The sequence below is a fragment of the Hakea prostrata genome, unplaced genomic scaffold (genome assembly GCF_041222555.1).
Source record: "Hakea prostrata isolate BN-2017 unplaced genomic scaffold, UWA_Hpros_2 contig_28, whole genome shotgun sequence".
Classification (NCBI taxonomy): Eukaryota; Viridiplantae; Streptophyta; class Magnoliopsida; order Proteales; family Proteaceae; genus Hakea; species Hakea prostrata.
Window position 1 is genome coordinate 194,640 of NW_028291147.1, and position 72,089 is coordinate 266,728.

Consider the following 72,089-nt stretch of genomic DNA (forward strand, 5'->3'; position numbering starts at 1 on the left):
GATTCTCCTGTTTATTCTCCCCTGAAAGAAGTCAATTATGACGAGCTCGTCTTGAATGCAAGTTTGGTCGAGGACCATACTTCTCCTGGACAAGCTGGACAAAGAGTAAGAAATTGCGGAGGATTTTATGCATACCGAAATATTTTTTGTAATCCTCATTTCTTCTCTTCTTTTCTTTGAATCCTCACCAATGGTTGACTCATATGTTTGTTCTAGCAAAGTCGCGTCGATCTTGTAGAACTTCTTAACAGTCACCTATGATGACTTTCTTTTTTGACCGAAGATTGTATCCAGCTTTTGTAATTGTTTTGATATTGGCCTCTTTCGATCTTTTGAAGAAATAAGAAATTAACTTCATCTTGAGCTTTGCTAGTCACTTGAATTGCTGTTGAATTAGGTCTTAGTTGTTTGAAACAATGCCTTTACTTAAGGATTTCCGGAGAAATACAATAAGTCTGAGAAGGAACTCACTCGGGTTTTAAACCGATGCCTTTACTTAAGGATTTCCGGAGAAATACCATAAGTCTGAGAAGGAACTCACTCGGGTTTTAAACCAATGCCTTTACTTAAGGATTTCCGGAGAAATACCATAAGTCTGAGAAGGAACTCACTCGGGTTTTAAACCGATGCCTTTACTTAAGGATTTCCGGAGAAATACCATAAGTCTGAGAAGGAACTCACTCGAATTTTCATCCGATGCCTTATAGTTGGATCTTGTTCTTGAATGTGGTGTATGATGCCCCCCAATCAAAAGATAGTTTGTTGAAAGCCAAAAATTGCATTGATTGAGTTGAAAATGATTACATCGCGAACAAAATTTAAATCATCATCAAGGATAAAACTTATTGAGATGCCTAGCATTCCACGAACGATCCAACTCTTTCTGGGTGTTGATGTTCTTCAGCCTGTAAGCTCCTGAACCGACCGGTTTCACAACCATATAAGGTCCTTCCCAGGAAGGGTCCAATTTTCTTTGGTGACGTGGGTCGGAAGCTAGGGTGTTTCTCAACACCAAATCTCCGGCTAAGTATCGACGATTCTTCACTCGAGTATTATAATGAGACGCTATCCTTCTTTGATAATGTTGAGTTCGTGCTATTGTTTTTTCCCGAACATCGTCCAACAGATCAAGACAATCAAGCAGTCCTTGTTCATTTGCTTTTTCCTCGAACTCACGATCCCGTAATGTCCCCGCCATTATCTCCACTGGTGCCAATGCTTCGGATCCATATGCCAACCTGAATGGAGTTTCTCCTGTGGGTGTTCGAACCGTAGTTCTATAAGCCCACAATACATTATGAAGTTCTTCGACCCAAGAAGCTTTGTCAGCCTCGAGTCTTCTCTTTATTCCTTCCAGTAGCGTTCGGTTAGTAACCTCTACCTGTCCATTGCTCTGGGGGTATGCCACTGAGGACATACGATGCTCGATCATATATGTTCCGCAAACTTGCTCAAATTGCGGACAGTCGAACTGAGTACCATGGTCAGTGACGATAATCTTTGGAATCCCAAAGAGATATATGATTGATTCAAGCACGAATTTCTCCACTTTTTTCTCAGTAATTGCTGCCAGTGCACTGGCTTCAACCCATTTTGTGAAGTAGTCAATTGCTACTATAAGATATTCCTGTCCGCCTGACGCCTTGGTGAATTTGCCCATGATATCAATTCCCCACATCGCAAAGGGAATGGGATCTAGAATTGAAGTCATGGTTTCCGCCGGGCGCTTCGATACTGTAGCGTGAATTTGACAGTTACCACACCGACGAACATATTCCATAGCAGCCTCTTGGACCTTAGGCCAATATAACCCAAGTCTTAGAATTTTGTGAGCTAGGGCTCGTCCACCCATGTGAGCTCCACAAATTCCTTCATGAACCTCAGCCAAAGCTGATTTTGCTCCTTCGGGGCCTATACATCTCATAAGGGGTCCAGAATAAGATCTTTTGTATAGTCTCCCATTCTGAATGACAAATCTAGTTGATCGAATCTTTATCAACTTTGCCTCTTTGGGATCCTCAGGTAATTTGTCGTCTCTTAGATATTCGATTATCGGATCCATCCAGCAACGTTCTGCTTCAATATAAGAAATTTCTTTCTCATGATAACTTGGAAAAGTTATCTCTTCAATATTGACCGAAGAGTCTAGATTCTTTTCTTTGGCATTGGCTAGTCGGGATAGCTCATCTGCCACTGAATTTTCATTCCTCGAAATCTGAGATATCTTCAAATTCCGAAATTGGTTTTGAAATGCCTGCACTATCTCTTGATATTTCTGCAAGCGTGGTTCTTTAATACCATACTCCCCCTGGACTTAGTTGACTATAAGTTGAGAGTCACTATAAATAGTAACATTTGTAATAGACAATGCTTTTGACAACCGAAGTCCAGCTATCAGAGCCTCATATTCTGCTTCGTTATTACTTGCTTCGAATGCAAATCTCAAAGCATATCGAATAATAAATCCTGCTGGACTTTTTAATAGAATTCCAGCTCTGCCCCATCTTTATTACCCCGGCCCCCCCCCCATCCCCCCCCCCCGGGGGGGTGGGGGGGGGCCCCGCCGGGGGGGGCCCCCCCGCGGGGGGTTCTCCCCCCCAAAACGCGGGCGCGGCCCCCCCGGCGGCGCGGGGCGGGGCGGGGGCCCCCGCCCGCCCGCGGCCGGGGGGCCCCGGGGCCCCCCCCCCCCCCCCCCCCCCCCCCCCCCCCCGGCGCGGGGGGGGGGGGGGGGCGGCCCCCCGAAGATCAGGTATCGAGTGATCAACCTCCCACATAAGCAATAACATAATCATGAACAACCATAACAAGAGTGCGGAAGATAAATCATAGATCCAATAATGAAAGAATGAATCATAAACGAAACGGAATACTAAATATATAATCAGAGTGTCAACAGATAAGTAAAGTGAAGCAAAAATCCCACTTTACATCCAGCGGAAAAGTAGCTCGAAAGAATAAACTAGATAAAAGCTAATCCCAGTAGCAAGTACATTGGGTAACTAAATTATTCTCCACTTTGTAGACGACATCCTTGTAGGTGTAGATCTCATAAATAGCACAAGGACGCTTCCACTCAATGGTCGGACTAAGCATCGTACGGAGCATAACCACCCGTGGAATCTTCGAGTAATTGTGGTAACCGCAATCACCTTCCCGGAGATATGCCTCTTCGCCTTGCGCTTCCTCATAGGGACCGTCATAGTATTCAAGACTGCAGGGATAGTCTAACAACATTGTACAATAAAGGAATGAGTTTCAAAGAAACTCAGTAAGGCAGTTAAAATCCATAATAACATACATGGCAGAATTCCAGAACAAACATAATGCAATATGATATGAGACAACCAATGAATGAATGATTCTAACTCTATGTATGCTGGTCTCTATTGGCAGACATGCTTTAAGTCATAACACCGTACTTCTTTAGGAAAGTCCACTCACATCCTCAACCATTTAAGATATCTTGGATTCTCTCACGGATCATTTCACCGGTCTTGAGCAGCCGATTGGTAATGGGTCCTTCATCCCTCAGGACAAACCTTGGCAGGGGTTAAGTCAACACACTCTCTCACAACCATTTGGTATAAGTACCGGCGCATGTCAGGGTAATACCTAGCCAAAATGCAAGTCTTCTACTTGGTTACATCAAGTCAGATCCAGATACTTCCATTCCTCGTCCCTGACGATCCTTTCCGGTATCCTTCACACTAGAGTCATCATAGTCCCTGACTACGGACTCACCAACCCTATTGATCATCCACATATGGTAAACGGGAAGCTCTCACGTCCTCTCACGGGTTGGTTACCGGTCTTAAGCGCCCGTGAGCCCAAGTCTAACCATATGCAACCCTACCAATAAATGGCCCCCACAATGTGATTCCTGTCCTCTCACGGGTTGGTTACCGGTCTTGAGCGCCCATGAATCCCCATTGCTACCACGGGTCGTTCGGTCTCAATACCCCTCCGATTAGGGTCCGACATAACAGGACATCCTAGCCAAACACTACTAGACAATCCTATATATGTCATCCAACAGTTTAGGAAGGTGTCCAGAGGGCATCTCCGGAAACATCCCATAATATTCCCGTAGTAGTCCAAGGACAGAAATGTCAAAAGGACACCTCTCCTTCCCAAACCATACGTAAGCATACACATGCATCAATTCATATCATCACATATATGGTAACTCCATATATGGAAAGAAATCAATATTTACAAACATTTGTATAACATTGGTAAGTAAATCATACATGAATCAATTCAATATGAATAAGTAATGCTACTGTAATCAAAGTTATGCAACAGTAGTATATCATTGTAAGAATCTAATTTAGGAAACATATTAATGATATTCAAATATAGAAACTAGATTCATGCTATCTATGTAATTAAGGAAATAACCATCCTTACCTTTTATAACTCGCAAAGAATCCTAAGAAATCAAGTAAGATCTTGGCAAACTTGAGAAGAAGGTCCTAAACAAGTATATACAACATATTAGGAAAGATTCCTAACAGAAAATATAGCAAAACATCCGAAACAGACCAATTCTGGAGTTGCTGTACTCATTGGTCGAGTGGATTGGTCGAGTGGTCCAGTCGACCAATCAGTCGACCAATGCGAGACGATAGCTTAGAAAATCAGAGTTTTGAGATATGAAATCCGAATTTGGTGGTTCAAAAGGGTACTAATCAAGGGGTAGACTACATCAGTAGTATTCTAGCATATAGGGGACCTCAAAACACTAATCAAATCAAGGTATCAAGATCCCAATTAGGAAACAAAAAGTTACCATAAATAAATCAAACATGGATCTTGATGAATTTTGAAATAGAAAACAAGGACAAGAACAATAGGAAGATGGATCATTGCTTTTGGTAATGAAAACATGTAAACATGCATAGGTCTTCATGGTATAAGGCTTAGAAGCATGAATCTAAATAAGGAAATAAAACCTACCATATATGTACTATCATGCATCATGAAGAACACATAGTAAGGTAGAAGAGAACAACTAGAATTCTATGGATTATGAATCATAGAAAGAAAACACAACCATTAACCACTAACATGATCAATGAAAGAAGATCCAAAGAGATCAGAATTCAGATTAGGAAATTAACAGAGATTAAATCATGGTTTGATCATGAATCCTTCAAAAGCTTGCAATGATCATGGTTAAGATCATTGTTCTAGCCTTTAATCCTTAGGATGATCATGAGAACATGTTCAGAGATGTTTGCAACAGAGGATGCAGCATCTCTTCCACTGTCTCAACTCAAAAAGGAAAGAAAAACAAAGATGTAGGAGAAGAAGAGAGAGTAGACATACCTTTTGATGCAAAAAGAAGAGTTCCGACGAAGATCCGCCAAGAAAACTCCAAGGATGCAAGAGAGATGACTTGCGAGAGGTCTTTGGTTCGTTCCGAGAGGGTTTGGAGGCAGCAAATACGAAGTGGACTCGAGGTTAGGCTTAAATAGAGCAAGAATCAACCTAATTGCCAAAGACAGCACCCATTGGTCGAGTGGATTGGTCGATGGCCCCGATCGACCAATCAGTCGACCAATGCAGATAAACAAGGCCAAAACAGGGAATTGAAGGCCCAGATCAAATCCAAACCTAAAGGGGTTTTGCACACAAGTCAAGTGACTTACCTAGTAGGTAGAAATGCCTTCAAACCAAGATAGAGATCACTCCAAGTCCATCAACTAATTAGATCTTCATCAGGATTCTGTTTCCATAAATAGCACCTCATCATCAACCTTCATGGATTCAAAGCCAGACACCAAGTCCCTCTACTGGGATGGCCCAAAGCTGACTTCTTACTTTACTTCGGGTCATCGGACCTACAAATAACAAGGTTTCCGGGTCAAGGTTAGGGCTGGGTTTCACATTCTCCCCCCCTTAAAGAAATTTCGTCCCCGAAATTGAAGGCGTACCTGCTTCCAAAGAGGTAAGGAAACTTCTCCTTTATGTCTTCTTCCTTCTCCCAAGAAGCTTCTTCAGGGGTATGGTTCTTCCACCGAATCTTCACCAAAGGAATGGCGCGATTCCGCAGCTGCTTGTCCTTCCTATCCAGAATTTCGGCCGGTTCTTCATCATAGGTCAAATCAGCACTAAGTCCTTCAGGTGCTTGTTGCAAAATGTGTTCCGGATTCTCTATGTATTTTCGGAGCATCGAAATATGAAACACATTGTGCACACCAGCAAGAGACGGAGGTAATGCTAATCGATACGCAACAGGTCCAACCTTTTCCAAAATCTCGAAAGGTCCAATGTAACGAGGGCTAAGCTTTCCCTTAACATTGAATCTCATCACACCCTTCATTGGTGAGACCTTCGGAAAGACTTTCTCTCCAACTTGAAATTCCAAATCGGTCCTTCTCTTATCAAGCATAAGATTTCTGTCTCGATCAAGCAGACTTAATCCTTTCTCTTATCATATCTACCATAGCACTTGTAGCTTCAATCATCTCGGGACCTAAGACTTTTCTTTCACCTGTCTCGTCCAGTACAAAGGTGTCCTACAAGTACTACCATACAAAGCCTTGAATGGAGCCATGCCTATTGTTGCTTGATAACTGTTGTTATAGGCAAACTCAACCAAAGCTAGGTGTTCATCCCAATTACCACCCATATCCACCACACAAGATCTGAGCATGTCTTCCAATGTCTGAATTGTCCGCCTCGGATTGTCCATCGACCGTGGATGATGAGCTGTACTCAAGTTCAATTGGGTTCCCAAGGCCTTACGCAAACTATTCCAAAACCTTGAGGTGAACCTAGGATCACGATCCGAGACAATACTCAATGGCACACCATGCAGACGAACCACATTATCCACATAAAGCCCGGCTAGCTTATCCGAGTATGAGTGATCTTCATAGGAATGAAATGGGCTGATTTGGTCAACCTATCAACAATCACCCACACAAGTGTCATTGCCTTTACTTGTCCGAGGCAAGCTAGTCACAAAGTCCATGGAAATATCTTCCCACTTCCAACTAGGAATAGGAAGGGGTTGAAGTAATCCAGATGGAGGTTGTCGAACGGCTTTCACACGTTGGCAAGTCTCACACTTGGCAACAAAATCGTCAACATCCGCCTTTAGACCAATCCACCAAAAATGTTCCTTCAAGTCCTTGTACATCTTGGTGCTTCCCGGGTGTACAGTAAAGACTGACTGGTGTGCTTCCTTCAATATTTCTTTCTTAACTTCATCGTTTGCGGGCACACACGGTCTTCCTCTAAACAACAAAGCACCATCCATGGATATACCAAAGTCGGGGTCCGACTCAGGATTCGAAGAAATCTTCTCAACTTTGGTCAAAAACTCTTGATCGAACTCTGCAGAGCAACAATCTTATCTCTAAGACCAGATCTTGCCGTCATGGCGAGAAAGAATAAAATCAGAATTCTCGAGAACGATTTCCAAATCAAAACTCTCAATAGAAGACCACAATGGTAAACTCAAAGCATTTAAATCCAAAGTCTTCTTCTGGTTCTTCCTACTAAGAGCATCAGCAACAACATTTGCTTTCCCAGGATGATGATCTTGAATATCACAATCATAATCGGAGACGAGTTCCAACCATCTCCTTTGTCTCATGTTCAACTCCTTTTGGGTAAAGAAGTATTTCAAACTCTTATGATCCGTGAAAATGGCAATCTTCTCACCGTAAAGATAATGTCTCCAAATCTTCAAAGCAAAGACAACGGCGGCAAGTTCTAGATCGTGAGTGGGGTAATTCCGCTCATAATCCTTCAATTGCCGAGAAGCATAGGCTACGACCTTGCCATGTTGCATCAGTACACAACCCAAACCAATCTTTGACGCATCGGTATAAACTTGTCATACCACCGGAACTATCGGGTATAGTCAAAACCGGGGCACTTGTCAATCTATCCTTCAACTCTTGGAAATTCTTCTCACAAAGCGTCGGACCAAACAAACTTCTCTTCTTTCCTGGTCAACTTAGTCATAGGAGCAGCCAACCGAGAAAAGTTCTCAATAAACCTTCGGTAGTAACCCGCCAATCCAAGAAAACTTCTTATTTCCGTTCATCGACTTCGGTCTCTCCCAATCAGCCACAGCTTGGACCTTTTCGGGATCGACACGAATACCTTCGGCTGAAACTACATGACCAAGGAAAACTACTCTCTTAAGCCGGAAATCACACTTGCTAAACTTAGCAAACAACTTCTTTTCTCGCAACCTTTGCAAAGTGAAACTTAGATGACTCGCATGCTCTTCTTCGCTCTTCGAATAGATCAAGATGTCATCAATGAAAACAATCACAAACTTATCAAGCACATCATGAAATACTCGGTTCATGAGGTCCATGAACACCGCAGGAGCATTGGTCAATCCGAAAGGCATGACTCTAAACTCGTAGTGACCATACCGCGTTCGGAAAGCTGTCTTGAAGATATCACTAGACTTCACTTTCAATTGGTGATATCCGGACCTTAAGTCAATCTTCGAGAACACAACTGCACCCTTCAACTGATCGAAGAGATCATCGATTACGGGCAGCGGATATCTATTCTTGATAGTCAACTTATTCAACTCACGGTAGTCGATGCACAAGCGCATACTACCGTCTTTCTTCTTGACGAACAAGACCGGAGCTCCCCAAGGTGACACACTAGGCTGTACTGAAACCTCTATCAATGAGCTCATTCAACTGATTTTGCAACTCTTTCAACTCGGTAGGAGCCATCCTATACGGAGCTTTAGATACGGGAGCGGCACCGGGGACGAGATCAATAGAGAATTCGACATCTCTGTCCGGAGGCACTCCGATAGATCATCGGGGAAGACATCAACAAAGTCGCGAGACAACTCCGACTTCATCGACTCTTTTCTCCACTATACCCTTGCCTTCGGATGAAGCATCATCCACTAGGGCATAGACTTGCATCGGTGCAGACAAGCACCTTCTTACAAACCCTTCTCTTTTCACCTTGAAATTCAAAGACCGGACTTCCACGAATATGGAACTGAATCTTCTTTGAGGAACAAAGGAACACGGCTTTGTGGGGCCGTCAACCGGCCAATTCCCAAAATAACATCGAAGTCCTTCATGTCAAGAATCACAAAATTGGCTTCCAAGTTCTTTTCACCAATCAACACGGGACATTTAGATAACCCCTTATCTAGTTTCACAACAGACCAGTAGGTGTACTAATCAATAAACAACTAGACAACTTCTCGGGGATTAGGTTAGTCTTCTTGATGAATGCGAGATGACATGAACGAATGAGATGCACCCGTATCAAATAAGACAAATGCGGAAATAGAAGCGACTAACAATGTACCTGTAATCACATCATGGCTTGGATCCTGCTCGATCTGGAAATACTGAAAACTCTACCGGAGGGAGGAGCAGGAGCACTCTTCACCCTTGGGCAGGCGGCTCTTTGGGCGGGCCGCCGGACAGAGCACGAGCAAAATGACCAGCTTGCTTGCGGTAGAAGCAAACAGGATTCTTTGGATCCAACGGGGGTGGCTGCAACAGAGGACTTCGAACAAAAGGCCTTGCACTCGCACTTGCACTTGCACTTGCATTTGCTGGTGGTCGGTTTCCGCCATCTTGTTTAAACCGGCCGGGCTGCTGAAAACCCGTGTTCGACCTACACTCTTAGCCCGAAAGGTAGGAGTGGGGTAGGGTGTAGGTCTCACATAACGACGGTCATTGCGATCCACCAAACCAGAATTCCTTGACTGCCAAGGCTTTTGCACACGAGCACTTTCCTTCTCTGTTTCTTCCAACTTCTTCGAGTTCCGCACCACTTGAGCATAGCTCACAATAGGCTGGACTGTGAGGTAAGCTTTAATGGCGGTGCGAGATCCTTTGAAGAACTTCTTTGCTTTGGCGAGGTCTTCCTTCAAAGAATCGGAGCAAAGAAATGAAGCTCCTCGAACTTCTGTTGGTACTCCAACACGGACAAAGTTCCTTGAGTCGGAATCATAAACTCCGCTTCCTTTGCATCCTTCACCGCCTCGGGAAAGTAGTTCATACAAAAAGCCTCTTTGAATAACTCCCAAGTTACAACTCCTGCATGCAAACCTTCCAAAACAGGACGAGTGGAGATCCACCATGCATCAGCTTCTTGTTGCAACCCTCGCTCAAAGCAAACAAAATCTTACGAGCTTCCGAGCATTGCAGATGCCGGAAAGCCTTCTCCAACTCACGAAGCCACTTGTTAGGAAACAAGGGGTCCTTGGTAACTCCAGTGAAAGTGGGTACTTGCATCTTTGAGAAAACTCTCCATCGGGCGAGTATGAGGAGTTCAGCTAAACCTCCCGCATTCGGGACTGCGGCATGAGGATTCACATTAGCACCAGCCGGGTCTCATTATGCGAGTCATGAAACCCACCAACATCTGGTTGAACCGAGCTGCTTCTGTCTGCTGCATCATATTGCCCATGATATTGGCAATATCTCTGAAACTTCCAACATTCGGGCGCCCGGGGATCTCATGAGTACTACCGATCAGCATTTGGTATCTCACCACCTCCATGAGGTACTTCACCACCTCCCGAGGTACTTCACCACCACCATGACCACTTGGATTCACCACGCCCACTTCTCGGAGTAACCATCTTCGCAAAAACCGAGAACATCAAAATACCGAATTTCGAAGATTCAACATAAACCACAAGTCCAAATGATTTGAAAACTTAAATCATGCTCAAATATATCCATATAGTCATCAAACAATATTCCATAAGGCAAAAATCACATTTTCCAAAAATTCAACAGCAAATGAGGTCACTGTGACCATTGGTCGAGTGGTTGGTCGAGTGACCCGGTCGACCAATCGTCGACCAATGAAGACGAGAATCTGAAAATTCGCATTATAAGCCTCATTTCCACATTCCAACCTCATTCTAACTTCTTCCAAAGGTGAGAGAGCTCTAGGGAAAATCTCCAAGAGTTCCCACAAGTGTTCTTGAGGTGATTTAGTGCTTCAACAACAACACCACAACACACCATCTTCATAAACAAGGTAAATCTCTCATTCTTTCTTCCGTTTTCATCTTCTCATGCTTGCATTTCAATAAAACTATGCTTTACTTGTATCCAATGCTAGAAATCATGCTTAGGAATGCTTAGAAACATATTCCCTAGGTTTTAAACACAATGACATGCATAGACAACAAGTTTTTACACATTTGGTGCTCATCTCGCAAAGTTTTATACCGAAATCGATATCTTTAGAAAAATTTCGTTTTCTCTCAAACCGCTTGAAATTTTCGCACGAGATCAAATGCTACATGCTCAAGATGACATTGTAGATGGGTCCATACAATTTGATTTAACCAATTTCAACTTTTCAAAAATCCAATTTTGACCTAAATTGCAAAATCCCCAAATTTCTTCTTGCTGAATTTTTCGCTTTAATCCAAGTTTTCGATCGATTTTCATCAAAACAACATCATAGACATGAAATTCCAAGTATTGTGCACATGCTAGTATGTTCAAATCAAATTTCCCCCAAATTTGAAATTTTCCGAAAAATTACGAAAATACCCTTTTGGCTAAAATCTTGTATAGCACTAATTGGAATTGTCTCTTGTCTCTTTCACGGATACATCATGCGAGAGGGGAGGACGAGGAGGAGGTAGAGGTAGAGGTCGCATCGTAGGTGCTCTCGGGGGGCGAGAGGTCGGGTTCCTTTCGAGCCCGAGAGAGGAGGTTAGGAGACCGGACCTATTTGACACACCTCGGGCCGAGTTTGCGTACGAGGCCTACTTCAGCTATTGTAACATCGAGATGGGGCGTCTACTTCACTTACGCCAGCTCGGAGCCTTCGGGATCCGGCAGAGGTTCGACACTTTACGGTGGACTCACCTCTTCACCGAGGATTTGCCGGTATACCCCGGAGCTAGTGAGGTTGTTCTTCAGCAACCTTACTTACACGAGAGGAGGCTCGGGGCCGGGGACATCCACTCGGACTTGTCCTCGGGAGCGGGGTCCACCGGACTCGGATTCGCTTCTCCACCCGGACAACGGCTGAGATCCTGCGCGGGTCCCTTACTACCCACATCGGTGTGTGTGGATACCTGCCGGGCGGACACGGACAGCCATCGATGCCGTACGAGCTTCGCGAGATATGCTCCACGCTATGGGATAGCCGCCGATGCTTCACACCGTGGACTAGCGGACGGATGACGGGTTTCCGCACGTATTATCGGTCGCATAGTCGGCCGAAACATCATGCCGAAAGCCGGACATCACCATCGGGTCACGGTGATGGAGGCCTTGGTCATTTACCGCATCTACATGGGCTTCGAGATCGATCTTTCCTACATCATTCAGCAGGTCATGCTTGGACTTAGTTCTGCGGCCTAGCATGCGGAACCTTTGCTATGGGAGGCTTCGACTTTGATCTTCGGGCATTTCGGGGTGAGTTTCGAGGATACTCCGATGGACACTAGATCACGGGGATACCCCATTGGGACTCGGACCATTCGACGGATGAGACTACATCGGTTAGAGAGATCTCCTGGTCCGGAGGGTGAGGATGATGATGAGTCGGAGGATGAGGATGAGGGATCGGAGGATGGAGGAGAGGATATCGGTCCTGATAGTGATGATCAGGCCGGAGATGATCTGAGATATGCGCGAGGCTGAGCTCTGTGCATCACGAGTTTCCTTCATCACATTTCGAGGCGGTGGCCCTTCACATGCGGTTCCGGAGACTTCGGATCTTGGTGCCTCAGATGAGATCGATGACTTCCATGCTAGAGAGGATGGAGGTCGGACGGGAGCAGATGTACGAGAGGATGGAGTCTCGACGGAGACGAGGATAGAGCATCGGGTGACTCGGCTAGCGAGAGGAGTTCGAGCATATAGAGATCGAGTAGATCACCTAGATAGATTGTACCTTAGGATTTTCCATTTATGCTTTTCAGATGTAATCATTGTAAAACCTTTGAAATTAATGAAGTTCATTTTGTTTCTCTTTATTTATTGTATGTTATGCACTTTTCTTTTCCTTGCATTAGTGTCATTTGTTCAAGTATAATTATGGTATATTATTCGAAATGTTCTGTTATGCCTCAAAGTTCAAGTTTCTAATTCAGGTGTTCTATTATTCACTTCTAAGAGTAGAAGAGTCACTTCGGATCAATGACTCGAGAATGTTCAGTTGTTGCCTTTTGTGGTTAGGATCTCCTCAAACCTTGGGCTCGATACCAATCATCACGCCCTCCCAGCCGGTACCCTATCGGCATACCCGAGAGTGTGATCCACGGCCCGAAGATCGGGTATCGAGTGATCAACCTCCCACATAAGCAATAACATAATCATGAACAACCATAACAAGAGTGCGGAAGATAAATCATAGATCCAATAATGAAAGAATGAATCATAAACGAAACGGAATACTAAATATATAATCGTAGTGTCAACGAGATAAGTAAAGTGAAGCAAAAATCCCACTTTACATCCAATGGAAAAGTAGCTCGAAAGAATAAACTAGATAAAAGCTAATCCCGGTAGCAAGTACATTGGGTAACTAAATTATTCTCCACTTTGTAGACGACATCCTTGTAGGTGTAGATCTCATAAATAGCACAAGGACGCTTCCACTCAATGGTCGGACTAAGCATCGTACGGAGCATAACCACCCGTGGAATCTTCAGAGTAATTGTGGTAACCGCAATCACCTTCCTGGAGATATGCCTCTTCGCCTTGCGCTTCCTCATAGGGACCGTCATAGTATTCAAGACTGCAGGATAGTCTAACAACATTGTACAATAAAGGAATGAGTTTCAAAGAAACTCGGTAAAAGCGATTAAAATCCATAATAACATACATGGCAGAATTCCAGAACAAACATAATGCAATATGATATGAGACAACCAATGAATGAATGATTCTAACTCTATGTATGCTGGTCTCTATTGGCAGACATGCTTTAAGTCATAACACCGTACTTCTTTAGGAAAGTCCACTCACATCCTCAACCATTTAAGATATCTTGGATTCTCTCACGGATCATTTCACCGGTCTTGAGCAGCCGATTGGTAATGGGTCCTTCATCCCTCGGGACAAACCTTGGCGGGGGTTAAGTCAACACACTCTCTCACAACCATTTGGTATAAGTACCGGCGCATGTCAGGGTAATACCTAGCCAAAATGCAAGTCTTCTACTTGGTTACATCAAGTCAGATCCAGATACTTCCATTCCTCGTCCCTGACGATCCTTTCCGGTATCCTTCACACTAGAGTCATCATAGTCCCTGACTACGGACTCACCAACCCTATTGATCATCCACATATGGTAAACGGGAAGCTCTCACGTCCTCTCACGGGTTGGTTACCGGTCTTAAGCGCCCGTGAGCCCAAGTCTAACCATATGCAACCCTACCAATAAATGGCCCCCACAATGTGATTCCTGTCCTCTCACGGGTTGGTTACCGGTCTTGAGCGCCCATGAATCCCCATTGCTACCACGGGTCGTTCGGTCTCAATACCCCTCCGATTAGGGTCCGACATAACAGGACATCCTAGCCAAACACTACTAGACAATCCTATATATGTCATCCAACAGTTTAGGAAGGTGTCCAGAGGGCATCTCCGGAAACATCCCATAATATTCCCGTAGTAGTCCAAGGACAGAAATGTCAAAAGGACACCTCTCCTTCCCAAACCATACGTAAGCATACACATGCATCAATTCATATCATCACATATATGGTAACTCCATATATGGAAAGAAATCAATATTTACAAACATTTGTATAACATTGGTAAGTAAATCATACATGAATCAATTCAATATGAATAAGTAATGCTACTGTAATCAAAGTTATGCAACAACAGTAGTATATCATTGTAAGAATCTAATTTAGGAAACATATTAATGATATTCAAATATAGAAACTAGATTCATGCTATCTATGTAATTAAGGAAATAACCATCCTTACCTTTTATAACTCGCAAAGAATCCTAAGAAATCAAGTAAGATCTTGGCAAACTTGAGAAGAAGGTCCTAAACAAGTATATACAACATATTAGGAAAGATTCCTAACAGAAAATATAGCAAAACATCCGAAACGGACCAATTCTCGGAGTTCTTTGTACTCATTGGTCGAGTGGATTGGTCGAGTGGTCCATCGACCAATCAGTCGACCAATGCGACGATAGCTTAGAAAATCGAGTTTTGAGATATGAAATCCGAATTTGGTGGTTCAAAAGGGTACTAATCAAGGGGTAGACTACATCAGTAGTATTCTAGCATATAGGGGACCTCAAAACACTAATCAAATCAAGGTATCAAGATCCCAATTAGGAAACAAAAAGTTACCATAAATAAATCAAACATGGATCTTGATGAATTTTGAAATAGAAAACAAGGACAAGAACAATAGGAAGATGGATCATTGCTTTTGGTAATGAAAACATGTAAACATGCATAGGTCTTCATGGTATAAGGCTTAGAAGCATGAATCTAAATAAGGAAATAAAACCTACCATATATGTACTATCATGCATCATGAAGAACACATAGTAAGGTAGAAGAGAACAACTAGAATTCTATGGATTATGAATCATAGAAAGAAAACACAACCATTAACCACTAACATGATCAATGAAAGAAGATCCAAAGAGATCGGAATTCAGATTAGGAAATTAACAGAGATTAAATCATGGTTTGATCATGAATCCTTCAAAAGCTTGCAATGATCATGGTTAAGATCATTGTTCTAGCCTTTAATCCTTAGGATGATCATGAGAACATGTTCGAGAGATGTTTGCAACAGAGGATGCAGCATCTCTTCCACTGTCTCAACTCAAAAAGGAAAGAAAAACAAAGATGTAGGAGAAGAAGAGAGAGTAGACATACCTTTTGATGCAAAAAGAAGAGTTCCGACGAAGATCCGCCAAGAAAACTCCAAGGATGCAAGAGAGATGACTTGCAGAGGTCTTTGGTTCGTTCCAGAGGGTTTGGAGGCAGCAAATACGAAGTGGACTCGAGGTTAGGCTTAAATAGAGCAAGAATCAACCTAATTGCCAAAGACAGACACCCATTGGTCGAGTGGATTGGTCGATCGGCCCGATCGACCAATCGGTCGACCAATGCAGACAGCAAGGCCAAAACAGGGAATTGAAGGCCCAGATCAAATCCAAACCTAAAGGGGTTTTGCACACAAGTCAAGTGACTTACCTAGTAGGTAGAAATGCCTTCAAACCAAGATAGAGATCACTCCAAGTCCATCAACTAATTAGATCTTCATCAGGATTCTGTTTCCATAAATAGCACCTCATCATCAACCTTCATGGATCAAAGGGGGCCCCCAGGCCCCCCGGGGGGGGGGGGGGCGGGGCCCCCCCCCCGCCGGGGGGGGGGGGCCCCCCCAAAAAAGGGGGGGGGGGGGGGGGGGGGGGGGGCCCGCCCCCCCCCCCCCCCCCGCCTAATTAAATCTTAATAAATTAAGAGGAAAAATATCAGGAGGCGCCCCCCCCCCCGGCGGCCCGGGGGGGGGGGGGCCCCCCCCCCCCCCATATCTCCCGCCCCTGCCACACAAGGCCACGCGGGCAAACATGTTTTTTATCTTTTCACGAACAAGTACCGCACCGACCATTTGAAAGGGACGTCGCTAGATATAGCTGTAATATTTCCCCCTTCTCCGGTCCTGGACAAAATCGGTGGTTGTCCAAGTGCTTCTTTTAACTCCTCGAAAGCTTTCGGCACTCTTCAATCCACTTTGCTTCCTTGCTGCCCTTCGGGTCTTTAAGTGCCTTGAAGAAAGGCAAACATTTTTCTCCAGGACTTGGAGATGAATCGATTCAAAGCAGCAACTCTCCCTGTTAAACCATTGCACATCACGAACAGTTTTGGGAGCCTCCATATCAACCTGAGCTTGTATTTGGGAGGATTAGCCTCAATTCCCCTCTCGTGATACCATGAAGCCCAAAAATTTGCCCGAGGAGACTCCAAAGGCACACTTTTTCGGGTTTAGCTTTCATTTGATATTTTCGCAGTACTGAGAATACCTCAGTCAAATCCGCAATATGATTTGCTTTTGTAAAGCTTTTCACTAGCATGTCGTCAACATAAGCTTCAACATTCTTTCCTATCAGCTCTTTGAAGATCTTGTTGACGGCCCTCTGATATGTTGCTCCTGCGTTCTTCAGGCCAAAAGGCATGACCTTATAATAATAGCTTTCACGATCAGTCATGAAAGCCGTAAACTTCTCATCCTCCTTATTCATGAGGATCTGATTATACTCTGAGTAGGCATCCATGAAACTTAAAGTTTCATATTCTGCAGTCGCATTTATCAAGAGGTCAATCAGAGGCAACAGATAGCAATCTTTGGGGCAAGCCTTGTTAAGATCTGTGTAGTCTGTACACATCCTCCACTTCCCATTCGCCTTTTTTACCATTACCATGTTGGCCAACCAAGTTGGGCATTCAATTGGTTCTATGAAACCAGAATTCTTGAGTTTTTCAACTTCGCTACGAACGGCTTCATATTTTTCAATGGAGAAATTTCTTCTTTTCTGTATCACTGGTTTCGCCTTAGGATCTATCCGAGTTTGTGCTCTGCAATGCCCGATCGATTCCTGGCATGTGCTCAGCAGACCATGCAAATACATCTTTATTCTGTTGAAGAAATAACTTCAACTCATCTTTAAATTCCTCCAGCTGTTCAGACCCGATATAAGTAATCTTTTTCTCATCCTCGGTACACAGCTGGATTTGTTCTAGCTTCTCCACTGGTTCGGGTCTTTGCATCTCTGCCTCTTCCCGATCGTCTCGAACTTCTATAGGTAGGGCAGTTACCTTCCTCGGGCCCTCCTTGTCTTTTAAATAGGCAACGTAACACTACCGAGAGACCTTCTGGTCAGAGGAGACTTGACCAATTCCCATATCAGTCGGGATTTTATCTTCAGGTGCTTTGTCGAAACAATAGCACCTATCTAAGATAAAGATGGTCGCCCGAGGATCATATTATAAGCTGGCAGCTCCCGAACCACCAAAAAACTGATTCGGACGATTGTTTCCTTAGGAAAACTTCCAATAGATAAGTCCAACTGGACCGATCCTTCCGCCACTGCAGATGACCCTGCAAAACCAAATAGATGTGTGGATGAAGGTTTCATCAAGTCCTGATCCACCTTCAATTTTTGATACACTTCGTAAGAAATTAGGTCACTGCAGGACTCGTATCAATCAAAACTCTATGCACTTCCCGACGTGCAACCTCTACCTTGATGACTATGGCATCATCATGAGGTAAACAAACATCTCTTTCGTCCTCCTCGCTAAAGGTGATAGAATCTTCACCATTCAGCTTCTTCCGCTTCAGCGTCTCTCCGGTTCCAACAAATGTGGATTTTGTTTTCAGACTCCGGAGTGACTCGGGCTCTGGTCCCCCGAAGATGGTAAGGATCGGTGACCGAGTAGCTTCAATCACCTCCTTGCCCTTCTTAGACTTCGGGGCCTCCCTTGATCGTTCCGAACTAACCAAACGGTCCCTTTTAGGAGCAGCCGTACGTGGCTTACGTGGCTCCTCCTTCCTTTTGCTAACAAAACTGGATAGATGTCCCTGAGATATTAATCTCTCAATATCAGCTTTCAAATGACGACAGTCATTGGTATAATGACCATAGTCCTTGTGGAATCGGCAATACTTTTCTCGATCCTGCTGCTCTCCGGGTTTCAAAAGAATTTTAGGCGGCCACTTCAAAATATTTTTTCTTTTGAGGATATTTAAAATATCAGCCCGAGGAACATTCAATGGAGTGTACTCACTTTTACCGGGGGACCTTTGGCGCCAAGCCTGAGATTTTCCAACCCGATCACGGACATTTTTCTTTGGCTTCTGGTTCAGCTCAGGAGCCTTCTGTTCCTTATTGGAGACTTTATTATCTCCTTGGCGCGCGTCTAGAATCTCCATGACTTCAGCCTCGCTTCGGCATCTCCTGTACCAACTCAAGCATAAGTCGCGGGCATATCCTGTAGTAATAACTCCAGGAGTTTCCGATTAGTGAGTCCCGTGAATAGAGCAGTTTTGGCTACTTGCTCATCCAAATTTTCTATCTCCATCGTTACTTTGTTGAATCTTTTCAGAAACTCTCTGATTGATTCGTTCTTTCCTTATCTAACAGTAAACAAGGTTTCTTCCATTTTCTTGACCTGTATTCCACTCTGGAATCGCCCTATGAATTTGCGCGCCAATTCGTCAAAGTTTACAATCCTTCTAGAGGGGAGGTTTGAAAACCACTTTTGTGCTGCTCCAGTTAGAGATGAACCAAAAACCCTGCATAAAATTTCATCGAATTACTCCGAAAGCGCCATGGTCTGTTGGTAATAGCCGATGTGAGTTGTTGGATCTCCGGAGCCATCGAATGTAGAAAAGGTAGGTAAACGGAAGTTACGAGGAAACTGATATCCCGCAATTGGCTCGGCAAAGGGAGTCTTCCGAATGACTGAGTAAATATCCTCAGTTATTCTTCCCTTAGCCAACTGCCCTAATTTCTCATTGATGTTGGTCAATTCCTGACCAACTGCGGGTCGGGTGATCTTCAGCAATATGATCACGACCTTGATTAACACGATCATCCCGTGCTACTCGATCATCACGAACAACCCGTCCTTCCCGAGCATTCCGCTCGTCGCGAACTGCTCGATCATCACGAACGGTTCTTCTGACAGTGGGTGAGTGAGTTCTTACCCCTGTATCCAACCTTGTATTTGAATCAGTTGTACTCTCTTGCGGTCTGTCGAACCGATCGTGTCGCCTAGGTTGATCATCAATCCTCCTAAGTCCTCGGTCTCCTTCCCGAAAATTCTGACCGATATTCCGGTCTTCAGCCAATCTCTGATCACGTGGCAATGCGCGTCTCCCTGAATCGCGCTGATCAGGTTCTTGTGATAAAACCACTCGTCTGGTGAGCATGCGGAGTGCTTGACTCACCTCTAAGAGTTGAATCTTTACCTGATCCAATTGATCTTGGAGTGTATCAGGAGGAGGATTACGTCCTTCCCGGCCACCATCTACCTCAATAGGATTTTGGCTTCCCTGGGGAATATCTGGATTATTCGCTCCAGGGATCTGAACACCGGGATTGCGCTGTGCAGCGGCTGCTGATCTAGTCACCATGGCTTTTCAAGTCGTTCCCACAGACAGCGCCAAATGATGCGTCCAAAATCTGCTCAGCCCTTAGATCTCCTCGTGATGACCTGCAAAACTAAAGCATCAGATGTGGCCCGACCGCTGGGGTTGGGAGTCCACCTCCGAAGGCTAAGTCAGTTGATGAACTTAATCACAAACGGCTCTGCTAGAAGCACAGAGCTAAGGAACAAAGAACTGGGAAAGGTGATCTAGATAGCAGAGTGCTGATAGTTTAAGTCTATCAGTATGTATCTGAACCTCAGTCTCAGATTGTGTGTTTTTCCGTCCCCTCACCTCGTATGGTAGTGAGGTTTATATAGAGTGTACCTTCAAATCTCCTTCGTTGGATGCACTTGAGCCTTCTTCGGGTAGTCGTTGGATCTTAATAGTTAGATCCGTTGAGCAATAGAGTTCTACTAGTTTGGACTAGTAGAGGACTCCTGCGATAACCTTTAGGTTATTTGATGATTATCCCTTCGATAATGATTATCCGCAACCCGCAGCCGTCAATTCGAGTCTGCCATCATTAGGGTAATTACCCTAATCCATAAGTAGGATTAGGGCACGCTTGTAGCCGAATAAGCTTTCTTCTTCAGCAAGCCATCTTCTGGATCCGGTTCGCTCGGGAGCAAGTCGGTTCCCTCCGTCTCGACCGGGGTCGAGGGTTGGACCAGGTATGAACCCGGTTTGATCATAATTTCTCCGTATCACTTAGTTCTTCGACTTTAGGGATTTTTGGATTTATATTTATCATTGTAGATGAAAGAAACACAGATAACTTCATAACTTCCTAAAACTTTTGAGAATATGGTTATCTTTCTTTTACACTTCTATAGATTCAAGAGCTTCCCTCAGTTTTTATAACTTTTGTGGCGTGGAGTCTAAGTGAGGTATTTAGTTCTTTCATCTTTTCCTTTTATGTACCTATAGAATTTACATCCGAGCACTGATGGTCTTGTGTGTCATTGATATTGATTTTCATTTTTTTTTGCACTCATGCTGATTAATATAGAAATCCACACAATTTAATTCATAGTTGATGAAATTGGGAAAGAAATCATATTTGCATGCTTAATAGTCCTAATACCAAAAGTGTGTTTTGATACAACATACAAAGTACTGATCTAATAGAAAAACTCTACATAAACTATCCCTATACCTTACAATAGAGTATTCTTCTCGTTTTGTTTTAGAGAATTGTGACTTTGGCAATGTCAATTCCTGAATGGGTGGTGCTGGTGTTGTTGAAGCTAAAATTAGAATATGTTAGGATCCTAGTCTAGGTAATTTTTTGTGGTGATTTGATGTTTTTTATTATCTCCATTTATTGATTTTTGGTGTATCTGCCAGATTGTTCACACAAAATACTTTGAGATGCCACCCCTGACTCTTGTTGAAGCCATAGAATAATTAGAGAATCTTGATCATGACTTCTATGCTTTCAAAAATGAAGAAACTGGTACATGTTTTTTCCTTCTTCCATTCCTTGTTTGGATATCTTCGAGTCTCTAAGGCTAATGGTAAGGGTGTACCATTGCTTGGTTCTAGGTGAGATTAATATATTGTACAAAAGAAGAGCTGGAAGATATGGGTTGATCATTCCTAAAGGCAACGGAGAGACTGAGAAGCTAGAACCAGTGTTAGTAGAACCCATGAAGGAGTCCTTTGTGGTAGAATAGACAGGTTGATGGTGCTGGAAGCTAGTTAAGTTCAAACTGGCAGTAGAATTATGGAAGGAAGTCTTGCGTACTTACTGGAGATGCACAGCTAATCTAGGTTGGCATGGATCTGATCCTAGAAATGGTAAATCTTGGCCTTTTTTTAATGCGTGAAGTTGAATATGTTCTTTCTATGCATGAAAGAGTAACATGGTGAGAACTTTTGAAAACGCCCAAGACCACACTATAAATTCTTACTCAAATTCCTAAGTTGAAAGACCCTCTTACAAGAATACAGTCGGGTATATAAATACTCCTACAGATAGATGGGAGCATCAACCTTTGCCTTGTGCTATTTTCATATATGTAGAAAATGTCCATTTAGAACACCACCAAAATATCTAGGATTGAGTCATTTGTCAAAATTTAGGTACAAGAGTTCAAGACACACACAAAGAGCCTAATTTTGATTGGCTAAACAAATTGAAAATTAATCCATGTTAAGATGATAATGCTGATCACATAAAAAATTGTGTAGGACATAGCAGTATTTCATGTCTTTCTCCAAGAAAAATATATAAAATATTTTCATGCGAAAAAGGATATCTCAAACGTGAACCTCTGGTAGACAATTGAAGATCTTTGATTGATTTCTCGAGATATTACCAGGGTTTTTCTTCTGTTGAAAAATCAAGACCGTGCAAATGCAATAGCCTCAGAAAAAAAGGTGAAAATGACATTATCACTAATCTGATGTGAGAGAGAAGGCAGCTCCAAAACACTTGACTCTTCTTTTTTTTTTTTTTTTTTGTGTTGGTATTTTTGGGTCCAAAAATTTCTTTTTTCTTCCTTTTTTTTTTTTTTTTATCGTCTGTAATTCGTTTTCCTGTAATTCCTTGAAATTCCCTATCACGATTGTGCCACGTGGCATCAGCGAATCCAACGGTCATCAAATACTAAACCTTCCGTATATTTCTCTCTCTCCCCTCTCTTCCCCAAATTCAAAATTCCCTGAATCGTTCGCGGTTTTTCCGTCTCTCAGAGTCACTCTCGGTGCGAAATTCATAAAATGCCCTCTTCACTGTGTCTCGTCTACGAAGACTCCTCTTTTTCATGAAATTTAGAAAAGCCCCGAAGAGCGAAGCCGAAGAGCGATTTTCTCATCTGCGGTTTTTTCGTCTCTCAGTCACTCTCCGTGCGAAATTCAGAAAAGTCCCTCTTCACTATCGGCGGCTGTTGAAGACTCCTCTTCTTCACTAAAATTTAGAAAAGGACCGAAGAAGCAGTGATTTTCTCATCCCCGGCAAGGCTCACGGTTCTCTCCACTCTCTTCACAAATCAGAGTGATCGGCTGGAATTGCAGCGATCAATCTCACCTTGTCTTCTTTCCCAACGATACACGCCTGAGGTATTTTCACTCGACGAAATTCTTGCGCTTTAATTTCATTGAGGATTTGGTGTTTGATTTCACTGAGCTTTATGAGGAGATGGCGGTGGTGGTTCTTGGTTTTGATAGAGTTGAGTTGAGGTTTTGAAAATTACGTGGTTTGCAGAAAAGCAATCCTTCATTTCATAGTGATTCATAAAAAACAGAATAGAGTAGCCATTGAGTATAGGATGATTACTAGCTTGTCGCAGGGATAGCACTCAAATTCAAAATTCAAATAACTGAAGGGACACAGCTCTCTACTATAATAACATATACAAAGAATGAAAAATCATGATTTCCTTAGCTACATTAGTACATTGGAACAAAATGTAGTTTCCTTAGCTTCATGATTCACAATGTAACAATAAAGTGAATCATACAGTTTCACGCGAGATCAATTTCAACATATCAGTATTCTCACTCCAGATTCCTGAGAAACAGAACCAGTAACTCTCTCTCTTGAGCAATTCATTCATCAGAAAAAATTTCACAATATCAAAGGCACAGATTAGGATCCACCCTTCCTTGTTTGACCCTTCAAAATCTAAGAAGATGCATTCTCCACCTCCTTTATTGAATAATTTCATTCTTTTACAAGAGTAGCAAAAATATGTAGTTGGGAAATTTTCCTTATACATGTAAGGCCACTTTATTATGATCTTTTTTCCCCATTCCAACTATTCTACTATCCATACAGGCAAAAGATTGTAAGTGAACAAAAGACCACAAACCTAAACTACTAACAGAAACTAATGTTTCTGGAACTCTTCTCCACAACATCCCAATGAGAGTGAGTGCACCGTAAACGAAATTATTCAAGGAGAAAGAGTCAAAAGTTTTACGGATCCCATTTATGATTTGGAATATCTATGAGTTGAATGATTGCTGAATCACACCATGGGACTTCGCAATGTGAACTCATGGCCTATTTCTTGTTGAATATGCCAAAAATCGATTTGATTGCATTGATGGCATTCTCATTGATGAAAGACTCATCAAATCTATTCAGTAGAGGCTCAAATTCTTCTGATGTCCTTAGGTTGGCCAAATCAGGATCTGTCTGAATTCCCTGGAATTGCAGCAGCATAGAATGTCAGGTGGTCTTTAGGCATAATTGTTGAGAAATCATTTCAGTAAGAACTGTATTTTCATATCCATTATTCAGAGCATCTTCAAGTGCAGAGAGTCCAGCTTGTACCTGCCAAAGAGAACTAAAACATTAAGCAGTGAAAAAGAAGATCAAACAAAATTTAGAATTGTAGAAGCCAGAATGTTCCTGCCTTGATCAACTACTGGAATTTACAGTATAGGTGTATACCAGAAAAATTTATGCAGCAGAAAAGACAATCTATACAAAATTACCACGACTGTGGCTGAGAGCATTGTATGACAGCACTAAGGAGACTAGTGCTGTACCTGGTTAAGTTTGTAATAACAGCAAGCTACATTGTAACTTGCTACTGATGCTTCATTTGGTTCTGGTTTTGATCCCAATACTGATTCAAATTTCTCCAGTGCTTCTTTATGTTTTGCCTCCCTTGTGTTATAAACAAAGAAAACTCTAGTTAGGAGCTGGAGGACAAACAACCAAACGCCATATACTCAACTCAAAATTAAAATTGATTTGTAACTTTATACTTTAAATGGTCAAAGGTATTGCTTTACCAAAAAATATCAGAATGTTAAAATAGAATGAACTAACCCATAAACTCACCAATAAGAAAGTAAGCAACTTGAAGGGGAAGAAAAAAAATTCATTTTACCTAATACACTTGTAGAGTTGTAACCCCCACGAAGGTCCTTTCTGTTCGTTCTTTTTGTTCAACTTTTCTCAAATAATTTTGCATCTGAAAACAAAATCCTTCCATAGTGAATTAAGAGTAATCAAGTGCTGATACTTTTGCCAACTACACTATCCCAAATTTTCACAGTGAAAATTGGAACTCACTTGAATATCCCTCACTCTAGTACTGATCACACCAGAATTCCTCTCAACTATGATAATCTCCTTCTCGGTTAGATCACCTCTAGTTTCTACTTTTCCTGGCAACATTAGGCATATCAAAAGATGGATGAGTATATGGATATTGGGTGGAACTTGAAAATGCACGATGGGAACCTAGTAAGAAGAACCCTTTATCCTTGAGTTCCTAAATAGAAGTGAAGATCAAAATGGCCATGACACAATGCATGATGAACAAACCGGATCTCTTCTGCATTCGCATGAGTAAAGGACCAACTCTCTGACGGATGGTATACATGGTCCTCCCATACTCAGCAGCAGGCCATATTTCAGGTCCAAACACAGCACTGCCAAAGAAAAGAAGTATACCACTTCATATATCAAAGTGGCAGAACTATAACTGAAAAATTATTTGAAGAATCAAGTACAAACTGCAGAGGAAAACAAAAACATCAGAATCTGATGTATTATTCATAAATAATACAGTACCAGTCACAGACAATTCTTCTAAACCAAATACAAAAATACTCATATTCTTCTTTAAGCAGCTCCCCCAAGAAAAAAAGGAATATGTGCAACTCACAAGTCAGCGATTACATACAAGCTTAGCAGCAAGAGATGAAAACAAGAAAACTAGAGTAAGAAAAAGAAACCTGGTTGCAAGTACTTTATCCCCAACAGTGAACTTTCCAGTTTTGTTGGCTGAGCCTCCCGGAGCAATGGCATCAATGTAGGTACCTCCATCACTGCCCTTGAGAAACCTCAACCCTTATGGCTGATCTAATTCTACCTCATACTCTTCATATTTCTATTCCTCCTCTTCTCCTTCTCCTCCTTTACCTTCACTCTCTGATTTTGATGACTCTGATTCAGTGACGGATGCTTTAGAGATTAAATTGGAAGGTTTAATCGACCAGGTATTGAAGATATTTATTGAAGAGTCTGAGAATTAATAATTTGGAATCCAAGAGAAGCATAGCTTTGGAGGGAAGTTGAGGCATGGGTTTTGCCTAATGTCTGGTGTTTGTCTTGGTAATGGAGGAGAAGAACAGAGAGAAGCGCAACTGCTTGAAGCCATAGTGATTGTGGTGGATTTGTACCGTTCTGATCAGAGATAAGGATCAGGATCTTCTTCTGTGGAGAAGGTGAAAGCAATACAACCCATCTGGCAGTGACTCTCCAAAAGAATAGTAGTTGCAGAGTTAAGGGAGGTATGGATTGGGAGGGACATGACTAGTGATTTTAAATCAATGTTAGATAAGTGTGTGTCATATGTATGTGATTTTTACTTTTCTGTTTTTATGCTTTTATCTTTATCTGTTTGGAAGGCTCCCAGCTGTGGATATATAAGATAGGGAAAGCTTGGTAGAAAAGCAAATAGGAGTCAAAATTCAGGATCTAGTATGAACTGGTAAGGTTGGGAAAGCAAGAGTTCAGTGTGAGGTCTAATTGAAAGGTAGAGTTAGGGCAAAGCCAGGATTTAATGGTTAGATTTGGTGATCAAGTTACTGTAGTGTAGATTATATGTTGGAAGTTGCAACTAAATCAGGTTGTTTAATATCCAGTTAAGGAGGATTCTTGTAGAAGCAGGACTGAAGGGTTAAATGATAATTTCAAGCAACCCACTGGGTGGATAAATATGAAATTTGGGTGGAGTCTCCCTCCGGGTTAGAAAAAACTCGATCAAAAAGTTTAAGCAGTTTTTAACTGTTTGAGATGGCTGCAGCATTCCCTTCAAAAATACCTTGTATATGACCTACTAGAAGTAGAGAAGAATGGTTGTAGGTCTTAACCGTTAGATATGGATGGGAAAAATTCTTGTCAAAAACACCTTTCATATGACCTCTAGAAGTAAAGAAACAATAGTTGCAGGTTTTCAGAGCAGCAGCTTACCCGAGTAATTTGAAAACAAGTTTGGACCTTACTGGACTTGTTATGTTAGAGATTGTAAAATTTTCCTTGCCCCAATGACTTAAATTAAATGTTGTTGGTAGTAGTAATACTCTTGTATTATATTAAATGTGATTCCAAGGATAATTTGTCTTTTCTCTAGGTTATATTTTTGGGGTATACTTTTTAGTTCAAATTTTTATTTCGATAATTTTCTTCTCATGGTTATTGTTCAGGTGAGTTATAGATAATCTAATGGATAAAGACATAGGTCATATGATGAAAGTAAACCTAAGATTGGAATGCGTTGATTGAAAACGTGGCATTTAATTTTTATAATGATTATGGAGGAATTTTGGGTTTTAGTGTCGAAGAGGGTTTGTAAATAGAAGTAAAAAAGATAATTCAATTATAACTTCAAGGAGTTTCGTATGCAATAAACAAGGCAATCGGCAAAAGGACAAGCGTGCTATTGGTATAACTAAAAGTCGAGCGGAGACGAGAACTAACCATCCCGCCATATGACAATACAAATTATGAAAAATGGGATATACGAATGCTATAGTTTTGTTGAAGATCACAATCATGAGCCACATACCATCTACCACTCACATGATGCGTCACAACGGAAAGTTTCAGAAGTACATGCATATGAGCGATTTGGGCACTAATTCCGGCATAGAAAATAAAGCCATGTTAAAGATATGAGTAAACAAGCGGTGGGAAGGAAAGTTTAGGTTTTACAGCTGAGATCATTACAATTATCTTCGTAGTAAACGCCAACATAACTTGTGTTATGGTGAAGCGGGGGTTTGTTACAATATTTTGCAAACCAAACAAGGCTCAATCCTTCTTTACTTATAGTGTACAATTGGATATGGAAGAACATATTACAAATTTATTTTGGGCTGACGCAAGAATGATAATAGATTATGCAATATCGGTGATGTGGTTACATTTGATACAACATTTGGTACAAACAACGAGAGTAGACCTTTTGGTATTTCCGGATTTAACCATCACAGAGGAGTCATTATATTTGGGGCAGCACTTTTGTATGATGAGACGATTGATTCTCGAATGGTTGTTTAGACTCTTAGCAACTCATGGGCAAAAACAACCTATAACAATTTACAGATCAGGATCTGCAATGGCAAATGCAATATCCGAGGTATTTCCTAAGACATGGCATGGTTTGTGTACCCGGCATATAATGCAAAATGGAATTAAACATCTAGGCAATTTAATGAAGGACGGATCAAGCTTCTTTTCGATTTTAAGAAATGTGTATATCGGATGATGATGAAGTACAACGAAACCGCATGGGAACAATTAAGGTGTCACTATCAGGTTGAAAATGGCTCATGGTTAGATCGTATTCATGGACTCAAACAGAAGTGGGCTAAGTGTTATATGAAGAATACATTCACAGGAGGCATACAGAGTACCCAAGTGAGTGAAAGTATAAAATGCGACTTGAAGAAATGACGAAGTCTACTTTGGACATTATCGGTTTTTAAATAGTTTTGATGGGGTGGTCAATGATAAACGAGCTAACAATTGAAATCCGAGTTTGAGGCAAGAAATAAGCTCCCAAGGAACTTATTCCTAGACACCCATCATGATACAAGCAGCAAAAATATACAATCCTACATCTTTAATGAATTCCACAATGAGTATACATGGGCTGGTCTTGCTCCATAAAGTGGAAGGATGAAAGTGATAGCTTGCATAAATATGTAATTGGGGCCGGTTTGAAGGTTGAATTTAGTGTTGAATGTAATCCATCCGAATCAATTGTTCGGCGGTTGTAGGAAATTGAGACCTTGGCATCGTGTTCTCATGCTTGAAAATTTTTGAGAGATTAGATATTAAGTTTATCCAGAAGCATATGTTTGAACAGATGGACACGTGAAGCAAGAAGCATGGTGGTGGAAAATAGTAAAGGAATACAAGTTGAGGAAGATCCTAAGTTGGATTCAACACAGGATAGGATCCTTGTGAAAACTAATAAATATGCCTCACAAGCAGAATCAGCCGAGGGATATATGTTGGCCAACAATATTACAAGTGATTTGCATAAACAATTGGACAATCTTGTCACACATACCCCAAATACAAATCTAGATGAAGAAACTGATAATCTTAATCTGAATATTGGCAAAGGGCTTAAAAAGAAAGAGAGGAAGAAGAAAACGAGCTCTACAACAAGTAAACGGCTAAAACCTTGGCATGAAACACAAGCAAAAAGAAAGAAAAAAAGGCCAGGTTCATCCAATGCTTCTAGAGCCCCCTCCACAGTATGTGATATAGTAAATCTGAATCACTTAGACGGAATTCAAAGAAGTGCAGATAAACTTGGCTACATGGATCTACTTCTGGTACTTTCTGCTCATCTTGATTTTCTTAATTTTAACATCTTTGCTTCATTTTTTTCATTAACAGTCTGCTACTTTACAGTCTCAAGGGTCATTAGATGAGTCAATACGTGGTATATGTTCCTCCCAAACCTCTGTAGTCCAGGTATTGTTTTTCACTTGAAGAAGTATATGTTGAGATATTGTATTTGAAAATTTCTTCATGTATTCATGCATAGGTGAATGATGATGATCCATTTGATTCGCAGGCTGTCTCCTCCTTTGCACCTACTACTTTAATGGCGGATCCAATTGTTGAACCAAATACAATCTTGCAAGCTGAAAACAACACTCCAAAGTTTGGTCTAAGTTAGGGTTACTCTATAGTTTTTAATATAAGACATGATTACTTGTTTGGTTGTAAGAATTTTAACATTTGAATTGTAATACTGTTGGTAGGTTTTAATATTCAATTGTTTTTCATTATGATTGGTATTCTACTCTGTTTGGTTTGTAAATCATACATCAGCCCTTGTGTGATTCATATAATTTTTTTGTCATAAACTTTGACTAACATGTTTTGAAATGTAGGTGAGTCTTTAGCTCAAACTAGGAAGAGCACCTGGGTTTGTTCCTAGGAGATGATGGTTCAAATCCATCAAGACTCATATAAACTTGCTAAAGACTTTGTTTTGTTCCTAGGGGAAAAGACTCTGTTTATGCTATATTAGTTGCTAAAACTTGAAACAGAAAATGCAAATCTCAGTTCGACACATCTTTCTTGCCTAGCTGACCAGTTCAGCTGATCATCTCCTCTGTATTTTAACGTTACTTCCTGAGTTGACATTATTGATTGCTTCCTGATAATCATTAATCCAACATGAAAGATGTGGTTGAACATCTATCAATCATTATTTCCTTTTCTTATGCTTGGCAGGCTTTTTTTGTTTTTTTTGCTGTTTTTCAGAGTTGGATGTCCAAAAAGTTCATGACTGGAAGGTAATAAGTAATCACTTCACAAGTTGGTATTTGTTAAACATTACCTTGTTTCTCTTTTCAAATTTCCAATCTAAAAAAAGTTCGTTTCTGTGAGATTGAGTAAATGGATTTAACTTCTGGTAAGACATAATTTAAACCAACTAAATACAAGCCATGCATGGGAAGTCACCAATCACCTGAACATGAGTCAATGAGTCTTGATGGGCTCGGACCATCATCTTCTAGGAAGACCTAGATGCTCTTCCATTTTGAGCTAAAGACTCAAACAGGAAGCTAATAATTACCTTCAATGTATTTAGGAACAACAAGTGCAAACTTTGAGATCCATCTAATGCCATGTTATTCAGTTTTTATTCCTGCAGAAATACAGAAATTCAGAAATACAGAAAGGATGGGTAGGAGATCCATCTAATTTTGCCTAGCCATATCTAACAGTTAAGACCTACAACCGATCATCTTTCCTCAAGTCTCATCAAACCCATTTCACCAAGAGAGAGAATGCATTACTGAGTAAGAATACACAGGAGTGATCTAGTTTAGGAATGTGTTCTAAAAGCAGAATTTGAGGTACATGCAGGAAACAGAGACCTATAATACTCCAACATTGCAATCTTGTGGCAAGTAGATAAGATTGTGACAAATTCCTGCTTGGGTCTTACATAGCCCAATAAAAAATCGAAGTAACTGTTCCATAGTCCATTTTGGAATGAATCTTCAAGAAAACATGCACACCTATGGTCTCATGAAATCGATTTCACTTGAATCACGCAGGAGAAAAGAACATCTAGACATACCTCTGCTCATTCAGGCCGTGTACAATAATGGCAACTCCCCTGCAGAATTTGAAGATGTATATTAGTAGCCAGATTGCAACTAAAAAACATTGAGTCTACTGAATATGAACCTGAAAAATACATTAAATAGTAGGAGAGTTTTAAGTGCCTATAAACAAAACCCATCTCAGTGGTCAAATTTCAGCACAACAAGCACTATAAGTGCCTCAAAAGCAAGCGTAAGTGATAAAAATCACAAATGCCACTAGTATGAAATGCATTCTAGTAATTTTATGGAACTTCAAATTTACCTTGTAAAGAGTAGCCTATTGTGCTTTTGCTAGAATTTTGACCAGTGAGATGGGTGTGAAGCCCTCTTGTCATACAGACATATCTTTCAGGTGCAAGGATTTGGTGCCTGGCTTATTATGACAAAACTAGATGATGCTAAGATGTTTTGGATATAATCTAGTTAAACACTTGGCATAGATTATGACAAGACAAACAATCAATACAGTACCAACCATAATTGTCAACAACAATCTATGAACATTATTCTGAAGCTTTAGACAGAGTACACAGATCCAATTGTTAGATAGATCTGTCATCATACCTTTCCAGCACTACTTCCAACAGCCATGAGGTAACCCCCGTAGTCATCAAACTCTAATGCAGTAACCTCCTAAATCAGACCCCAAAAAAAATAATTTCAGCTTTTCAGGACCAAAGAAACAAATTAATGATATAATTTGAGCTTCAACAGGATGATCAAGATGAAAGTAGTTAAAATGACCAAGTGACCAAAGTAACAGGAAGTTCTCACAATTATTAACAGTTTTTTGCTTATCTTGCAATGGTTCAGCAAATTCATATATATCTCTTTAAGGGAGGGAAGTCAACAAAAGGAAGTAGGAACATTAATGGGATGGGATGAAGAAAAACACTTCCTCAATTCCATGAAGAACATGGAAGGCGAGAGTTTTCATGGACCATTAGAATGCCTTGAACAACAGAAATATCTCCACTGACATACATGTACCTTACCTGATCAACATCACTAGCAGGCGTAACAGCATTTATTCTGCCAACTGAAGATTTTGTCCTTGGATCAAAACATTCAACTGCTCCATCCTCACCACCAGAAGCAACTAGGCCGTGAAGCTTGCTGAACAGGAGGTGAAAAACCATATTAGGATTTTTGAAAAGTACAACCCTACATTAGTATGCAAAGGCTTATTACATCAACAATCAGAAGCTCTTGGTCATTTTGATATTTCATTTACAAAAGTTTCAAGATTATCCAACCACCTCCCGAAAACAACATTTAATGCTGGCAATTGAGTGTTGAGCGATGACAAGAAACAAGCCTAAGCATGAAAAAGATATTGTCATAAATATTACCCAAAGCGCATGTAATAAAAGCTGAAAAATGTCAATGCAAATATCTGAACATTTGGAAGACAATAAAGGTACTAGGTATAAAGAAGGTGAAAATGCCATCCCATAGGAATATCTGAATGTTTTAGGGCCCTGTTTGGTTACATAAGTCTGGAGATTTCAAGTATCTAGAAATTTCAAATCTATAGAATCATAATTCATAAAATTAACTGTTTGGTTGTGGAATAAAATTTGTGGATTCATTATAAAAAGATATTTGGTCAGCGTGATTTTTGTGAATGCACAAATGTGTAGTGTTTTTATAGTGGAAATGAAATCTCTAGATTTCACCCCATACCCATAAATCTACAAATTCACGTTTTTAGTGTAAAAAGATGAATCTCTAGATTTCATGAATCCAGAGATTTTCACAACCAAACGGGTATAAATCTTAGATTCATGAATCCAGAGATTTGAAATCTCTGAATTCATGTAACCAAACAGGCCCTTATACATAATGTAAACAACGCAAGTAGAAGATAATAACTAATGAATGCTCATTCATACACTGAGTCAGGTAAAGAAACCAATAGAGGAGATGGGGGGAAAATTAATTAGAACCTGTTCCAAGTTAATTTGGTAGAGATCTGGAGAAGAAGCAGCACACAGCAAGTCACAGGACCAGCAATCATAAGCCATACTCTACCCATACTGTCAAAAAGAAGCACATCAAACCCAACACACAAAAAAAAAAAAAAAACACTATAACAATAGATGGTTGCAAGGCCAGACTGTCTCAAAGTTAAATAGATGGTTGCAAGGCCAGACATGTTCCAGTTGCAAGTCAAAAAAGCACACTGCAGATAGTATTCACAAAAAGGATTACCAAGATGTCTAGTGTTCATATCTGTTAGTGCTTCAGAAAAGACGTTTTAAAAGATGTCTTGGATGCCATCACAGAGATGCTAAAAGAAGCAAGATCCACTAAACATATTCATCACATGGCATATGTGTTTTGGCTGCTTGAGCCCATTGTCTATGTTTTCAGGTCTGCATTTTCTGATGTTTCTGTTTTTAAAGAGACGGTGTATCTATCGCATAATCGAAATAAATCATGCTCTTCCCATTGATGCAGTGTGCATATGGTTAACTCTTGCCTGAGTTGCCTCTACATGTGTACAAACTAATGAACTAAGATGTTGTCAAGAATTGTTCAAGTGAGTTATTGTCAACTTACTTCAGTTCAAGAGCTTCATATTCTCTCTATTTGTACTGCCGATGTTTCAGATTAAGTATTACTAGCATAGTTGATGATGTGGCTCCTTCTGTGTTAGAACATCTGATAAATTTGTAGCTTTTGTAGCAGCAGCTAAAATACCTTATTTTTTTCTTTTCTTTTTTTTTTTTTTTTTTTTTTGGGGGGGGGGGGGGGGGGGGGAAGAGGGGAAGGTGACGTTGGTTGGATGTCTGAATGGATCATCTTTTGACTTGTAACTTATTCTTCTCAATTGTTCTTTGCCCAGGATCAAGTTTTTTCCGATAATGATGTTTTCTTTGCATGGACATTTATGAAATGACAACCTCTGTGGTATACAATTCTTTCATTTTCCGGGGCTGTGTTGATTCTAGTACTAGGCTTGTTTCCCACATTTCCTCGTTGGTGCCAGATTCTAATAGTCTACACCTACGCTGGGCCTCTTCTACTCTTGCTCTTTGGTAAGTTTTGGAGTTTCTATAAATTTTGAGGTTGACTTTTGCATTATTTCATGTTTTGATGAAAAAATGACAAACATGGTTGCATGTTTTGCTTGGCCATTTTGGTTGTCAAATTGCCTTATTTTGGCCTAAAATTGAGGAAAATCATAATGAAGCATTTCTTATCTACATGAACCTTTGGATTGTAAGATGACACACCGATTTTGTTTGTACCTTAGGTTGGTAGTACTGGTGTCTGCCATACCGGGTTGTTTACTTCTCTAGTCTAGCCTATTGTTTGTGTAGTTTAGTATTGTAACATGTAACTAGGAAGAAAAAGACAAGAAAAAGAGGAGGAGAACTTGATGCCCTAATAGAGCATTCAGTTGATTAGATGGACTCCTTCAACATACATATATCTATATATGTGTTGAGTAGGCAGAAAGGAAACAAGACAAAGCCTCAAATTGGGAAGTTCTACCTTAAAATGCATTTATCATCCCAATGAGATGTTGAGCACAAAGAAATTGAGTTAGAACACTAACAGGGAAAGCAATGTCCGGTTGAGTTATAGTCAAATAATGAGTCCTATTGCAGGCAGTCACCTTTTTATAAACCTAAGTTAATTAAAAGATAAACTCCTAGTACTCGTAACTACCCAACTTGTTACATTGTGAATCATGAAGCTAAGGAAACTACATTTTGTTCCAATGTACTAATGTAGCTAAGGAAATCATGATTTTTCATTCTTTGTATATGTTATTATAGTAGAGAGTTGTGTCCCTTCAGTTATTTGAATTTTGAATTTGAGTGCTATCCCTGCGACAAGCTAGTAATCATCCTATACTCAATGGCTACTCTATTCTGTTTTTTATGAATCACTATGAAATGAAGGATTGCTTTTCTGCAAACCACGTAATTTTCAAAACCTCAACTCAACTCTATCAAAACCAAGAACCACCACCGCCATCTCCTCATAAAGCTCAGTGAAATCAAACACCAAATCCTCAATGAAATTAAAGCGCAAGAATTTCGTCGAGTGAAAATACCTCAGGCGTGTATCGTTGGGAAAGAAGACAAGGTGAGATTGATCGCTGCAATTCCAGCCGATCACTCTGATTTGTGAAGAGAGTGGAGAGAACCGTGAGCCTTGCCGGGGATGAGAAAATCGCTGCTTCTTCGGTCCTTTTCTAAATTTTAGTGAAGAAGAGGAGTCTTCAACAGCCGCAGATAGTGAAGAGGGACTTTTCTGAATTTCGCACGGAGAGTGATTGAGAGACGAAAAAACCGCAGATGAGAAAATCGCTCTTCGGCTTCGCTCTTCGGGGCTTTTCTAAATTTCATGAAAAAGAGGAGTCTTCGTAGCAGAGACACAGTGAAGAGGGCATTTTATGAATTTCGCACCGAGAGTGACTCTGAGAGACGAAAAAACCGCGAACGATTCAGGGATTTTTGAATTTGGGGAAGAGAGGGGAGAGAGAGAAATATACGGAAGGTTTAGTATTTGATGACCGTTGGATTCGCTGATGCCACGTGGCACAATCGTGACAGGGAATTTCAGGGAATTACAGGAAAACGAATTACAGACGATGTAAATCCATTTTTAGTGCATATGCCACTTTGTGGCTAAATTATGGGATTTTTGTTGGGGGGGGGGGAGATTTTTGGGGGGGTGTGGAGAGAGGGGGGGGTATATATTAATAGAATGATTGATAGAAAAAAAAAAAAAAAAAAAAAAAAAAAAAAAAAAAAAAATAACTTCAAACTCCTGATTGAAGTTAAATTTATAAAAAAAAGACCAAAAATCAAGTAAACTGAATTGAGTTAGAAACCGTAAACCCTAGGCTTTTCTTGATCCTGTTTTTTCATCTCCAATGACTCACTCAGTCTTCAAAGAATCGACTGCATCTGTTTTTCAAAACTTTTATTCTTTTCTTGAAAAATCAAAGAAAAAGAAAAGAAAGCTGATTTCTTCGTTTAAGAAAAAAATCAACACACCTCCATTCATCTGTCCCCTTTCCTAGAACATGAGAAGAGGGAAAGGAAATTTGATAAATTTTTATGAAAACCTATAGTGATTCTTCATTTTGACAACTTCTTATATTTCTCCAATTTATATTTTACTCTATTCTAATGCAGTGAAGCTTTGTGTAATGTGTTGATGTGCGATATCAACAATTGCTAATGGATTTGGTTCCTCTAGTTTCTGTAACACCGAATAAAATTTAGATGTTGATTGTACTCCTTGTATAGGAACTCTGTAGTTCGATTTGGGGTTTTAACTTTTAGGTCTTTTTGTCCATTTTTTCGCTCTCTTCTGGTGGGGTCTTTGAGCTTGAACACCATTAGATCTTATCCACATTTTAGTGTTGGGGTTTTCGGATCGATTGATAGTTTCTTTCTTTGATAGATTTGCGAGAATTCAACAATGAGAGTGGCTAGGGTTTTTCAGTTGTTTTTCAGCAACCTTGCAAGAGACATTTTTATAAATTTAAATCCAAATGGGTGGATTTATGTAAATTAGTAAAGTTCTTAAACCTCATAAACCTAATTACCAATACCATCTTGACCGGTGAATGTTTTTAATAACACATGTCATCATTTTAGGGTTCCATGCAACAACCAACAATCTACCCAAAAAAAAAAAATGCAACAACCAACAAAAATCCACGCTTGTCAAGTTGTGTTTCTTGAGAACCCATTGCAAATTTTTTTGGTGACTTCGCAGCAAAGTGCATTCCCACTCAACACGGTTTCACTAAGGTTATTTTTGTTTCACATTAACTCATTAGGCATTCCCTTACCTCCCAAAAGAAATAATAATAAAAGAATTCATTAGGCATTCCTTCCTCCAATGTTTGGACCGGTCAAATTGTTGGATCATAGATCCTAAAAATTCAACTTCAAGAGTTGATTAAATTAGAAAAGATCAATACATCATAAGTAAAAATTCAAATTTAAATCTTCTTAAGCCCTGCCTTTCTCAAGCATTTGCCTCTCATGTTGTGAGGGATTAGCTTCAAAAGGAATTAGGAAATTTTCATTAGAAATACCAACATTTACTCGATGCTAGTGGTCATTAGAAGATCTAGACTTGGAAACCAACTTAACTACCAACGACTTCTTGAATTAAAAGACTAAATGATAACAAAAGACTCCTAACCTAACTAAACCACAAATTCTTTAAAAAATAAAAAATAAAATAAAAAACCTTCTTGTAAAAGAGTCTTACCTTATCCACAACTTTGACCAAGTCAAACATAACTCAATAAACTAAAATGGATTGTAATTCTCAAAATACTAACCCAAATAAAAAAGTAAAAATAAAACTATTTCCATAGCCCTTGGATCGAGGGGGATTTCAGCTAGATCCATATTGATCCTTAAAGGGATAGGGAAAATGATCTAATAACCCTAGGATGGATTCAATTAGTAGGATTAGGGGGTTCTTGGGGCCCACTTTAGGGCTTGGCTGGGGGGCTCAATCAGTGGTCACATCACTAGGAAGAAAATCAAGTCTTCTCTATTTAGTTCTTGGTCAACACATAAACACACCATTAAACAACAACAACAAATACCCCAAGATCTCTTCTGTCTCCTTCTTTGTGTTCTATGTTTCTCTTACCTTCGTTGTCCTACCATTACTTCCTCCAAAAATGAAGAGTAGGTTAAATTCATGCAGTCTATAATAGAGGTACCCACATGTCTCACCTCTCTTCTGCTTCATCTCCTATTCCTTTTGTTCTTCACTCCTGTGTCACTGTTTCAACTCCCTGAAAAACAGAAGAATGCATTGAAAAATCTTGCTTTTTATCCTAGTAAAGAGGACTGATAGAAGTAAATAAATAAATGGATTTAAAAAATAAAGTGTAATAAAGAAAGTTGGTAAGAATGACATGAATGAATGAATTCAAAAACTAGCCCCATATACTAAGTGCAAGATTTTCAAGATCGTGTTAACACAAATATTTAGGTGTAAATACAAATAGGAATGCCATATTATTCTCTTCAAATTCAAATATTAGATGATGTTCATACCTTCTGAGAGGAAAAAAGGAATAGTAGAATAGTTCTTCCATTTGTGATTTGTGAAATCGGAATAAGTAGTCTTTCGCCAAAGATTTATAAAGTCAAGAAAAAACCTAAATTCATGATCTGCCACAAAAAAAGAAAAGAATTACCACACCAAAAGAACTCAGTATTATATGAGTTAAACACAATAAAATTACAGTTTAGTTAATAAAGTCAATCTCAAATCAATAAAATCACAAAAATATAGAAATTAAGGATGGGAAAGCTAGGAACAAAATAGAACACCATCGAGTGTATGCAACCTACTTTCCCTTCATGTAATGAAATTTAGGAAAATTATCATCATACAGCCAACCAGCAAACTATAGGAAGATTATGCAAAAATAACAACAATATTATCAGAAATTGGAAAAAAAAAAAAAAAAGGATTCAGCTTCATGCAGACCTTCTGTCACACCCCACCCGCCGGTCTCGGTTACCCGCCCGACAACCCGTAGGTGCAAACCGTCACAGGATTCACGATCTTACCCATCAATAAAAATAAACACAAGTATAGACAATCAAGAGCAAGAATAAGTGCAATAATATATCAAAAGGTTATAGGAGTCCAAATCCTCCGATAAAATCAATGAACGAAACGAAAGAAAGAAAATCAAGAATCAAAAGTAAAATCGAGTTCAGCGGAAGCAAAATAAATAAACTAAATAATTTTCTCTCTGGTTTTCTTTTCTAAATCTAAAAACTAGTTTTCTAAATTAGCAAGTAAAGATGTCCTCCAATCTTTCTCCATACGATCATCAAAATCCTAGCAATCTGCCTCCGTCGGCCATCAATGGGTGCTAAAAGCGCACACCAAGCATTTTCAGGAGGCTTCATGCTATGCAAATTCATGTACCACTGTCTGTGCCACATCAGCTTCATATGAGACGGCTCTTTCATACGAATCATCTCCAACTTCCAACGTTGAGCCACCATCTGTACAACTCATATAATATATAAAATGAAAGGAATGAGTTCTGACGAACTCAGTAAGGAACAGACAGTTCTCATATAAATGTCAATACAATCCACGAATTGACATATGAAATGATATGGATAGTATGCAGAAATATGAATGATACTAAGATCTAATTATGCAAGTCTCTAACAGCTAATAAGATATACACCAGCCCTCCTCTGGGTAGGTCTAGTCACTCTGATCCAGCAAGGACTGATTACCTCTGTAGGGATCCTGGGCAAAGGGGTAAGTCCACACCTGGCTCTCAAACCATGGCTGGGGTTAAGAAATTAAGCTAGCTAGACTGAGATAAGAAGTTTTCTTGGATTAGCAGGATACTACCAGAGATTCATTGAAAACTTTTCTAGGTTGGCTGCCCCTATGACTAAGCTAACTAGAAAAGAAGAGAAGTTTGTCTGGACCAATTCTTGTGAGAAGAATTTCGAAGAGCTAAAAGTTAGATTGACAAGCGCTCCGGTTCTGACTATACCTGATAGTTCTGGTGGATTGACGGTCTACACTGATGCTTCTAAAATCGGTTTGGGCTGCGTGTTGATGCAACACGGAAAGGTAGTGGCTTATGCCTCTCGACAACTGAAGGATTATGAGCGGAACTACCCCACTCATGACTTAGAGCTTGCTGCTGTGGTTTTTGCTTTGAAAATTTGGAGACACTATCTTTATGGTGAGAAGATCGCCATCTTTACGGATCATAAAAGTTTGAAATACTTCTTCACCTAGAAGGAGCTGAATATGAGACAGAGAAGATGGTTGTAATTGGTCTCTGACTATGATTGTGACATCCAGTACCACCCGGGTAAAGAAAATGTAGTGGCGGATGCTCTCAGTAGAAAAAGTCAAAGAAAAGAATTGGATTTAAATGCTTTGAGTCGGCCCTTGTTGTCCTCGATGGAAAGATTTGGTTTGGAAGTGGTCCCTAAGGATTCGGATTGCATTCTATGCCACGACTGCAAGATCCTCCCTTAGAGATAGAATTGTTGCATTGCAAAGTTCTAATATAGAGTTGAAAGAGAAGATTAATAAAATTTCCTCGAATTCCGAAATGGACCCTGCTTTTAGTACTTCTTTGGATGGTACCGTATTGTTTAGAGGTAGACTCTGTGTGCCCGCTGTTGATGAAATCAAGAAGGAAATATTGAAAGAAGCACACCAGTCCATCTTTACAGTACACCCTGGAAGTACCAAAATGTACAAGGACTTAAGGGAACATTTTTGGTGGAATGGTTTGAAAGCAGACGTTGAAGACTTCGTTGCTAGGTGTGAAACTTGCCAATGTGTGAAAGCTGTTTACCAACCCCCATCGGGATTACTTCAGCCCCTTCCTATTCCTAGTTGGAAGTGGGAAGATATCTCAGTGGACTTTGTGACTAGCTTGCCGCAGACGAGTAAGGGAAATGACACTGTGTGGGTGATTGTTGATAGGCTGACCAAATCAGCCCATTTCATTCCTATGAAGATCACTTACTCTTTGGATAAGCTAGCTAGACTTTATGTGGACAATGTAGTTCGTCTACACGGAGTGCCAGTGAGTATTGTTTCTGGCCGTGATCCTAGGTTCACCTCAAGGTTTTGGAATGGTCTGCAGAAAGCCTTGGGAACCCAATTAAATCTGAGTACAGCTCATCACCCACAGTTTGATGGACAATCTGAGCGGACAAATCATATTCTTGAAGACATGCTTAGGTCTTGTGTGGTTGACATGATTCGGGAAAGGATCAAGTCTGCTCAATCTAGACAGAAGTCGTATGCAGACAAGAGAAGAACCGACTTAGAATTTCCAATTGGAGAGAAAGTTTTCCTTAAAAGTATCACCTATGAAAGGGGTGACAAGATTCAATGTGAAAGGAAAGCTTAGTCCCCGCTTCATTGGACCTTTTGAGATTTTGGAAAGGGTCGACCTGTAGCATACCACTTGGCCTTGCCTCCGTCACTTGCTGGAGTTCACAATGTGTTCCATGTTTCAATGCTTCAAAATTACCTAGAAAACCCGGAGCACATACTACAGCAAGCACCCGAAGGACTTAGTGCCGATCTTTCTTACGATGAAGGACCAGCCGAGATCCTAGATAGAAAGGACGAGCAGTTGCGAAATCGCACCATCCCTCTGGTGAAGATTCGATGGAAAAACCATACCCCTGAAGAAGTTTCACGGGAGAAAGAAGAAGACATAAAGGAGAAGTTTCCTCATCTTTTTGGAAGCACAGGTACGCTTGCAATTTCGAGGACGAAATTCTTTTAAGGGGGGGAGAATGTAATATCCAGCCCTATTCTAACCTTGACCCTGACCCGGATCCACTGTTGTATTAAGGTACGAAGACCCGAAGCGGTGGAAGAAGAGATTTATGGACCATTTTGATTGATGATCATGATTCGGAGACCGAGCCCATGGACATCGACAATGATACCCCTTGCTTAAATGCATTGTCAGTGTTTAAGGAAAGTCTGCGCATCGGAGAAGATTAATATAGTTGATGTACCAAATGACCTCCTATGCACAATCCGAAGGTATTCCCCGAAACTAGACTCCTTGATTGAATTGTGGAAGAAAACCTCACTCAATTTGACTTTGTATAGCCTTTCAAATTCCTACTTGAAGTTGATGTTCTAAACCTTAGTTTTCTGCTGGAAATATTTTGGTCGATCCTTTTGATCGATACCATCGACCAAGGACCATCGACCAAAATATCCCAGTCTACCAAGTTAATGATTCCATGGAATATTCATTTTCTATTTATTATAACCTCGAGCCTTGAGCCCTATTGCAATCATTTTCTCACTTGGAAACGTGGGAAGAGCTTCCCAAAGCAGCTCCTTGACTAGTGTGAAGGGCACCTCATCAAAAACTCTTTGTTTATCATTGATTCTTGTCTTCATCTTCCACGCTAAGGTATGAATTATCATTCCACTCTCTACCCTACCATTTTTCTACTCTTTTCTATTGCCACCTTGCTGATGAGACATTGGGAATGGTGCTGCAACCTTGCAACCACCACTCCAAGTGTCTACTCATGTTCAATCTATGATTTCCTTAGCTATTCATTGATGCTATACCTCTACCTCATGTCTAGCATATGTATTCTATGATTTATCTATTAACATCATGCCATTTGGTACCAAACTGAGTTGTAGGGCATACTATGTTCATGTTTATCACTTCTATTTGATTCCAATCGAATTTCTATTAGTTCCTCTAACTATTACATGCCATTCCTCATCAATGCAATCAATTCCAACTCATGCCATGATGTTTATCACTTTAACTTGATAGCTCAAATTGGGGCTTTTTGTTTAGACCATTGGATTGGGTAAATTTCTTGATTTATAGTGTCCTACTACTATTGTTAAGTATGCCTCCAAGTTTCAGATTGATCCGAACACCGGAAAACTCATTTCGGATGAAAACCCCCAAAATCCACATTTCTGTCTCGAAGGAAATTTTGGTTGATACCATCGACCAAAGACCATCGACCAAAATGTTGGCAGACAACAACCTTGGTCAATTTTGATCCAAATGACATCCAATCTTCCCGACTTCTTTTCAAACTTATTATTGATGTTTGTTTAGGGCCTTAACAATTATATTGGACTATTCTTGGTATTCTCAATTCATCATCAATTCATCCAAGGTAAGGATGGTTATCTCCATAAACATATAAGTCATCAAATATTGAATTGTGTTTTATTTAAAGAATGAAATCTCTTAATTTTCTTTCAATCATTATAAGACTGTTACATATGTGTTAGAACAGTAGCATTTAAATCTTTATACTCTTGTTGTGTTACTTTACCATTTTGATTTGCTTATGTTTATGATGATTCATTTCAATATCATGATTTGATTATTATTATTATGGATATGCATTGGATGCATGAGAAATGATGAGATTGGATATGTGATTGTTTACGTATGACTTGGGATTGGGGGGGTGTCCTACTGACACTTCTGTCCTTGGCATCGGAGGGAATAGTATGGGATGTTCTCCGATGGTGCCTATCGACACTCTCCCGGGTTATTGGATGACATACATAGGACTGTCTAGTTGTGTGGCCAGGTTTATCCTTGTCGTGTCAGACCCGAATCGGAAGGGCATTGAGACCGAACAACCCGTGGTAGTGTATGGTTGGATGGGCGCTCTAGGCCGGTAACCAATCCGGTAGGGGACATAAACCATGCTACGGATACCTGAAAGGGGCCATTTATTGGTAGAGTTACATATGGATAGACTTGGGCTCACGGGCTCTCAAGACCGGTAACCAATCCATGAGAGGACATGAGAGCTTCCCGTTTACTATATGTGGATGACCAATAGAATTGATGAGTCCGAAATCCGGGATTTCGCTGACTCTAGTGTGAAGGATACCGGAAAGGATCGCCGGGGGCGAGGAATGGACGTATCTGAATCTGAATTGACCGACTGAGTAGATGACTTGCATTGGGCTACGCTTTACTGTGACATGCGCCAGTACTTGACCAAATGGTGATGTGAGAGAGCGGTGACCGATCCCCTTACCACGGCTTTTTTGATGACTTTACCGATCTTTCCCGGGCATTCCCAAGATATGGAAATGGGAGAGTGACTGACGACCCAGAGAAGTACGGTGCTATGACTTAAAGCATGTCTACCCTAGAGACTAGCATTCATAGAGTTAGACTCATATTTGCATCACATGTTCCATATCGCATTGCATTATTATATGTTCTGAAAGTGTATGATTTCTAATTATGGAATAACTTCCTTGCTGAGTTCTTCGAACTCATTCCTTTTTGTGCAAATGTTTTAGATTATATTCCAGGTACCGAAGATTACGATGGCACCTCCTATGAGGCGGACTATGATTCCACATACTACCCTCCGGGTAGTGGCGTCGGTGAGGATCCGTATATTGGAGCCGAGGAGGATTACTATCCGCACCAGGGTTAGCCCCACAGTTGTGCGGGAGCGGCAGCGTTAGGTTTACTTCATCCGTACTGTTGAGGAGAATACCATTAGTATAGAAGAAACCCTAGCATAGTGCCCCATTCCCCTGGTGTATTTATGGAATCTTGGGTCTTATAACTAACTTATCTTTAGGATTATCTTTTGACATTTGGACATGTAATTAACGTTATCACTCTTCTTTTCCGCTGCTCTGAGAGAGTGGTTATCATACATTTTCTCACCCTTATGATTATGCCTATACTTTAATGTTATTGTCTTTTGCACTCTAATTTATTTAATCTTATCTTATTCATGATACTTAGTATTAACTGTTTTTACCATTGATTATTACTATTCATGATTATGTTACCGTGTATGTGGGAGGCATGGACCTCAGATCATTGATCCTTGGACTGTGGATCACATCCCGGGTATTCCAAATGGGGTACCGGCTGGGTGGATGTGACAATCTTAGTCCGAATTTCAATCTTAATAGGTCTATAACAAAGGGGTGAAATGAAACCCTAAAATTAACATAGATTAACCACCCAAAATTCTCCCCTTGATTAGATCCATCCATTAACAAATGCAGGGATTCGTTTCTGGAAAGGATCTCATCAAGAACATTGAAAAGAGAGCTACAACTAATCAAGTGGGTAACCACTAACAAAATGGGAATGGGTTCATATCAATTAGAGGTTAAAAGGAAGAGAATAGCAGATGGAGATTCATTACCTTAACTAGAATCACCAAGAATAGAAGGGAAGAGGTTCTAGATCATTAACAACACTTCACCCACCTTTTAGCACGTTTCCACTGCCGCCTAATCGCCCAAATAGCAATCCCGAACATATTAATGCGTTAATAGGGCGAGGGATGCTATTTATAACGAATAGGGGGCAAAATAGGACATTTTCCCGTAAGCAGAAACTGGCGGTTGCTTGGGGCGGTCACTTGGTTCAATCAACCGTTACTAGCAACCGTCCCCTAGTATATTGCTATACAAGGGTGCTTTGCTCAGGGGGTTGAAATCCAAACACAACCTAGCCCCAAACAACACATAGGGGAGGTCTTACCTTCATTCCGGACATCTCCAAACACCACTTGCCTTCTACCAGAGATCCAACTTCCCAGTAAGGCAGGTTCTTCAACAAGAGAATCCAGATCCATGGGTTCTTGATATGGATCATGGACTTTTATCCAGACACTCCAAAAATTAACCTAACTACACCTTTGGGTTTTCGGACCTGCAATACCGATTCCGGGTTAGAAGTACGGGGGTTGTTACATTCCTCCCCCCTTAAAAGAAATTTCATCCCCGAAATTGCAATGTATCTATAAGTCTGAAAAGCTGGGGGTACTTGGTTTGCATCTCATCTTCTTTTTCCTAAGATGCTTCCTCAAATGAAAGATTCTTCCATCTGATCTTCACCAAAGGTATAGTCCGGTTCCTCAACTGCTTATCCTTCCTGTCCAAAATTTCAGCTGGTTCTTCATCATACGTCAAATCAACACTCAAACCTTTCGGTTCATGCTGGAGCAACTGCTTTGCACTTGTTAAGCACTGCCTTAACATAGATACATGGAATACATCATGCACACCAGCATGAGACGGAGGCAGAGCCAACTTGTAAGCTACTGGTCCAACCTTTTCAATAATGTCAAAAGGACCAATATACCCAGGGCTGAGCTTTCCTTTGATAATAAATCGCATTACTCTCTTCATCAACGAAACTTTCAAGAATGCACGCTCACCAACTTGAAACTCAAGATCTGATCTTCTTTTATTTGCATAAGACTTCTGTCGAGATTGGGCAGTTTTGATCCTTTCTCTAATCATATCCACCATAGTACATGTGGTTTCGATTAGATCAGGGCCAAGAACATGCCTTTCCCCAACTTCATCCCAATACAGAGGAGTTCTACAAGTCTTTCCATACAAAGCTTTAAACGGGGCCATTCCAATAGTAGACTGATAACTGTTATTATAAGCAAACTCCACCAAAGCTAGGTGGTCATCCAATTACCACTCATATCTATGACACACGCTCGTAGCATATCTTCCAAAATTTGAATGGTCCTTTCCTATTGACCATCGATCTGAGGATGATGAGCAGTACTCAAATTCAGCTGAGTACCCAGGGCTTTCTGCAGACTATTCCAGAAACGCGAGGTAAACCTCGGGTCTCTATTCCACACAATACTAATAGGAACACCATATATGTAGTTTCATCACATTGTCAACACACAGCCTAGCCAACTTGTCCTTGGTAGGTGATCTTCATCGGAAAAAGTGAGCCGATTTAGTCAGTCGCTCCACTACCACCCACACTGAGTCATTCCCTTTGCTGGTTTGAGGTGACCTGCAACAAAATCCATGGCAAACTCTTCCCACTTCCAACTAGGTACCTGGAAGAGGATGCGAAGGCCAGACGATGGCTGCCGAACAACTTTCACACATTGACAAGTCCCACATTTAGCAAGGAAGTTTTCCACATCATTCTTCATGCCGAACCACCAAAAATACCCTTTCATATACTGGTACATCTTTACACTTCCGGGATGGATAGTAAAGATGGACTAATGATCATCAGTCAATATTTCACTTCTGAGGTCTTCCACATCAGGAACACAAATTCTATCTTTGAAAACAAGAGCACTATCTAAGGCTAGGGAGAAATCTTCCACTTCCTTAGTCTTCGAAGTGATTAGGTCAATCTTCTTCTTCAATTCTAGATCAGTCGACTGTAGAGCAACAATTCGGTCTCTCAAACTCGGTCGAACTGATAGAGCTAACAGATCATCACCGGAACTTTCTGACATAATCTCAAGTCCAAATCTAACAATGGAGAACAATAAGGGCTTACTAAGAGATGCCAGATGTGAAATCCCCCGGATTTCTACCCCTTTAACCCGCGGTTTCAAGACCGAGAACCCAAGCCTTGAGTTGGTGACAATCGTGGACCATTTAAGTCAAGCCCTAAGGTTTGAAAATGGACCCAGTGTTGATGGATGACCCTCGTAATGACTCAACAACTCTCCTAGAGTTTAAATGAAGAGAGAAGATTAATCACAATGATGTAAATAGGGTGATATTTGAATGACCATATATTGATGTCGGGGAATCTGATTGATGCGAATAAGGTATTAAATCGAAGGTCATCGAAAGACCTTTCCAACGAGCCAAAAATCACTAAAATCGGAGTCAGTTTGGGAGTCCAACCATGGGCCGGAAGATTGGGCCATTTGGGTGAACCAACCCCCCACCCCATTTTCTATTTAGGGGCAAATTTCGAAATTCGGATTTTTAAACCCTATTTATGTTTTATCTCATCCGTAAACGCATTTTTGGAGGCTAGAAAGAGGCGGAGGCTTTGGAGAAAAGGAGAAACGAAAGATAGGAGCAATTTCCATTCTTCTGAAGGTGTCTGTGATCCGAATCTTCGCAAAATTATTAGGAAGGTTAGTTTTCTTTAACCCTTCTCTTTAATCATAGTTGGTGAGATGCAGTGATCTCAACACACAATGTTGGCAGTCAATATTTCCATTCTATGCACCTTCTATCTTGGGTGGCAATCTATCTTTCCATATCAAGAATATCTTATTGTATGTAAGAATCATATATTGTATTTCTTTGTAGACTGATATTTCCATATCAGAGTAGATGTTCCTTCTACTATAAATATGTAATGCACTCAACTGAATGGACTAGTTCTGATTGAACTCATCTTGTATTTCTTCTTTTTATTCAATATCTTCTTTATTTTATAACAGAAAAGAAATATTATAATATTGTAATATCAAACACATTTTGAAAAGGCAATACAATTTTAGTTAAAAAAAAAGGTAAATTATGATTTTTTTTTTATTAAGAATTTATTTTGATATGATTTTTATTAAGATATCATCTCTTTCATTTTCTTAAAAAAAAAAAAAAAAAAACAAAAACAAAACTCTTTCATTGCTTACCCATACACCACCAAAGATGAGGGATCGCCAAAAAAACAATTCTACTTAGATTTTGAAATTCTTGAAGATTTCGGTGCACAAGTTCACTTCTTCTTCAGTCTTCACTAATTCATTATTTCTTATGTATAGTTGTTCATACTAATACTTTACAATCAAAATGTGTGACTAACGGTTTCAAACACTAATTGAGTAAATAAACAATTGCAAATTATCACACAAACAAATAATGCTTAAACGACAACATTCGCTTATTGTTCGACATTAATAAATATATCCTCTATTAATGTTGATCTAAAGTTAAAAATTAAGACATTAAAAAAATCAAAAATATACGATAACTTTCAATGAAGAGCTATAGGGATTTAAAACTCTAAAAAGGAAATGTGACTTGCTCATTAATAAGTAGTCGAGTCATTCGTTAAAACGTCCAATAATTTAATTGAAAAATCCAAAATTAAATTGTTGGATGGAAATAATGGTTTCGTTTCCTTACATCCTCATAGGTACTATAGTTCTTCCGATCGTCGTTATTTGTCCTATTGGTAATATACTCAACACTTCCTCTTTGGGTTTGTGGTGCGCGTAGAACAAAACATTTTTCATTAAATGCACATGATGAACAATGGGCACCAATAAATTTATATGTAATGGATGAATAACAAGTAAAATATACCATTCTATATCATTGAGAGTTGATCGTATTGCATTTTAGGACTCCTTTTCTTGAGGTTCATGATTTTTTTATTATTATTAATTTTTTTATCTGGCAGTATAATTTGAATAGTTTTATTTTTATTAGTTTAGCATGAGTTTTAATATTCACTTAATTTTCTGGTAGGTTAATGTTTGGTTGGAAATTTAGAGCATTTTATTAATTATTTGAAAATTTGTAAAAAGCTTATGATCATATGTTTATTCATTTTGGTGCTCAGTAACACATATCTTTCATTCTCCATCCATTCACCATCACGTGAGCCTCACTCTCATTTCTACCACACTTTGAGATTCAAGAATAACAAAGTGAAGGACTTTTTGGTGATAAAGATTTCTCTAACGGGTCACCAAAGATGAATGTCGTCAAAAAAACAGTTTTGTCTAGAGCAAGGCATTAGCGAGGAAGTTCTTGTAGATTTCACTATAAAGATTCACTTCTTCTCTTTAAATCTTCATTAATTCATTTTTTTTTTTATGTATTGTCATCTTCTAGAATCTGAATATTAGCTTTAGTTTTCATTGCATGGATAATTTTGCTTCAATGGAACAACTAGGTTAAGGCTCTAAATTTGGTACTTAGAAGGATGCGTCTCAACTAAAATTAGTATTGAGTGAAGTAAAAATGTTTCTCTGTATGCAAACTCAAGTACCAATGTAAAGAGGATACAATATAACTAAAAAAATTGATTTTCAAGATATTTCCCTTCTTTCCCTACATGTATGGTCATGTGCATTTGCATGTACAATTCTTACTAGTTCTATTATAAATAAGTATAAATTTATACTTTTTCTTTCAAAATTTTGAAACCCATTTATCAAATGTTATTCAATACCTTTTCCTTTTTTATTCTCTTTTTCCCTTTTTACTATTAATATCATGAAAAACTTCTTTGATTCATGTAACTTGCAAATTTTAAGGGAAGAAAAAATCAGGAAGAACTTCTTATATTAATATTTTCTAATAGACATCCGGTTTAAGGGTCATTGTGGGTCAATCATGATTCTAATCCAACTTGTATAGACATAAGGTGAAAAACCATTAAAGGTTTGGCTTAATTAGCAATAATTAGTATTTCTTCGTGAAGAGGTCACATGTTCGATTATCCCTGGTAGTTATATGATAGTCTCTCTTATATATAGAAGCTCTCTTGCGACAAAAAATTCGATTTTATATATCAATCTAACTGTTTTTTTTTTAGCTTAAAGATATTTCCTTAATTAGGAACTGATTTTTCTTAGTGGCCTTAATAACCTATTATTATATGGGATGCATGAAATAAAAAAACTCTTTATGCATCAATGTAATTCCCTCCAAGCGATTCTTGTCCTGGTTAAATAATGGATCTCAATTCTAATTCTTTATGATTCTAAGTATGTTTCTATGGGCTTCTTTTTTTCTTTTTTTCTTTTTTCTTTTTTATTTTCACTCTCTTTTTGCCTATGCAAAAGAAATGAGTAAAAGAATTCATTTTTGGTTTGAAATGAAAAATGGTTTGATAAGTTGTCTATGGCCACATGGCCTTTGCCTCTATCACTCTTCTAAGTTCTAATCTTCATAACTGGTAAAATCGGATGACCCTTCAAAGTTCAATTTTTTTTTTTCATTTCATTGTCAAATTGCAATTACACCCAGTATCAGTGTCATCCACTAAAGGCAAGCGCTACTATAATTGAGTTGCTAAAAATAATTGAAGGGTTTGGATCCTTTACTCACATAGAGAGAAAATTTTTCAAATCACATTCAATGTGGGAAGAAATTTTGTTCGATTCACAGCGTGCACTACACAAGATGATATGTAGATTATGCCAAACAAACTGTTGAGATTAAAAGAACAATTTTAAGTGATTTAAACACAATGCTGAGACCCATTTAACTACACCCGTCCATTTCTGAATAACCCACCCATCTATATTTATTATAATTTACATTTTGGATGAAACAAGAAACAACAGAAATTTTGTAAATCAAAACCCTAGCTTGCTTTCCCCAGCTATGAGTAGTGACTATTGGTCAAACGGGCCGAGACTTGAATGCTGTGCAACACCTGCTGTCAAAGGTTGAGATCGAAATGTTGATAAATACACAACAGTGAAGTTGAATTGAAACAAATAATGGTGATTACCCTGCTGATCTTCAAAATGTACTGATAAATAAATCCATCCAGCTTGCTTTTTTTTGAGTCCTTGCTTCTAACGAATTTACTCGGTGATGGAGATCCGAAAAACAAATCACTCAATGTGGTTCTGTAAGCGTTAGATCTATATATCCATCAAACAAGAAAACAGACTTTGTAAATAAATAAATCCCTTCTTCTCTGCTTTTCTGTGAGGAAGGAATAAACAATCTAAAAGGAACATGTTCAAGTAGTGAGTAACGGAGTTTTCAATCAATCTACGCTTTTGATGGATGAATTTGCTCTCTGAATATGTAAAACAAGAATTTTATTTCAAATCCCCTTCAACAATAGTGTGATAATGAAGGATGAGTAATCTGATTTGAGTTTTGCAAGTTTTCTAGAAAGCCTTATGTTACATAATTACTTGGGAGGTTTCATATCTGTGAGGGGAGAAGAGAAAGGAAAACGAGAGAGGCAAGGAAATTTATATCCTCGTTACTATGCTTTCTTACATCATCAACTATATAGTGTCTTGCCAAACCCATGCATTACAAAGATTCCCAATAACAAGCTAACAACTTGATTAACCAACTCTACTTATCCTAAAAGAACAAAGACAAACAAAAATATGTTGGAAAAAAAAATATGAATAGACGGTTCATTCTTTTTCCATCTACGTGATAGTACTTGTATGGAACTCAAGTGAAAGATAACAAAATAATGATATAAAAAAGAACACAGACACAATACTATGAGAGAGTAGAAACACACAACACTTGTACAATGCTAATCAAAGCCAAACCTGTATCCAAAACTGGATGCCCCATACACCCTCTCTCAACTCAAGCTCATAACCTTTGAAGAGTTTTAAACCCACTATTCTAACATAGAAAATACCTCACTCAAACCTCAGAACCCTGTCCTTGATGAGTTCTCTGGCTCCTTTATTCGTTCCTCAGGCAAACCCAAATAGATGGGGAGGGAACTGTTTAAGAGAGAAAAACAATCCATCTCATTAATTGTTTTTTTCTTTTTGTCAACTAATAAGATGAAAAGAATAATACTTTCTCTTTAATCATCTGTTTCTCCCTTCTTTGTTAACAAAGGAGGCTGAGAGAGAGAGCACCAATTTGGTGTGTCTTCTTATGAAGATGACCCATAACAAAATATAGAGTCCAAAACGAGATCAAAAGAATACAAATATAGATTAGAAACTTTTGATCATCAAAGAAACCTATTTCTCCCCTTCCATTGAATCATGAAGAAAACCTAAAGCTTTTTCTAGGCCTTGAGGGGGCGTTTGACCACAATCGCCGAGACTACCCACTCCAAAAAATTGATTAATAAACCCAAAACCAAGGCCCGCGGCATAATTTTATAAAACCACACATTTCTGGTGGCAAATTCATTTGAAGCTCGTGGACGTTATCAGGGAACATGAATCAGCTTCAGATTGATCACATCCATGTTTCCGCCGTGGCCAAGACCCCCCTCACAGCTGCCACTGCGGACCTCAACTTCACATTCACCAAGGAGGAGAAGGCTGCCATGGCCGTGATCTCCCTCGTTGCTGTTACAATCGCGGCAGTCTAGGGGTACTCTCTCCTGATGAGAGACCACGACTATCTGAGCGACAGGAAGATGCCGTCTCGGCGTCGGCGTGCATTTGAGGCAATGGAAAAGCAGTTCTGGAACAGCCAGGACGTCAAGCTCTGGTTTGGGGAGGGCACAGAAGGATGCGCTATGGCACAAGCGGCCATCCGATCAAGATAGATCTGAAACAACAATGGGCATACAGATCCAATGTCGCTGCCATGATCAGCAGAGTTGTCAAATGTACCGAAACTTTAGATCCAAACCTCCTCCGCCTCTTCCTAGAGCTTTCCTAGGTGTCAAAGAGCCCTTGATCACACTTGCTGAGACTACCTACTCCAGGAGGTTGATTAATAAACCCAAAAAACAGGCCGAGCTCACCGCATAAATTTTATAAAACCACACATTTCAGGTTTGAAGCTTCGTTATTCAGGGAACATGAATCAGCTTCATGATTGATCACATCCATGTTCCCGCTTGGAGCCTTCAAATAAGTCAAGCATTAAACCTAGTATAATGACAAGAAAAAGAAAAAAAAAACCCTAGTATAATGACAAGAAAACTCAGCAAAAAACGGGTTGAAATGGATAACACACAGAGTTAGGTTCTCACCTGCATATCTTCACCAAAACAACAGGTGGTCATCTCCTGATCGACGGCTTCTTTAATAAATATTCTCTCCCTTGTTTCAGTAGGCCTCTGTTATGGATGGTCTAAAGAGAATAAACCAAGGGCATGAAAGGACTCTCTGTTTGAACCCACTAAAAAATTGTCCATCCATCGGAGGTCTACAAAACAAGAGTCAGACTGCAGAGCTTGATTGAGAGATAAAAATAAAGGAAGAATGATTCAGTTACCTCTTCTTTGTACTCATTGTTGTTTTATATAGGGTGTATCTTCCATTCTCGACCTTCGGATTAATCCATAAGTCTTGTCCGTGGGACCGTGAATGTATGATCTTAAGGTCTAACTTCCCTAATTCGTGTTATTTCACATTCTTTCTTTAGCATGATCGCTTATCCTGATTTTGGTGGGATCATATCTCTTACCATAGCGGTCATAATGATTAAGTTTCTTCATGCTCAAATAACCTTTGAGTTAGCTATTTGCTCCGGTCTTGACCGGGACGAACCAACTGACCATGGTTCGACCTGACTGGCTTATTATTATTATTTGTACTCATCAGTAGGTTAGAGAGAAAGAACTAGAAGCACACAAGACATCTCTGTAGCACATCCATCTTTACATTATTCTCGCTTAAATAGGAGATTAGTAAGAAACTTTGTGAAGCTCACTCTTCTTTGAAAGGAACAAGGATACGATAATGTGACTCAGTGAGAAGTTGAGAACTCATTTTTACTTCCTTCTCCAAACATCAAATGACCTTCTTACCCTTTATTGTATGATACGATTTTGAGTCTATTGGCCCTTCCTAAACTCCTTTTACCTTAAAAAAAAAGACATTTCTTGAACTCCCAAGTCCCCAATGGCATAGCTGATAAAGCTATCCACGCGGCCAAGCACCACCAATCCCTTTTCCAAGTTCGAAATTGCTTTAGTTCCGAGTTGTTCAGCGAGAATAAATTGATCGTTAGATCAAGATCTCAGTCGAGATTTTGATCTTGGCGGAAAGAAAAAAAATCAAGCGATCGAAATTGAAATATCGACAAAGATGCAAAATCCGATGATTGTAAAACTCACTAAACAGTGAACTGAATTGAAGCAAGGTCCACTCAAATTTCTCTCCCCTTTCATATTTGCGGGCCTTAAACGATGAATGAGATGGGAAAGTTGATATTGTGTTTTACTCATGGAAAAACGTTTTGCCAAATGTTGGGCGAAATTCGCCAAAAGTCGTCTGATTCACTACCTAACAAATTAATTTTGGGGCCAAAATTTTGGTGAGACTTTGCCAATATATGGCTATTTATTGCCGAAATCAACGATATATAGCGGATTTTACAAATTCTGGCGAAATATCGTAATATATTTTAATTTTTAAATTTACTTTATGTGTCTCGTACAATTTTCAAAGATGTGACGCGACATGCGATGGGACATGCATATCTTTATTACATTATATGATTGTATATTTTAATATTTACATAGTGGATTTTACAAGGATAGGAGCAGTGGGAGAGAGGGAGAGTTAATTAGTGAGACCCATTAATTTTTGTCAGCACTTAGCTGTTAGTTTTACTTTTTACTCTCGCACTCATTATTAAATATTAATACTTTTTGAAAACTGAAATGGCCCAACTTATCTTTTCATATTTCAAATCTCTATTTTTAAATTTTAAATATAAAAATGTAATAAGAATCCAGAATTCTAGATGTCGTACCAACTTTAACAGGCGAGATTTTTACCGATTTTTAGAAAAATTTTGCTATTTTTCGTGTTTCACCATTTGGCAAAAAGGCAAAATTGGGCCGAAAAATCTTACCTTGGTTACATCACCAAGTCTAGGGTTAGGGGTATTTTGGTAAATTCGCTAAGGCTTTGCCCAGGAAGTTCTAGCAAAAGGGAGAAGGATTTTAAGATTTCTAAGGAGCTGATTCAGGGCCTAATGAGACTGAAATCCAGATCTGAATTCTATTGCAAACAGAATTCCATATTTCAAAATTTGATGTCAACAGTCAAATTAGGGTTGGATGGATTCAGCCATGGTGGAAAGAGGGCTATTCCTTGCTGGTTCTCCTTGGAGGAGGGTCTGGAGTTACAAAAAACAAAAGGGGAAGGGGCACAGGTTATTTGCAATGGGGGTGGGGATGGGTTCCTAGGTCTAACAAGAGGGGAGGGGCTAGAGACTATACAGTTGGTACGGGAGGGCTTCTAGCTAGGGTTTGCACAAGAGGGGGAAGGTTGGGAAGGCTGCGGTACTCACTTGTAGACTTGGTACTAATTTTGATCGAAACGGCCAAAATTTCGGTCAAAATATTTACAAATTTTGAAATCAAAACAAAACCTTCAAGATTTCATTTCTGTACCACATTTCGACCGAAAATTTCACAAGTTTCAACGCTCCAATTTGCTTCCTTGGTTTTTGTTGATTTTATCTCATTTTCACCTAATTTCCAAAACTCTTTTGTCTTCAAATACCTCTTTTGCTCTGTTTTTTTGCCTTCAAACACCTCTTAAGTTGCAACAGCTACTATTTGTAAAATAAAAATAACCGCAAGTGCACGGTATCTTGCAGTTGATGGGTCGATCTCAGGGAGATATGCCACTTTAGAATTTAACCTCTTAATGGTAACGTGAGAGTGCAATGATTCAAAATTTTAACTAATTAATTAAACTAAATGAGAGGTCCTAACACATACATCTAATGCGATCAAATTGAGACTAAAAATAATAAACATAAGCTAACCATTCATCATCTAATAAATAAATAAAAGGCAGGAATAAAAAAAATGCAGAAAGTAAATAACAAAGCAATAAAAAGAAAAGGGAAAACCTTAACCAAAGAGAGGCATGACTGTAGGCATCTTTGATTAAGGACCTAGGGGGAAAGGAGAACAATAAATAAATGTTGAAAAATAAATCCTAAGTTAAAAATATGGAGGGGCAGACAGAAATGGGAATAGAGGGGGGAAAATGAGATTATTGACGAAGGCTACTTATTTTCATCTTTGAATCTTGAACGACAAAAATAATTCTTGAACAATCGATTCGAATCTCAACCAACCCTAACAACCAGATCTGGAATGATCCAAATCTGCAATTGCTAGACCTAGAGAAAAACGAACCCTCTTGAAAAAAATAAACTCGAACTTGAAGCTTGAATATGAAATTGAAATTAAAATTTGCATTAATAAAAAAAAAAAAAAAGAAACACACTTGCATAAAAACTAAACAACTTGAATAAACTAATGCATTGCATAAAACAATTGAACCTAAACATTCAATCTAGAAACTAGAATCCCACCAACAATCAAAGAACTAGAGAAAACTTAAATAAACTAAAGAAAAAGAAAGTGTCAACGGCTAAAAATAAACTGAAGAGAAAGTAAGTAAAAACCTAATTTCATTGGAAACTCTAAGGAGAGAGAGAGAGAGAAAGAGAGAGAGAAAATGAGTGGAAAGAAGAAAAAAAATTATGGTTGTAGAAAATGTGGAGAATAAAGTGGAGAAGAATATGGGGAGGAAAGAGAAAAATAAATAAGGAAAAGAAATAAAATCAAATAAAAATAGAAAACCCTAATCTTTGACTACTTGTGGGCCCATACATTTTTCAATTACAATAAAATAAAATAAAATAAAAATCCTAACTAATCTCAGCCATAGATCAAAATTGGCTTATTTATTTCTAAAATATCTTGGAGTCGGCCCATAATTATATCTCTAGCCCATCATGCTCCAGATTAGGCCCATTTTCGCACTTACGAATTTGAATAGACCTCTTGACGTGTAAAATCGCTTATTTCATATAAAAAACTCCAAATATTTGCTTAAATTTTGAAAAGTCCTAAAATCTGCAAAAATAACATAAAACCCAAGGTAGCTCCTCTCTAAGTGTATAAAGTGCATGCTTTATGCCCTAAGATTTCACACACAAATGTGGTCATTAGGATTCCCCCACACTTAGACTAAGCTTGTCCTCAAGCAAGAATAAAAAAAAGGGCAAATGTAGGAAAGACAATTAATGCAACAAAATAAAATCCTCACTCACTTTCGTAGGAATCACGGTTACACTTAGCATGTGCAACAAGCCTTTAAACCACTAGGTTACCCCTAGAGGATGAGTTTAGTCTCTTGGATGTTTGCAGAGAATATACATCCAAAATTCCAATTCAGCTCAAAATAAAATATTGCAAATTCCAAGTCTAACAATTGGTAAGTACTCATACAGGATCAATAGCTATGACAATTTTCCTTACCATTGATTTAAGATCCCCCACACTTGAACTTTATTACCCCATATTGATTCTTGAGGCTAAGTATGTATCTCAATCAAAGATTCACCTTATATCTTTCAAGTACACCTCTCCTTTAAGCAAAACCACTCATAGAGTAAGGGGATTAAGGACTAAGGTTTTGAAGTATTTTTGACCAAACATTTCTACCAGGCATTGATGACACTTGCATTTATTTATTTATTTATTTTTTACTTGAGTAGTGAACTCTACTTTACTCTATAACGGTTGGCTTGAATGACATGGTGGAGCAAACACCAAAAACCCAAGTTACTTTGTAGCTTTGCTTTGCTTATGCCCACATAGACAGTGATGTGAAAGTTCTTTTCAATAATCTCGTTCCTAAGAGTTTTGATCAAGTCACCACAATTCCTGAGTCGGAGTGCCCAGTCCAGTTCCAAGGAATTCAACTTTTACTTTCTACTTTTTTTTTTTTTTTTTTCATTTCTTTTTGAACTTTTGTCATGTCATACAAAAAATTGATCTCAACTCCTAGCTAAAGGACAAGGACCCACAAAACCCATAGATGGTCCAACGCCTTAAGTTAAGGGCCTTTTGTTTTTCTAATGAAAGCCCCATCTCAACATACATACAGGTTACCTTCCTCTCAACAGGGTTTTTATGTGTTCACAGTGGGTACCAAAATCACTTTCATTTCACATATCATCGCAATTGAAAGGGTATGTACACTAACCAAAAACCAAAGTTAAAATCTACAAAGGAGCTATTTCCCCCCACACTTAAGTAATGCAATGTCCTCAATGCATACATGAAAAGAAAAACAAACAAGGATGATGCAAAGGAGGGCATACCTTGGAGTTTTTCAATCACCAGTGTAAAGGGCGCATAGAGATCAATGACCTCTACACTATCAACACTTGGCATTTCAAGGAAAGGCTTTAAACGTTGACCATTCACTTTGAAAATTTGGTTAGAATGAGGATCAATTATTTCCACGGTACCATGGTTAAAAACACAGTGAATAATAAATGGACCTTCCCATCTAGTTCGTAATTTTTTTGGGAACAAATGCAGTCGAGTGTTGTACAACAAAACCTTTATCACCAACATAAAATGATTTCCTAACAATATGCTTATCATGAAAGGTTCTAATTTTAGCCTTGTAAATCTTTGAGTTTTCATAGACTTCATTTCTAAGTTCTACAACTTAGATAGTTGGAGGTGACAGTGGATCCCCACATCGTCAAGAGCGAAATTCAACTTCTTGATTGCCTAGAAAGCCCGATGCTCTAATTCAACCGGTAGGTGACAAGCCTTACCATACACTAAACGGTATAGAGATTGACCCAAATGCATCTAATATGCAGTTTTGCTGGCCCATAAAGCATCAATCAAAAGGTTTGACCAATCCTTATGAGTGGGGTTAACTGTCTTTTCTAAAATCTGCTTAATCTGCCTATTGGAAACCTCTACCTGACCACTTGTTTGCGGATGGTATGTAGTAGCAAGCTTATGGGTGATTCCATATTTTTTCATCAAGGCCTCAAAAGGCAGATTACAGAAATGCTTGCCCCTGTCACTAATCAAAGCACGAGGAGTGCCAAAACGAGAGAAGATATTTTCCCTTAAAAACTTGACTACCACTTTGTGATCATTTGACTTACAAGCTATGGCCTCTATCCATTTGCTCACGTAATCGACAGCCAACAGAATATATAGATTCCTGTAAAAATTAGGGAATGGTCCCTAAAATCAATACCCCAGACATAAAAAATTTCAACAATTAAAATCGGATAGGAGCATCATGTTCCTTTTGGTCACTCAACCAAGGGATTAACAAGCTTTGCAAGCTCTGCAAAAAGAAAAGGAATCCTTAAATATTGTAGGCCAGTAGAACCCACATTGAAGCACTTTTTCTATAGTTTTCCTAGGCCCCCCACATGCATGATCGTGGCAAAATGAAAGAACATACATTTGTTTATGCTCAGGTATACAACACTTAGTGATTTGATTTGGACCCATTTTAAATAAGTATGGATCATCCCTTAAGAAATATTTCACTTGTGAATGGAACCGATATTTATCTTGGGTAGACCAATGGGATGGGGTTGCACCGGTCAAAAAATAATTGACAATATATGCATACCAAGGTACCGTATTCATTGACATCAATTGTTCATCTAGAAATGTCTCTAGAATTGGACTATCGTCTTTTCTAGAATTAGAAAGGCAGGATAAATGGTCTGCAACTAAACTTTTAGTTCCCTTTTTGTCCCTATTTTCTAAGTCAAACTCTTGTAGTAACAAGACCCAACGAATGAGTCGGGATTTTGCATCCTTCTTATTTAACAAATACTTGAGAGCCGAATGATCAGCGTAAACAATTACATGACTACCTATCAAATATGAGTGGAACTTCTTTAATGCAAACACAACAGCCAAAAATTCTTAACATTACAAGAAAATAGGGCTTTAGAGGCTTTTGACAAATGCCTCTATAGTTTTTTAAAAAATGCCTCTAATACTTTTAGAGGCATTTTCTATAAATGCTGCATAAATGCCTCTATAGGTCATGTCACAAAAGACCAAGCCTTTTAGAGACAATTTAACAAATGCCTCTATTATTCATGTTTTAGAGACTTTTTTAGTAGCATTTGTAAAACGCTCCCAAAAGTCTTTTATTGCATTTGCAAAATGCCTCTAAAGATTTTATGTTATTGTTAATTTCAACTGCAAAAGGTGTTTTTGAGGCATTTATATATAAATAGAGACTTCTTCACTCTTGCTTCTAATGATCATTTTTTATTTTTGTGGGCAATTGAATAATACCACTAAAAAAATACTAATTTTGTTTTCTTATCTCGTACATTTTTCTTCTTCCTTGATCCATGAAATACTACAAATAGATTAATTGCAATACTCCAAACATATTAATTGTAGATTTTTTATTTTTATTTATTCATATAAAAAAATCATTGTATACATCACATGTTTATAAACAACCAAATTTTCTACAAATACTGCATAAATGCCTCTAAGAAAAATACGTTGTTTACACTTTGATTTCAATACAAATGTGCAAATGACATGTGTATTGCAGCTCCAATAGGAAGGACATCTTCGTCAATTGTGAACTAGGACTATGTAGAGGGTGGGACATTCCTACCATTTCACCTATCATGAGAAGTGATCCAAATACCTTATCCAAGAAAAAGACAAAATCTTCACTACCCATGAAATAAAAAGCACGGTGAGCGTTGTTGTCTCCCATGATTGTAGTTGAAACTTGGTGCATGATACCAAAAATTTTGTCATCATTCACATCAGCTGCATAATGGTCGGCTGCAATGCATGTACCAACTCCATTCCCACTCAATTCATTTCCTGAAATGTTTAAAGGGGATTCTATTAGGTTTTCAACAATATACACGTGAGGATAAAATTATGAAATATGCAGACACTTTAGACATAGCCTAATTGAAAGAAGAAAATAGCAGAGTTCCTGAGAAGCAAGCAGTACAACAACTGTAAAATAAAAGAATCACCTTCCTTTTATTCACAGGCTTGAGGATCTTGATGATGCACCGCTCATTCCTGGTGGTGTTTATACCTTCAAAAACCTAACTGTATTTTCTTCTTCCAACTTTCTGAACAACCTCATAATCATCCTGGTCACGATGGGGTGGGGGTGTTGTGGAGTAACCATTTCAACATTAGTTATATCTTACACACTGATGGCTGATTTACAAACACTAACAAGTGCAATTGCCCCAAAAACAAACATGAAAGGGTTTAATCTAAATTAAAAGCCAAGTAGGTGATAAAAATTACCAAAGCCAGCCAAGAACAAAAAAGAATGTAAATATATGATTACATACAGGATACTTATGTACATATTAGACTCAAACTTCGAAAATTAATGCTGGCCCTGGATCATTCACCATCAAAATCCTCGTCATATTCAAAAGTGAAAACAGAAGCATTAACAGCAATTGGCTTGAAGTCACTTGAGTCCATTTTAGGCACTTCAGTACCTAATGTAATTCCACCATTACTACCAACTTCGTCACTTTTCACTTTACTAGCAGATGGGATTTCGGGGGCTGCTCTCACTTCTTACTGAAACTTGTTCAGTTCCATGTGTCACTGATGCAATTTGATCTTGAGTACTCCTAGTTTCAAGACCCTGGCCACTTGATGTAGCACGTCCTCCCTCCCCAAAAGCTACTTGGTTTTGCCTGCTTGCTGAACATACACTCCTATTTCACCATCTGCGAATACATCATCCTTATCTTGGCCTTAGAATATTTTCTTGGGTCAGGAGCCACATCACCCCCATCTGCAGGGGCAGAAGCAGTGCTTGAGCTTCCACCAGATGGTTTGTTGGTAATTTCAGGTTTGGAAATTGTTGATTTGGTGTCATCATAGCCTAACATCACAACCTCAACCTTGGAATCCTAGGGAAGGAATTTTCCTTTGCACATCAATTAGTACAAAAAGGAAAACAAATGATGAGAAATTAGTTTTTGTCACAACCCCCCAGCCGGTACCCTAACTGGCATACTCGGGAGTGTGATCCACAGCCCCGAAGATCAAGTATCGAGGAAATCATCCTCCCACATATACAATAACATAATCATAAACAGGAGATAGTCAAGGTTTAAATATTATAAACAAAGATTCAAAACAAGAAATGAATAAACAATATAATCAGAATGCGGAAAATGATACCAGATATCCGAAGATATCAAAAGAAGTAGAGAGGCGGAAACTCACTCCACAAATACAGTGGAACGTAGTATAAGTTTAAAAGGAATTACAACTAAAACAAAAGAAAATAATAAAGATAACTAATCTAAGAGTCTTCTATTCTATAGATGACATCTTCAAAATAGTGGACTTCATCAATCCAACAGAGATGTTCCAATTCCACGTTGCCTCTAATCGTAGTACGAAATGTGACCGCCTGAGGGATCATCAGAGTAATCTTGATTGTCGCCAACACCTTGCGTGTAATACGCTTCTTCAGCTTGCACTTCATTGTACTGTTCTTCATAGTAGTCAGTACCTATAGAATAATCTAACAAAACATTGTACAAATAGGAATGAGTTTCGAAGAAACTCAGTAAGGTAGTTAATCCATAACAACATAAATAACATGTCGCAGAACATAACAAGATGCAATGCAATATGAAACAGATAATATATGTATGCATCTACACTCTATGTATGCTGGTCTCTATTGGCAGACATGCTTTAAGTCATAGCACCATACTTCTTTGGGTAGGTCACGCGTACGGCTCCTGTTGATAGTGGGTCCGGCATCCCTCGGGACAATCCATGGGTGGGGGTTAAGTCACCTCTCTCTCACATCACCATTTGGTCTAAGTACTGGCGCATGTCAGGGTAAAGCCTAGCCCAATGCAAGTCATCTACTCAGTTACATCAACTCAGGTCCAGATACTTCCATTCCTCACCCCGGGCGATCCTTTCCGGTATCCTTTCCACTAGAGTCCTAATAGTCCCGGACTATGGACTCATCAACCCTATTGGTTATCCACATATGGTAAACGGGAAGCTCTCATGTCCTCTCACGGGTTGGTTACCAGTCTTAAGCGACCATGAGCCCAAGTCTAGCCATATGCAACCCTCCAATAATGGCCCAGAATATGATTCCCGTCCTCTCACTGGTTGGTTACCGGTCTTAAGCGCCCGTGAATCACACTGCTACCACGGGTCGTTCGGTCTCAATACCCTTCCGATTTGGGTCTGATATAATGGGGACATCCTAGCCAAACACTGCTAGATAGTCCTAGGTATGACATCCAATGATTCGGGAAAGCGTCGATGAGCATCTTCGGAGAACATCCCATACTATTCCCTCCGATGTCCAAGGACAGAAGTGTCAAAAGGACACTTCCCAATCCCAAACCATACCTAGTCAAACACATTCTCAGATTAGTCATGTGATACACAACCAACAATTCATCATATAAAAGAGAATGTAAAAGCATAAGTTAATCGTTAAACAATATAGAAATAAGCAATTCATATAAGCTTAAATAAAAAAAAGAAAACATAAGTGAAGTGCTACTGTAGTTACAGTAGTACATCAGAAGTATAAAATATAAGAACAGTAAACAAACTCATAGTTTCATAAGGTAGAAACCAGAGAGTATGCGATCTATGTAATTAAGGAATAACTGTCCTTACCTTATAACTCGCAAAGGAATCTTAGGGAATCAAGTAAGACCGTGACTAAACTTGAGAAGAAAGTCCTATACAAGTGTATACAACATATTAGGAAAGATACCTAGAAGGAAAGATATCAAAACAGACCAAAAATGAGGTTGTTGTACTCATTGGTCGATTGGATTGGTCTACTGCCCCAGTTGACCAATGAGTTGACCAACCGAGACAGTAGCCTTCAAGAATCAGAATTTTGGGAAAATAGAACCGAATTTGGTGGTTTAAAAAGGGTACAAAATCATGGGAAAACTACAATGGCAGCATACTAGTATATAGAGGACATCAAAACACTAATCAAATCAAGTTTTCAAGTTACAAATAAGGAACCAAAAAGTTACCCTAATTAGGTTAATCATGGATTATGAAGAAAGCATGGTATGATAAAGGATAAAGAACTAGAGGATGATAGGTTACAAATCTTGTAAAGAAAACACATTGATTGGATATTAACATGATCAAAATATGGGTTCTTGATTTGACCCAAGAAACTAGGGTATCAACCTTTATGGCTCTCATGAAAAGGTGGTGATCACAGGATGAAAGGGAATAAATTGTTTGGTCAAAAACAACAAGAAAATCATTCAATGATCAAGTTTAGATTAACATAAATATTGCCCATGAGGTTTCCCTTGCATGGGAGGTTACCAAAGGTTTCCAGAAAGATCATACAAGGGTTAGGGTTTCAAGAATTAATTCGGCTAGGGTTGAGATCATGACGATGATCATAGATCTCAAAGAATAGAATGAGATCATGGAATAGATGGTTGCAAGAATGCAACATCTCATTCTTGATCTCAATCAAGAACAAGATTAAAGAAATTTAGAGATGTTAAAGAAAAGAGAGCGTAGACATAACTTTGTTGCAGGAAGAAGGAGATTACTTGAGTTCTTGCGAGATATCAACCAAGGATGCAAGGAAATTGATTAGAATGGAGTTCTTACTCGTTCCAGAGGCTTAGGAGGCAGATGAGGCGGAGTAATCCCGAGATTTAGACTTAAATAGAGTAGCCATGACCTAATTAGCAAAACAGAACCAATTGGTCGATTGATTGGTCGACTGGTCTAGTCGACCAATGAGTCGACCAATCAGGATAGCAAGTTCAAATAGTGGATTTGAAGGCTCAGATCAAGTCCAAACATAACGGGGTTTTGCACACACCTAAAGTGACTTACCTAGTAGGTAGAAATGCCTTCGAACCAATATAGAGAGCACTCCTAGTCCATCAACTATTCCGATCTTCAATAGGATGCAGTTTCCATAAATGGAACACTGACATCAACACTCATGGATTTCAATCCAGCCACCAAGTCTTCTACAGAAATGGCCCAAAGCTGACTTCTTGCCTTACTTCGGGTTGTCGGACCTACAAATAACAGGGCTTCTGGGTCAAGGTTAGGGCTGGGTTTCACATTCTCCCCCCCTTAAAGAAATTTTGTCCCTGAAATTGAAAGCGTACCTGTGCTTCCAAGGAGGTGAGGAAACTTCTCCTTCATATCTCTTCCTTCTCCCAAGAAGCTTCTTCAGGGGTATGGTTCTTCCACCGAATCTTTACTAAAGGGATGGTACGATTCCTTAGCTGCTTGTCCTTCTTATCCAGGATTTCAGCAGGCTCTTCATCATAGGTAAGATCAGCACTAAGTCCTTCAGGTGCTTGCTGCAAAATGTGTTTAGGATTCTCTATATATTTCCGGAGCATAGAAACATGAAACACATTATGCACAACAACAATAGACAGAGGTAATGCCAATTGATACGCAACAGGTCCAACCTTCTCCAAAATCTCAAAAGGTCCAATGAAACGAGGGCTAAGCTTTCCTTTAACATTGAATCTCATCACACCCTTCATTGGTGAAACCTTCAAGAAAACTTTCTCTCCAACTTGAAATTCTAGATCAATCTTTCTCTTATCAGCATAAGATTTCTGTCTTGACTGAGCAGACTTAATCCTTTCTCTGATCATATCAACCATCGCACTTGTAGCTTCAATCATCTCAGGACCTAAGACTTTTCTTTCACCCGTCTCAGTCCAGTACAATGGTGTCCTACAAGTATTACCATTCAAAGCCTTAAATGGAGCCATGCCTATCGTTGCTTGATAACTGTTGTTGTAGGCAAACTCAACCAAAGCTAAGTGTTCATCCCAATTTCCACCCATATCCATCACACAAGATCTGAGCATGTCTTCCAAAGTCTGAATTGTTTGCTCAGATTGTCCATACGACTGTGGGTGATGAGCTGTACTCAAATTCAATTGGGTTCCCAAGGCCTTCTGCAAACTATTCCAAAACCTTGAGGTAAACCTAGGATCACGATCAGAAACAATACTCATTGGCACTCCGTGCAGACGAACCACATTGTCCACATAAAGCCTAGCTAGCTTATCCAGAGTATGAGTGATCTTCATAGGAATGAAATGGGCTGATTTGGTCAACCTATCAACTATCACCCACACAGTGTCATTGCCTTTACTTGTCCGAGGGAAGCTAGTCACGAAGTCCATAGAGATATCCTCCCACTTCCAACAGGGAACAGGAAGGGGTTGAAGTAATACAGATGGAGGTTGATGAAAGGCCTTCACACACTGGCAAGTCTCACACTTGGCAACAAAATCATCAACATCAGCCTTCAAACCAATCCACCAAAAATGTTCCTTCAAGTCCTTGTACATCTTGGTGCTTCCAGGGTGTACTGTAAAGATTGACTGGTGTGCTTCCTTCAATATTTCCTTCTTAATTTCATCATTTGCTGGCACACACATTCTACCTCTAAACAATAAAGCACCATCCATGGATATACCAAAGTCGGGGTCTGACTCCGACTCAGGATTCGAAGAAATCTTCTCAATTTTGTCCATAAGTTCTTGATCAGAACTCTGCAAGGCAACAATCTTATCTCTGAGATTAGATCTTGCCATCATGGTAGAAAGAACAAAATCATAATTCTCAAGGACAACTTCCAAATCAAAACTCTCAATAGAAGACAACAAGGGTAGACTCAAAGTATTCAAATCCAAAGTCTTCTTCTGAATCTTCCTACTAAGAGCATCAGCTACAACGTTTGCCTTCCTAGGGTGATATTGAATATCACAATCATAATCAGAGACTAGTTCCAACCATCTTCTTTGGCTCATGTTCAACTCCTTTTGGGTAAAGAAGTACTTCAAACTCTTATGATCCGTGAAAATGGCAATCCAGTAATGTCTCCAAATCTTCAAAAAAAAGACAATAGCGGCAAGTTCTAGATCGTGAGTGGGGTAATTCCGCTCATAATCTTTCAATTTCCGAGAGGCATAGGCTACGACCTTACCATGTTGCATCAGTACACAACCCAAACCAATCATTGACGCATCAGTTTAGACTGTTAGATCACCGGAACTATCAGGTATAGTAAAAAACCGGGACACTTGTCAATCTATCCTTCAACTCTTGGAAATTCTTCTCACAAGCATCAGACCAAACAAACTTCTCTTCTTTCCTGGTTAACTTTGTCATAGGAGCAGCCAAGCGAGAAAAGTTCTCAATAAATCTTCTGTAGTAACCCGCCAATCCAAGGAAACTTCTTATTTCCGTAACCGTCTTCGGTCTTTCCCAATCAGCCACTGCTTGGACTTTTTTAGGATCGACACGAATACCTTCAGCTGAAACCTCATGGCCGATGAATACTACACTCTTGAGCCAGAAATCACACTTGCTTAACTTGGCGTACAGCTTCTTTTCTCGCAGTCTTCGCAAGGTGAAATCTAGATGCCTTGCATGCTCTTCTTCACTCTTCGAATAAATCAGGATATCGTCAATGAAGATGATCACAAACTTATTGAGCACATCATGAAAGACTTAGTTCATGAGGTCCATGAACACTACAGGAGCATTAGTCAATCCAAAAGGCACAACTCTGAACTCATAATGGCCGTACCTTGTTCGGAAGGCTGTCTTGAAGATATCACTAGGCTTCACTTTCAACTGGTGATGTCCAGATCTCAAGTCAATCTTCAAGAACACAGCTGCACCCTTCAACTGATCAAAGAGATCATCAATTTTGGGCAGTGGGTATCTATTCTTGATGGTCAGCTTATTCAACTCACGATAGTCGATGCACAGATGCATACTACCATTCTTCTTCTTGAAGAACAAAACCGGAGCTCCCCAAGGTGACACGCTAGGTTGTACAAAACCTCTATCAATGAGATCATTCAACTGGTTTTGTAACTCTTTCAGCTCAGTAGGAGCCATCCTATACGAAGCCTTAGATACCGGAGCGGCACCAGGGATGAGATCAATAGAAAACTCAACATCCCTATCCGGAGGCACTCCCAATAGATCATCAGGGAAGACATCAACAAAGTCATAGACAATCTTGACTTCGTCAACTCTATTCTCCACTTTACTCTTGCCTTCAGATGGAGCATCATCTACTAGGGCATAGATTTGCATCAGTGCATACAATATCTTCCTACAAACCCTTCTTTTCTCACCTTGAAATTCAAAAACCGGACTTCCAAAAACATGGAATTGAATCTTCCTTGAGGAACAAAGAAACACAGCTTTGTGGGCTGTCAACCAGTCAATTCCCAAAATGACACCAAAGACCTTCATATCAAGAAGTACCAAATTGGCTTCCAAGTTCTTCTCACCAATCAATATAGGACATTTAACTAACCCTTTATCTAGTTTCACAACGGGACCAATAGGTGTACTAATCAATAAACAACTAGACAATTTCTAGGGGATTAGGTCAGTCTTCTTGATGAATGCAGATGATATGAACGAATGAGATGCACTCGTATCAAATAAAACAAATGCAGGAATAGAAGCGACTAACAATGTACCTGTAATCACATCATGGCTTGCATCATGCTCAATACTGGAGATACTGAACACTCTACCAGAGGGAGGAGCAGGAGCATTCTTCAACACAGGGGCAGGCTGCTGAGCAGGCTTCTTCGGACAGTCACGAGCAAAATGACCAGGCTGCTTACAGTAGAAGCAACTAGGATTGCTAGGTCCTACGGAAGTAGCTGCAACGGGGGGCTTCTGAACCAATGGCCTAGGATTTGCATTCACAGGCCTAGCGTTTGCATTCACTGGTTATTGATTCCCGCCATACTGTCTAAACTGGCTGGGCTGCTGAAAACCAGGGCTCTGACCTACACTCCTAGGCTCAAAAGCAAGAGTGGGGTAGGGTTTAGGTCTCACAAAATGCCGATCATTACGATCCACCAATCCAGGGTTCCTAGGCTGCCAGGGCCTTTGCCCACGTGCATTCTCCTTCTCAGTTTCCTCCAACTTCTTCAAGTTTTGCACCACTTGAGCATAGCTCACTATAGGCTGGATAGTGAGGTAAGCTTTAATGGCAGGGCACAGTCCTTTAAAGAATTTCTTCGCTTTGGCGAGATCAAGCTTTAGAGAATTAAGAGCAAAGAAATGAAGCTCCTCGAACTTCTGTTGGTACTCCAACACAGACAAAGATCCTTTTGTGAGAACCATAAACTCAGCTTCCTTTGCATCCTTCATTGCCTCAGGGAAGTAGTTCATGGAGAAAGCTTCCTTGAACAACTCCCAAGTTACAACACCCGCATGCAAACCTTCCAAAATAGGCCGAGTGGAGGTCCACCTAGCGTCAACTTCATGTTGCAACTTCTGTTCAGCAAACAAAATCTTCTGAGCTTCAGTACATTGCAAATGACGAAAAGCCTTCTCCAACTCACGAACCCACTTGTTAGGAAACAAGAGGTCCTTGGTAACTCCAGTGAAAGTGGGCACTTGCATCTTCAGAAAACTCTCCATCAAGCGAGTATGAGGAGTTCCAGCTAAACCTCCCGCATTCGGGACAATAGTATGAAGATTTCCATTGACACCTGCACGAGTCTCATTATGCAGAGTTATGAAACGGGTCAACATCTAGTTGAACTGGGCTGCTTGCTGCTGTATCGTATTGCCCATGATATTGGTAATATCACGAAAGCTTCCAACATTCGGGGAATTGGGTATGTCATGGGTACCCTGATCGCCAGTATTGGTTTGCTGATCATGACCATCTTCAGGTATCTCATCACGACCATGACCACTGGATTCCCCATGTCCACTTCTCAGAGTAACCATTCTGCAAAAATTGAAAACATCAAAATACCAAATTTCGAAGTTTCAACACATTCCACATGTCTAAATGATTTGAAAATTTATATCATGCTTAAATACATCCATTTAGTCATCCAACAATAATCCATAGGACAAAAATCACGTTTTCCAAAAATTCAACAGAAAATGAGGTCACTGGGTCCATTGGTCGATTGATTGGTCGATTGGCCCAGTCGACCAATGCTCACAGAATACGAAAATTCGCATTTTAAGCCTCATTTCCTCATTCCAACTTCATTCTATCTTCTTCAAAACGTGAGAGAGCTCTGGGGAAAGACTTCTAAGGTTCTTCCAAGTGTTCTAGGAGTGATTTAGTGCTTCAACAACAACACCCGATCAAACATTCATCTCATACAAGGTAAATCCATCATTCCTTCTTTCATTTTCATCTTCACATGCTTGCATTTCAACAAAATCCATGTTTTACTTATATCCAATGTTAGAAATCATGTTTAGAAATACTTAGAAACATATTCCCTAGGTTTTAAACACAATGCCATGCATAGACAACAAGTTCTAACACATTCCAACACTTCTCACAACGTTTTCGTACCGAAATCGTTAATTTTAGAAAAAATTCGTTTTCTCACAAACCGCTTAGAGTTTTTGCACGAAATCAAATGCTACATGCTCAAGATGATATTGTAGATATGTCCTTATAGTTTGATTTAACCAATTTCAACTTTTCAAAAAATCCAAATTTGACCTAGAATGCAAAAATCCCCAAATTCTTCTTGCTGAATTTTCCACTTTAAACCAAGTTTTCGGTTGATTTTCTTCAAATAAACTTCATAGCCATGCAATTCCAAGTATTTTGCACATGCTAGTATCTTGAAATCAAAATTTTCCCAAATTTGAAAATTTCCAAAAAATTACGAAAATACCCTTTTGGCTGAAATCTTGAAATAGCACTAACAAACAATGTCTTTTGTTTCTTCCACAGACATACACTATGCAGAGGGGAGGACGAGGACGAGGTCGAGGTCGAGGTCGCATAGTAGGGGCACTCAGGGGTAGAGGTCAGGTTCCTTCAGAGCCTAGACAGGAGGTTCGGAGACCAGACAGATTCGACACTCCACAGGCCGAGTTCTTGTACGAGGCCTACTTCAGTTACTGCAGTATCGAGCTGGGACGTCTACTTCACCTTCGTCAGCTCATAGTTTTCACGATTTGGCAGAGATTCGACACTATGCAGTGGACACATCTCTTCACCGAGGATTTGCCGGTATATCCGGAGCTAGTGAGGTTGTTCTTTAGCAACCTTACATCTATAGAGGAGTCTAGAGGTCCAGGACATCCTCTTCGGCTAGTCCTCAGGAGCAGGGTCTTTCAAACTAGGATCTGCTTCTCCACGAGATCATTGGCTGAGATCTTGCGGGTTCCTTACTATCCACGACAGTGCGTGTGGATATTTGCAGGGCAGGGATAGACAGTTACTTGATGCCATATGAGTTGCACGAGATTTGCACTACACTGTGGGATGATTGCAGATGCCACACTCCGTGGAACAGCGGGTGGATGACAGATTCAGCACGGATTATCGGTTGCATTGTCAGCCGAAACATTATGCCAAAGGCTGGACATCACCATCGGGTCACAGTGATTGAGGCCTTAGTCATCTATCGCATCTACATGGGCTTCGAGATAAACCTTTCATACATCATTCAGCAGGTCATGCTGGATCTGGTTCTGCGGCCTAGCATGCGGAACCTTTGCTATGGGAGGCTTTTGACTTTGATCTTCAGGCACTTCGGAGTGAGTTTCGAGGATACACCAGTGGACATTGGTTCACTGGGGTACATGATCGGGACTAGGTCCATTTGTCAGATGAGGCTTACATAGACAGAGAGATCTCCTGGTCCAGAGGGTGAGGATGATGAGGAGACAGAGGAGGAGGAGCAGGAGTCAAAGGATGGAGGAGAGGATGTCGGTCCTGATAGTGATGATCAGCCGGAGATGATACATAGATGCACGAGGCTGAGCAGGAGCATCACGAGTTTCCTCCTTCATCACACTTCGAGACAGGGGGTCCTTCTCATGCAGTTTCAGAGACTTCAGATCTTGGTGCACAGATGAGATCGATGACTTCCATGCTGGAGAGGATGGCAATCAGACAGGAGCAGATATATGAGAGGATGGAGTCACGACAGGATAGGATAGAGTATCAGGTGACTCAGCTAGCA

General features: G+C 39.7%; 1 protein-coding gene and 1 pseudogene across 1 annotated transcript; both read right to left on the minus strand.

Annotated features, from left to right (window-relative positions):
* Positions 1–24,156: 24,156 nt before the first annotated feature.
* Positions 24,157–26,512, minus strand: LOC148999184 (protein MET1, chloroplastic-like; annotated as a pseudogene).
* A 4,728-nt stretch (positions 26,513–31,240) lies between these two features.
* On the minus strand, positions 31,241–33,289 carry LOC148999185 (uncharacterized). The gene is made up of 5 exons (XM_089141398.1): positions 33,212–33,289; positions 32,522–32,580; positions 32,258–32,378; positions 31,827–31,895; positions 31,241–31,273 (listed from the first exon to the last, which is right to left on the minus strand). Exons 1-5 carry the CDS (start codon positions 33,287–33,289, stop codon positions 31,241–31,243), a joined length of 360 nt encoding a protein of 119 aa, XP_088997524.1.
* Between the last annotated feature and the right edge of the window lie 38,800 nt (positions 33,290–72,089).

Coding starts and splice junctions, on each gene's coding strand:
- LOC148999185 (XM_089141398.1), bottom strand. CDS start 33,289: ATGGCTTATGATTGCTGGTCCTGTGACTTGCTGTGTGCTGCTTCTTCT. Junction 32,379..32,521: donor TTAAATGTTGTTTTCGGGAG/GTGGTTGGATAA, acceptor CCTCCTGTTCAG/CAAGCTTCACGGCCTAGTTG. Junction 31,896..32,257: donor CTGCTAGTGATGTTGATCAG/GTAAGGTACATG, acceptor GGTCTGATTTAG/GAGGTTACTGCATTAGAGTT.